We start from the raw sequence: 72,089 nt of genomic DNA on the forward strand, positions 1-72,089 counted from the left end.
GATATGAGAGAAGTCTCCCTTGTCCCGTATGGGATGTTTGTGGAACAATTATATATAACTTCCACAGTTGGTCCGAGCTCTATGGACGCTTTGCGCGTCGACACCATCAATTTGGTCTTTTCGCCGTTTACAGCCAGACCCACTTTCGCAGATTCTGCTTCGACCTTCCTAAAGGTATCAGTTACTTCCTTTACTGATCGTCCCATGATGTCTTTGTCATCAGCATAAGCAAGTAACATGTGGCTATTGGTGTAAATAGTGTAATTTTTTTTTTGAAATTTGCATCTCGTATTACCTTTTCCAGCAAAATGTTGAATAGGTCATCACGAAAGGCTGTCTCCATGTCTGAAACCTCTTTTGGTACTGAACTGTTCGGAGAGGTTCTTACCAATTTTAACTGAGGACCTAGTATCCGTGGAAGTCATCTTACAAAGCGGGATGAGCATGCTGCTTTATAATCGACAAAAAGGTGATATGTGTTGATCTGCATCTCTTGGATTTTCTCCAGGATTTGCAGCAGGGTAAATATCTGGTCAATGGTGGACTTGCCAGGTCTAAAGCCACATTGGTATGGTTCAATTATTTCGTTGACCATTGGCTTTAGTCGTTCGCACAATATCCCTGACACTATCTTAAAGGCAATAGGGAGAAGTCTTATGCCCCTATAGTTGGAGCATACAGTCTTATCTCCTTTCTTGTGGACGGGACACAGGATGCGCGTCGCCTCCGGTTTTAAACAGCTCGGCTGGTAAGCCATCGGCTCCTGCTGCTTTATTATTCTTCAGCCGGTTGATTGCTGGTTTTACTTCATCTTGGCCGGGCGGTATACATTCTATACCATCTTCTGGGATTGGATCTGTGGTATCATCGTCTTCGCTACTATTGGATACCAGCAGATTGGAGAAATGTTCCCCCCATATCCTGAGCACGCTATCTGTATCTGTTACTAGATTACCTTGCTGGTCTCTACAGGAGGATGTGCCTGTACCAAAGTCATCTGTTTGATGTTTCACTCTTTGGTAAAATTTTCGGACTTCATTCTGGCTCCTGCACATCTCGATTTTTTCACACTCCCGCTTTTCCATTTATCTCTTTTTCTTTCGAAAAAGACGTTTTTCTTCTCTCCTTTTTCCCGATATATCTCTAGTGAGCTACGCGTTGCTACTGATTGTAAAGTAGCTCTATATGCCGCATTTTTCTCTTTGGTAGCAGCACGACACTCCTGATAATACCATGGATTCCTTGGTGGAGGTCTCTGGTATCCAAGTATGAAGATTGCGGCTGTTTGCACGGAGTTCGCAATATGTGTTGTTATGTTATCGGGACATGGAGTGCTCTCATTAAGCAATTGGGCTAGTTGAGTGGAATATGCTGTGGCTATCTGTTGTGTTTGCAGCCTATCGATGTTCAACTTCCGCGTTGTGTCTGTTCGTACTTCATTTGCAACGTTTAGACGGGTACGTACCTTTGCTGCAACAAGGTAGTGGTCCGAATCAATGTTTGCGCCTCGGAACGATCGTACATCCAACTGCAAAGTCTATCAGTCTCATACCATTGTCAGATGTTTCACTGTGGAGACTGAAATTCCCGACTGTTGGGCCAAAGATATTCTCCTTTCCAATTTTGGCATTAAAATCGCCTAGTATAATTTTAATGTCATGGGCAGGGCAACGGTCATAATTTTCTTCTAAGCGCTCGTATATATCTTTGGTCTGTTCGTCCTTGTCTTCAGTGGGAGCATGAGCGCAAATAAAGCTGATGTTGATGAATTTTGCTTTTAATCGAATTGCAGCGAGTCTTTCATTCACTGGGGTGAAGCTGGAGACCAGATGTTTTAACCTCCGACCAACTACAAATCCGCAACCAAACTCATGCTTTGTGTCATGGCAGCTATAATACAGTGCGTCTCCTTTAGGTGTTGTTGTTACGCCTTTCCCGTTCCAACGTATTTCCTGTATGGCAGTAATGTCGGCCTTGTACTTTTCAAGTACATCTGCCAATGCGTAAACTGCAACTTCTCTATAAAGAGTGCGAACATTCCAGGTGCAGATTCGCAGATCATGGCCCTTAAAACGTTTGCGGGGGTCATCAACTTTTGAGGGATTTGTTTTTCTTTTCTTTCGTTTTTTCATAGTAGGCTGTTTTTTCTAGGGGAGGGTTACTAACCAGACGCCCAAACCCAAGTTTTTAACCTTCTTATGGGTAAGCGCGCGGCACATGTTAGCTCACTACCTTTAACGGGTGTTAAAGGCAGTTCCCCAATTGACACCACGGGGAGGTCAGTGTCCACTTGAGATGAAAGAGGGACCGAGATAAATCCTGGGCTTTGCCATGTTAAAACCGGTCAGGACCGATCCTTGGTATCTTCCATCTCCTACGTCACCCAATTTCTCCAATTAACTTTCAATATTCCAACAGAATTGTTGGAACTAGAAATACAGGCAAAATGGCAATAATTGCATTCATACACAGAGAATTTTTATTTCTATAATATTTATACCATTCAATACAAAAAGGGTACTTCTACAAAAGAGGATTCTTGGAAAGGGGACATGAAGCCAATTAAGCGGATGAAGCACGTTGTTTTTATACCCTCAGCATTTATGTCAATGAGGATCGAACGGATCAACTGATTCGGTCCAAAATTTGGTTTCGTAATATTTTGCCCAAACTTAGTTTAATTTTGAAGATGGGTTATATCGGTCCACTCCTTCGGGTACCTCCCCCTACAAAAGTTCGAAAAGGGAGTAACCGACTTGGTCCATACTTTGCACATCGCGAAATTCTACCAGACTTAGATGAGGTTCCAATATGGACTTAATCGTTCTTCTCCTTCGGGTACCTCCCACACAAAATTTCGGAAAAGTTAAGTTTATGACCTGATATCTCTCTAATCGCTTTAATTTCCGTTGTTATAACTTGATTTTACTGTCCCCTATATGACGGCACAAATTTCATCAGGGGGAAGTCCATACTTCCCGAGAAAATAGCCTGAAAGTTGCAAAAAACCCCTATGACACCGTGTGTAGTGGTTGGATCGGATCTGCCGATTCGGTCCAAAATTTGGCCTTCGTAATATTTTGTCCAAACTTTGTTTAAATTCGAAGATAAGCCACATCGGTTCATCTCCCCCACAAAAGTTCAAAAATGTTCGGAACAATTGTACGCACGATAACTCATGATTGGAGTTCCATACTTGATCGATTCCATACTTTACACATCCTAATACATCTACCAAATATAGATCAGGTTCGAATATGGATTATAGTTGTCCACGCCTTCGGGTACCTCCCACACAAAAATTCGGATAAGTTCACTTTAAGACCTGCTCTCGAATCACTTTAATTTTTGTTGAAGCAACTTGCATTCGCTGCCTCAATTACGACGTTCAAATTTTTTTCAGGGGCAAGTCCATACTTTTTGAGGAAACAGCCCGAAAGGTGTAAACAAAATCCTATGTCACAATATGTAGTGGCTGGAGAGCACAATAACTCTCGAACTGATCAACCGATTTGGTCCAAAATTTGGCCTTCGTCGTATTTTGTCCAAACTTACTTTTAGTTCGAAGATGGGCAATACCGGTCCACAACTTCCGGTACTTCCTCCAAAATTTAAAAAATGTCAGTAAAATTACAAAAGTTCAACATTTGTGTCTTAGCGCAGTTTAGGGTCTGTTCGCAAATCCTTTGGAAATCTATACCGATGTTGTTCGTTGTGGTTCTGTTGACAGCGATATTTTGTTTTCCGTAGACAAGTCTATGCTTCCTGGCATACTGGTCCAAAAGTTATGACCCACTGAAATGAATTTGAACATTTTCGTCTTCAAGCTCAATAGTCCGAAAAGGGCCACAAAATTCTGAAAAGACCCTAGATGCATTCTATCTGCCCGTAGATGAAAGTTTAAATTAAAATCAAGTATGTAATTCTTTTAGTCATTCCATTCTAGTACACATTCCTGATTCTCCGTACACATACATACATATGTACTTATATTTACATACATATGTACTAAATAACACTAAATTCTCCTGTGTATAACATATCATGAATTATATGTTAATACTTTCGTTTTGGTTCTCCATCCAATGTGCAATGCTTTCAGCATTTGCATCAGCATTAGTGCTGCCTCTTTTATAAAGCCAGATGAAGATGAGGGAGCAAAATGGAAACAAAGTTCACTATTAATGCAAATGAAAAGAAGTATAGTAACTAACGTAATTCACATAATCAAGCAACTAACACATGTATTAATTTCTCTTTCATTCCGTTTGTTATTTGTTTCTTCATTCTTTGGCATTTGCATTATTATTTATTCACTAAAGAATTATAAGTCATAAAATAGTTACAATGAAGAAAAGTGACATTAATGTCAAAATGCAATTGTAATATTCATGCATTCTGTTATGTGTTACGCAAATCTATTCAAATGACATTTTTATATCCTCCACAATAGTCACGGTGCGCCTTAACTAATTTTAAATGAAAGGTGCTTACACCTGGGAAATTTTTGCAGATTCTGAAACTACAATGCTCATAGATGAGAAATATCAAGAAACAAAAAAAATCGCCGGAGGGATTTTCAAATAAATCGCGATTTAAATTCACATTTCTAGGTGTTCTTTAGGTTTTCACGATTTTGCTTGGAAACCGCGAGTCCTATGTAAATGGGCATAAAAAAATGTCGTAGCTGTAAAAACTCTTCACAAGATTGACCTTTATGATATTTTCGTAGGTTTTACCGTTTTTGAGATAAGGAAGTTCAAATTGAGACAATGCACTGATTGTATCGCCTCCTACACGATACAGTCAGTGCATTGTCTCAATTTTAACTCATATATCTCAAAAACGGTAAAACCTGCGAAGATATCATAAAGATCTATCTTGTGGAGAATTCTCACAGCTACAATATTTTCTTTAAGCCTATTTACATAGGACTCGCGGTTTCCAAGCAAAATCGTAAAAACCTAAAGAACCCCTAAAAATGTGAACTTAAATCGCGATTTATTTGAAAATCCCTTCAGCGATTTTGTTGTTTCTTGATATTTCTCATCTATGAGCATTGTAGTTTCAGAATCTGCAAAAACTTCTCAGGTGTAAGCACCTTCCATTTAAATTTGGTTAAGGCACACCGTGTAGTATGGAGGGTATATTTAGTTTGTTTTCCGTTAGACCCTATAAAGTATATATTTAATCGTCAAAATAGGTCAGTATTTTGATATAGCTCCCATATAACGGTACCTCCCGATTTTCGGTATTTTGAGGATTTTATCCACAATTTTTAACCGAACTAGCTGTAATTCGACATATGAGGTTCTCGGTGGCCACGAAACTTCTCCACAAAAAATTGTCAACCTAGGTCCATGTTTTAGTATAGCCCCCATATAACCTCCTGATCTTCGGTATTTTGAGGATTTTAGCTAAACTTTTTAACCGTTTAAGGTTTTAAGAAACTTCTGCACCAAAAATCAACATAGCTCCAAGTTTTGGTATAGTCCCCATATAACGGTACCTCCCGATTTTCGGTATTTTGAAGATTTCAGCTACAATTTTTAAACGGACTAGCTGTAATTTGACATTTAAGGTCCTCTGTGATCACGAAACTTCTTTACTAAAAATCGTTAACATAGGTCCGTGTTTTGGTATAGCTCCGATATAACGGTACCTCCCGAATTTTAGTATTTCGAGGGTCTTAAATACATTGTTTGAAGGAACCACCCGTTATTTGAATTTTAAGGTGCCCTGCAGACATAAAATATTTCAACAAAAAAAAAATGTAAAGATAGGTCGACACTTTGTTATAGGCCTGCAGGTTTTAACTTTTACCTGGCTGAACACATTTTTTAGATTTGTTTGACGAGGAAAATCGAGTAGATTATGAAAGTAGAGCTAAAAATATGAGACACGTGTATCGGCGTTTTAAAAGTTTACGTCAGAAAGTAACCAAAATAGGCGGGGCAAGTTCCGCCCATTTTTAATTTTTTCGAAATATTCGAGTTAAGATATCTTTGAATCCTTGCATTTTAGGTATATAGTGTCTTTTGCAACTTTAAAGAGGAGTATGTGGGCAATATTTTTGTTAAAAATTTTAACCCTCATGCGGTTCATCAAAGGGGTCTTTTTTGTCCTTTTTTCAAAAATCTTTCAAAAACTTCTTAAAAATGTGATTGTATCAAATCCAAATATTCTACAATCGCCAGAAATCTCTAAAAATGAAAAACACGTTTTAGGGTTAAAGTCGGACAAACAAAGGAACAAATTTTCATCAAAAAAAAAAAAGGGAAATATTTTCATGTTTTTTCAGCAAAATTGATACCGATATTTTCATGCTATAAAATGTAAATAGACATTTCATTTCTTTGGTGACCCATAGTGAAATTTGACGAAGAATATTTTTGTCTCTGACATCATCTCTCTAAAATTATGTTTTGTGGGACAATTTTGAATAAACTCAGATGAAGTCCGACTTTAACCCTAAAACGTGTTTTTCATTTTTAGAGATTCCTGGCGATTAGACAAGAGTTACAGATTTGGTGTATTCTGAGACCTATAGTAAAATTTTATGGCGAACAATTTTGTAGAATATTTGGATTTTATACAATCACATTTTTAAAGAGCTTTTGAAAGATTTTTGAAAAAAGGACAAAAAAGACCCCTTTGATGAACCGCATTAGGGTTAAAATTTGTAACAAAAATATTGCCCACCTACTCCTCTGTAAAGTTGCCAAAGACACTATATACCTGAAATGCAAGGATTCAAAGATATCTTAACTCGAATATTTCGAAACAATTAAAAATGGGCGGAACTTGCCCCGCCTATTTTGGTTACTTTCGGACGTAAACTTTTAAAACGCCGATACACGTGTCTCATATTTTTAGCTCTACTTTCATAATCTACTCGATTTGTCCCATCATTTTGAAAAAACTTGAATTTTGTTGCACAGTGTAATTAAGACATTTGGGGTATCCATGGTCGAAATTTTTTCCCATCTAAAATTGTGAAAGGGAACTAATTTTTCGATTTTAATAAAGACTATTTTATGGTGGAGGGTATAAAAAGTTCGGCCCAGCCGAACTTAACGACTTTGTATTTGTTTCTACTGAGGATAACACTGTACAACAAAAAAATTAAAAAAAGAATAGGGGAGATTATGGACGATACGTAAAAAATAGAAAACACAAGTACATATATGAGAGTTTTGAAAGAAGAACATGTTTTTATGACAAATTTCGTTCGTTCAAAATACTTTCAAACTTGTGTTTTTTTAAATAGCTCCTATGAATACGTTAAAAAACAGCCATTCACAAAAAGTCGATTTTAATGAAAAAATCTTAATTGCAGAAGCAAGCAGTTAGTAGATAATTAACTTCCACTTGGACCGAAAATGACAAACATATATGGCCTGTTCCTTTACTTTTAAAAATGGTAAAACCGGCAAAAGTGGGAAAAAGTTGTAAACTGCTCCCATATGAATTGTATGGTGTCTAACGTAAAGGAACGCTTTTTGAGTAAAAAGTGTTAAAACTTGAAGATTATTGCAAGTAAAGGAACAGAGCAATGGTCGGATGGATGATGCTCAATATATGTGTAAGTTTTCATAACATGTCACATATTGCTGTTGTTAATGCTAATGAAAAGAAGCATCACATGCTGGCACAATGTTAAGCAATATTATAGCGTTGGTGTTGATGGTTGTTGCTTATGATGATGCCGATAATGACTGTTGCCATCCTTATTTAATGAAAACATCATCACCGACAATATCAACAAAACACAGCAACGATGATGGGAATAAATGTGATATTTTCGGCCAAACAAGCGCAATGGCACAACAAAGAATATAATTACAATTCCCTTGTTGCTCTTGCTAGTTCGTTTGTCCTTTGGTAATTATCATGAACACGTTTATTATGTTGTGGTTTATCTTGTAGTGATTTTTGAACGCGTTGATGTATACATTAACCAGCAATACTGTCAATCATACATACATGTACATATGTAAATATACCATCAAGGTGATAACTGTTAATCATTGTCTGTATAAAATAATGACATGTTAATTGATTATTTTATCTTTGTAATGGAGTAATTGAATAAAAATAGGAAGGGGAAACAAATACTATTCAAATGGAGGCAGAATGTCTCTATAAACAAGTTGAGATATCAAAATGTGAATCAGTCCCGACAATTCCGTGTAGGATAACTTTATAGCTCCAACAGAGACTAAATACCAAATTTTAGCCATTTCGGTTCAATAGTGTGGCTTAAACTTAATTTCAAAAGACAAACAAATGGACAGTACGACATCGTAATATCAACTTAGAATATTATGCTTATCAATAATATACTAGGGGAACTAGAAAATTTTCTCGCTCGAAAACGCTGTGTTGGCATGCGTCATTTGACATTTTTTTTGAAAAATTTGCCAGTTTTTAGCCCAAGCGTACTCAGGACAGTTTGACATACGACCTATGTTGGGTTGTATACAATGACTTAAAAAATCACTTAGCAAAAAAAGGAATTTATTTGTGAACATTTTCGTCCGATCATTTTCGACATGAAAAACTGGTTTAATGAATTCAATCGTAGCCGACACTAGCCAAAAAAACAAGGGTCGTAAGGGTCGCCCAAAATCGGAGGTTGTGCCAGAAAAAATAAAACCGCGCGTTTATATACCGTGAGATAGAGTTACTCTTGGGCATTTCTTCCACCAGCTAACATTTGATATTGCATGAACACCTGGTCGCAAAAATGGATTTTTCTGGCTAGCTCCAGCAAAATTGGTCAATCTCTTGAAAAAAGGCTCTTGTGTGTTGGTGCAAAGAAATTGTGAATAAAAACAAACGCGGTGCTTCCAACGACATTTACAAAATCGTCACTGATGACGAATCTTGGATCTATGCTTAGGAGCCAGAAACAAAACAGGAATCGACCGTTTGGGTCTTCGATAATGAGCCAAATCCAACGAAAGTTGTTCATGGGAGAAGAACTTCGAAGCAAATGGTGTCCAGTTTCTTCGACAAAACTGACTCTGTGGTGACTATACTGCCTGGGAAATGTAGGACGGTTAATTCTGAGTGTTACACTACAATTTGTTTGGCTGAAGTCTCCTGAGAAATTCGAAAAAAACGAACAAGATAAAACGAATCATTCTGTATTATGACAATGCGAGTTCTCACACATCAATTCAAACCAGCGTCTGTTTGACCGGACAAAACGTGGAATTGATGGGTCTTGCGCCGTACAGCCCTGACTGGCGATCCAATGACTTCATTTGATTCCAGCACATCAAGAAAAAAAGCCGTGGTAAACGATTTTCGTCGCCAGAACCCAACACATGGTTTTATGTGAAAATTTCAAACTTTCCAAAAAAAAAAAAATATGTCAAATGACGCCTGGCGACTGCGTGTTGCCTAGGCCATAAAGTTTTCTAGTGCCCCTCGTGTTAGTGAAAGTCAAACAAATTTAATATTGCTGACGCCAAGGTTTACACTATTATAATACGCGAACTTTTGCACTGTGCCAAAAATATGACTATAGCTGGACCAAATGAAGTGTTTTTCTAACAAAACTCAAAAATATGGCTAAGAAAGTGAATTTGCGTGGAAGCTATGACCGCGTAAATGCACAAAAGTAGGTGGAAACACGTTGAAGCAAACTAATTTTTTAAGTTGTCATTTGATTGCCGGCCAAGCTGTTTAAATTACGGATATCTTGTAATGCACTACTTTTCAAAATCTCCACTGCATGCACATTTTATGTTTTTTGTATTTTTGATCTGGCTGCGACGCGCATTTGGTTAGTTCTAAAAACCACTAATATCGTTCAAATACTCGCTATTACGCATAATTTGATATGTACATATATTGACTGTGTACTCCAAGGCCAAAAACTTGTGCGATATTTTTTCAAAAAACATATTTTTGGGTGCAGTATTTACAAACTCTTTTTGATTGTCCAGATAATGATTGCTTATGTTTGGAGTATTCCCCTGTTAGCTTAACTTCATCATGCTTTAAAATCAGTATGTACTGTAATGTGGGGCTATACAACTCATTGACATATACCAAAAATTTTTAGTTTCTAAAGTTCTACATAAAGGATTCCAAAAGTTTGAAAGAAATTTTTGGAAAAGTTTAAGAGTTATCTTGCACAATATCCATTTTAGTATGTGCCTCCAGGGTTTTGGAGCTTGTAATGGCCCAAGTATCTCGCGAAGTATTAACTTACCCCAGAAAAAAAATGTACCATTGTAAATGAGGCCGCTAGAACAACCTACTGGAAAAAAGAATCAAAACGATGCGAGAGGAGTTCTTAAAGTTCACTTTTTCCGAATTTTTTGTGGGAGGTACCCGAAAGAATGGACCGATATAGTCTATATTCCAACCTGATACATAACGGGGTGAAATAATATGATGTGCAAAATCTGTACCAATCAGAAACTCCCTGCGAGAAGTATCTTGCGGAATTGCTATTTTGTTTGGGGCTGTCAGGGTTTCTTGGAGCTTTTAGGCCAATATCTCCGGAAGTATGGACTTGCGCAAGGAAAAAATTTACCCTCGTAAAGGGAGCAGCAAGTACAGCCTACTGAAGAAATTTTCAAAACGATCCGAGAGGCGCTCTTAAACTTCACTTTATCTGAATTCTGTGTGGGGGGTACCCGAAGGAGTGGACGAATATAGTCCATATTCGAACCCGATCTATACCTGGAAGCAATAATAAGATGTGCAAAGTTTAGACCATTTTACAGAAAAATTTTGAACTTTTGTGGGGAGGTACCCCAAGGAGTGGACGGATATGGACCATCTTCGAACTTAACTTCAGTTTGGACAAAATATTACGATACCCATAATTTGTCTCAAATCGGTTGATCCATTCGAGGGTTATCTTGCGCAACACCCAGACAGACATGGCTAAATCAACTCCAAATTTTCTGAAACGAATTTCGTCCAAACAAACTTGTGGTCTAAAACCGTTATTTCGATGAGGCACACATTTCGACGTATCAAAGTGTATATACCCTTTCTAGCCTGGAGGCTATGGGTATAAATAGATGATGTATGTAAATCCGCGGTTCTTGATGGATTTTAATGAAATGGGTTTAGATCGATGCATTTTTTATGGTTGATAAAAAGTGTACGAGGACAGTTCGGAAACATCTTAGCCTAGCACAAAAAGCGCGGTATAAACAGAAAAAGTTATATGTGTTGGAAACTTCCATCTCCGTTATGAACACATGTTAAATTTTGTTTCGATCTGGCAACTCCTTCATATAGAAACGGGTGTTCAAAAAAGACGCATCCGCAATTTTTTTTACAACGGAAAAATTAGAAATGCGTGCTGTCATTAAATATTTACATAAAAAAATGTTTATCGGGACAAGAAATTCATAATGATGTGGTGAATGTGTTAGGTGAAAGTGCTCCTTCATATGCAACAGTAAAAATTGGGTTGCTGAATTTAAACGTGGTCGTACAAGCATTGAAGATGAACCACGTAGTGGACGCCCAAAAACAGCAACAACAACAGAAATTGTAGCCAAAGTGCATGATATGGTATTAAATGATCGACGAATAAAAGTGCGTGAAATTGCCAATACCATGGGCATCTCAAATGATCGAGTCCATTTAATTTTGCATGAAGAACTACAGATGAAAAAGCTTTCTGCAAGATGGGTGCCGCATTTGTTAACAGTCGATCAAAAAACGCATAAGAATGAACATTCTCAAGCTTGTTTGGATCGTTTTAAGCGAAATAAAATGGATTTTAAGCGTCGTTTCATAACTGTTGATGAGACATGGATCCACCACTATACTCCAGAGACAAAAGAACAATCCAAACAATGGACTGAAGCTGGAGGAAGTGCCCCAAAGAAGGCAAAAACAATTCAATCGGCTGGTAAGGTTATGTCAACGGTTTTTTGGGACTTCAAAGGTATTTTATTGATTGACTATCTGCAAAAGGGTAAAAGAGTAAATTCAGAGTACTGTTACAACCTTTTGGATCAATTAAATGTACAAATTCGGGAAAAACGTCCTGGCTTACAACACAAAAAAAATAATTTTTCATCAAGACAACGCACCAGCGCACAAGAGTGTTTTAACAATGGCTAAAATCAACGAATTAAAGTACGAGTTGCTTGACCACCCACCTTATTCTCCTGATTTAGCTCCCAGTGACTTTTACTTGTTCCCAAATCTAAAAAAATTCCTTGCTGGCAAGCGTTTTACCTCAAATGAAGATGCAATTACAGTTGTAAACCACTATTTTGAAGACCTTGAGGAAAAATATTTTAATCAAGGGATAGAATTGCTAGAAAAGCGTTGGACTAAGTGTATTGAAGTTTCAGGAGATTATATTGAAAAATAAAAATATTTTTGAAAAACTAACTATTCTCTTTCATTGATAGGCTAAGAAGTTTCCGAACCGCCCTCGTGTGTATGAACTTTTTATATCCTCCACCATAATTTGGAGGGTATAATTAATTTTGTACTTCCGTTTGTAACACATCCAAATATTCGTCGGAAACGCTATAAAGCATCGATGAACAATGTGCGCTTACCGGGAGTAAGTGAGCGTAAATTTTAGTTTTTTCCTTGAAATTTACGCTCACTTGCTCTCAGTAAGCGCACATTGTGCCTCGAATATTGATGTGCCTCATCGAAATAATGGCTTTAGACCCCAAGTATGTATGTTTGGACGAAATCCGTTTAAGACAATTTGGAGTCGATTTAGCAATGTCTGTCCGTTTGTCGGTCTGTATGGCTGGTGCACGCGATAACTCTCGAACGGATCAACCGATTTGGTCCAAAATTTGGCGTTAGTAATATTTTGTACAAACTTAGTTTAAGTTCGAAGATGAGCCATATCGGCCCACTCCTTGAGGAAATTTTCCGAAAATGTTCGGAAAATTTGTGCGCACGTTAACTCTTGAAGGGAGTAACCTACGAGGGCAGTTCGGAAACTTCTTAGCCTAGCACAAAAAGCGCGGTATAAACAGAAAAAAGTTAAGTGTTTTGGAAACTTCCATCCCTGTTATGAACACATGTTCGATCTGGCAACTCCTTCAAAAGGTTTATCGGGACAAGAAATTCATAATGATATGGTGAATGTGTTAGGTGAAAGTGCTTCTTCATATGCAACAGTAAAAATTTGGGTTGCCGAATTTAAATGTGGTCGTACAAGCATTGAAGATGAACCACGTAGTGGACGTCCAAAAACAGCAACAACAACAGAAATTGTAGCCAAAGTGCATGATCGACGAATAAAAGTGCGTGAAATTGCTAATATCATGGGCATCTCAAATGATCGAGTCCATTTAATTTTGCATGAAGAACTACAGATGAAAAAGCTTTCTGCACGATGGGTGCCGCATTTGTTAACAGTCGATCAAAAACGCATAAGAATGAACATTTCTCAAGCTTGTTTGGATCGTTTTAAGCGAGATAAAATGGATTTTAAGCGTCGTTTCATAACTGTTGATGAGACATGGATCCACCACTATACTCCAGAGACAAAAGAACAATCCAAACAATGGACTGAAGCTGGAGGAAGTGCCCCAAAGAAGGCAAAAACAATTCAATCGGCTGGTAAGGTTATGTCAACGGGTTTTTTGGGACTTCAAAGGTATTTTATTGATTGACTATCTGCAAAGGGGTAAAACAATAAATTCAGAGTACTATTGCAACCTTTTGGATCAATTAAATGTACAAATTCGAGAAAAACGACCTGGCTTACAACACAAAAAAATAATTTTGCATCAAGACAACGCACCAGCGCACAAGAGTGTTTTAACAATGGCTAAAATCAACGAATTAAAGTACGAGTTGCTTGACCACCCACCTTATTCTCCTGATTTAGCTCCCAGTGACATTTACTTGTTCCCAAATCTAAAAAAAATTCCTTGCTGGCAAGCGTTTTACCTCAAATGAAGATGCAATTACAGTTGTAAACCACTATTTTGAAGACCTTGAGGAAAACTATTTTAATCAAGGGATAGAATTGCTAGAAAAGCGTTGGACTAAGTGTATTGAAGTTTCAGGAGATTATATTGAAAAATAAAAATATTTTTGAAAAACTAACTATTCTCTTTCATTGATAGGCTAAGAAGTTTCCGAACCGCCCTCGTATTTGGTCCCTACTTTGCACATCGTGAAATCTCTACCAGACTTAGATGATCGGTCCACTCTTTTGGGTACCTCCCACACACAATTTCGGAAAAGTTCAATTTAGGACCTGCTCTCGAATCGCTTTGATTTTTGTTGTGACAACTTGTATTCACGGCCCAACATACAACGGTAAAGTTTCATCAGAGGCAAATTCATTGTTTTTGAGAAAATAGCTTGAAAGTTGCAAAAATAACCCTATGACACCGTGTGTAGTGGTTGGAGCGCAAGATAACTCTCGAACGCATCTGCCGAATCGGTCCAAAATTTGGCCATCGTTTTATTTTTTCCAAGTTCGAATATAAGCCATATCGATCCACTCATTGATTTACCCCCTTACAAATGTTCAAAAATCTTCGGAAATTGTGCGCACGACAACTCTTGAAGGGAGTGACCGATTTGATCCATGCTTAACACATCCTAATATATCTACCAGATATATATCAGGTTCGAATATGGACTATATTTGTCCACTCCTTCGGGTATCTTCCACACAAAATGTCGGATAAGTTCACCTCAAGACCTGTTCTTAATGTATTTTGATTTTCGTTGAAGTATCTTGCATTCGCTTCCTCAATTAGGACGATAAAAGTTTTTTCAGTGGCAAGTCCATACTTCTAGAGAAAACAGCCTTAAAGGTGTGAAAATCGCCTATGGCGCCATATGTAGTGGCTGGAAAACTGACCAAACTTAGTTTCAGTTCGAATATGGGGAATACCGGTCCACAACTTCCGGAACTTCCACCAAATATTTAAAAATGTCACTAGAATGGTATGCACGATATCGCTTGAACGGGGCAACCAAGTTGGTCCAAACTTTGAATCTTCTTATATTTTGTCCAAATTTGGGTTAACTTCTAAATTTGCCCATATCGGCCTCTCCTTAGGGTACTTCCCCCACAAAAGTTCAACATTTGTGCATTCTAAGTGCCGTTTAGGGTCTGTTCGAAGATCCTTGGGAAATGTATACCGATGATGTTCGTTGTGGACCTGTTTACAGCGATATTATGTTTTCCGTGGACTAGTCCATGTTTCCTGGCATACTGGTCCAAAAGTTATAGGATGACCCACTGAAATGACTAGTGGGAGCGATATCTATCGAAAAAATATGACTCCAAAAATAAGATCAACTTCCACAATGGACTATGTCGGTCCATTCCTTTAAGTACCTCCTTCGCAACACTTTTGATCTTAAATCCTAATCCACATTTTCGTCGGCAAGTTCAAATGGCCAAACAGGGCCGCAAAATTCTGAAAAGACCTTAATAGTCCGGTCAAAATAGACATGCGTATAAGGGGGAAATAGCAAAAATTCTCACAAAGCTAAATTTTTGGTGGAGAGCTAGGGTTGGCCATTAGAAGCAACGTCCTAAAAGTCCCCATCGATCCCATGTGTGCAAAACAAGTTATTCGGGGTCAAAGGTTATTTTTGGAGGCATTATTCAGTTTTTTTAATTTTTCTCAAAAACGGTAAGATTTAGCAAAAGCCGGCTAAAATAAAAGTTGTAGATTTAATAATTGTCTACAGGAGTGGCCTTTTGATTTTTAAAAAAGATATCGCGATCTAAAGGTCAAATAAAAAATTAGCCGCGTAAGTACATTATGAGGCGAACCGGTTTAAGTATGTGTTAGATACTTTCATAAGCTTTCAAACGATATCCACTTTGCAGTAATCGATTCAGTAGAACCGGGTCTAACCCGGTTTTTAAATTTGGCCTTTCGGGTCGAATAACCGGCGAACCGGATTTGCAACCTACCTTCTGACAAAACTTGAAAAAAAATCGGAGAGTTTTCGTTTGGGTCGTTCCCGTTGGGCTTACAATTACACATGTGCACATGGGGCCCAATGGCAGGTTTCTGAGGCAAAAAGTCTAGTTTTGAAGTCATATATTTGTATAAATTAGTAACGGGATTAGATTCTTAACACTTTGAGCCACTTAGAAACAAAATCATTTCAACCTGGCAACGCTTCGTGGTCACATACCGAGCTGTCAAAGATATTGCATGTTACTTTGTAAAATTTTATAAAAATTTATCCAACGAAGAACAAATTTGTTTCGCTCGGCAATTAAAAACCGCTGATTTAATAAACAGTTTTTTTAATGGATAAAACGTGTAAAGGTATATAAATTAATATTCTGATTAAAAAATAAAAGATGTTAGATTTGGTAAGGAATATTTGAAGTAGACTTGTGGTGTATTTTTTGTGTAGTTCGTATTGTAGTTTAAATAGTTTTTGGAATAAAACTCGCGGTATTGCGGCGTATTGTCGAAACTATATATATCTGATAGAAGGTAATAGTGAGTACTATATGTGTAAAAAAATTTCATGTCCGTATGGATCCGAATACTTATAGAAAATTACTTACAGATAGCGTGACACTTAAAAATTTGGAAATTTTTAATTATTGGCTGGGCAATGATAGAGAATCCATAAATGTGATGAATTGGATTTTGGCCAATTTGAATAGAAAAGTCGCTGACGACTCCATGATTGCAGTGGAAAAACAGATCTATAATTTATGTACGCAACTTACCAAAAAGTGGATAAAATACCATTATAGCAAAACACGCTTTTTAAAATACGAGCAAGTGTGGTTAAGTAATGAGACATCTTTTAAAGTAGAAGAAATTGGTGTTCCAAGGAAAAAAGGACGACCTTATGTAGGTTATAGCGAAGGAAGCGAGCGTCAAAAAAGAAAGCTTGCTTCGGAATTGTCCTCCGAAAACGACAACAATACAAAGCTTTTAATTCATGCCGCTTCTGTTGCAGCCAATTTATCGAATGAAAATGATTTGAATTTTATCCTCAAAAAAGCTGTTTCATCTCCATCAGAACCAAATAAAATGAGGGAAAAAATAACTTCCAATGACAAAATGCCAATACCACTCTCACCTGATGAAGCATTAAGTTTTTTAATAGAAAATAATTTAACAAAACAACAATACATAAATTTGAGAGAGTTGACTAAGTCAAGAAATTGTAATATATTCCCTACTTACAAAAAAGTTCAAAATAATAAGTTGGAATGCCGACCCGTTGGACTAACTGTAACGGATTCATCAGCACATATTCCTCTCCAAAATTTGATAGACCACACCGCAAAAAGAATTTTGTCTTTCCAAGAGGACATTTTGGAGCGAATGGATGAGGTCGACGAAGTTAGTTTGATACTTAGCTATGGTTTCGATGGTGCCACCGGTCAAAGTCAATTTAAACAAATTTTTGACAATAATACTCATCAAAGTTTGGATAGATCATTATTTGTAACCTCAGTTATACCTTTAAAAGTAATAGCATCAAATAATACAGTTGTTTGGATAAACCGAACTCCACAATCCGTACGTTTCTGTCGACCTCTGAAAATTGAATTTGTAAAAGAAACCAAAGACCATATATTGGAAGAGAAGCAAAATGTGGATCGGCAAATATCAAATCTTAAATCGTCGGATTATTATATGGAAAATGGTAGAAAGATAACTGTTAAGTACGAGCTAATTATGACTTTAATTGATGGTAAAGTGCTAAATGTACTGACGGGTACAAAGAGTGCCCAATCTTGTCCCATATGTGGTGCAAACCCGAAAGATTTTTTATCTATAACTGATTTGAGATCGCCGGTATTTCAACCAAAAGAGAGCGCATTAAAATTCGGTATAAGCCCATTGCATGCATGGATTAGATGCTTTGAATTTATCCTTAACTTGTCATACCGGCTTAACATAAGAAAATGGCAAATTCGGAGTGCTGAAGAAAAAGGCATTATGCTTCAAAGGAAACATGAAATCCAACAACAATTTTGGGATAAAATGGGCCTTCATGTTCATAAGCCTAATGGCCTGTTTCACTAAGACGATTCGAATACAAATTCGTTCGACTTACTACCAAACTTCTGTTTTTTGAATAATATTTGATTCATTGCGTTTTCAATCAAATAATTTTTTTTCTACAACAATAGGAGTTTGGTAGCAATTCGAACGAATTTGAAATCGAATCGTCTTAGAGAAACAGGCCATAAAAGTAATGGGAGTGGCTCTACAAACGACGGTAATACGGCACGAAAGGCATTTTCTAATACAGAAATGTTTTCATCTATCACCAATATTAATATTGATCTTTTAAATCGCTTGCATATAATTCTTATTGCCATTAACTCCGAATTCGAGATAAATGTCGAAGACTTTAAACATTTTTGTTATGAAACTGCAAAGATATATTATAAATATTACGGATGGTACCCAATGTCAGCAACCTTGCACAAAATTTTAGCGCATTCTTTCCAAATTTTACAAGCTTGTGTTGTGCCCCTCGGATGTGCTGGAGAACACGCTTCTGAGGGAAGAAATAAAATTTACAAAAAGGATCGCATTGGTCACGCCCGAAAAGATTCTAGAGAGCATAATATAATGGATGTCTTTAACAGGGCCCTGGATTCTTCTGATCCTTTACTATCCACTATATACCTTAAAAACCGTGTGTCAAAGCAGAGGACTTTGCAGCTTCCGAAAGATGTTATTTCACTTTTGAAAATACCTGAAGCCCCCGAGTCCCAACTAACAATTACATCAAGTGCGGCTATAAATAGGGACATTCTGGATTCTGATGCGGAGGAGGAGTATTTATATCATTATAATATTGAGTTAGAAGTTGACGAAAATGAACTTTAATAATTTGTTGATAAACATAAGGCTTTTTTAAAAATAATATTGTTTCTTTTAACTGATATATGTATGAATTTGTTAATTGAATTTAAATATAAACTGGATTCCACTATATAATAATTTTTAGCCACTGTTAGTCGCTGAATTATGTGCATATAATAATACGTACATACATTTGTATTATATGTTCCGAACCGAGTATTTGCGTTATTACTATTTTTGGGAGACATTATAAATAGGCTTATTGTGAATGATGCTCAATATCCACTCCACTCGCTTAGTTTGATAAAAATAGGAGGAATGTTGAACTGGACTTATCAAATCAAATTTTAAAGGGATCGGAGCCAAATTGTTGGTTTTTCTCGGCTTAAATATAAAATTGGATGAATCATATAGATGAAAGCTATATGTATATCTAAACCGAATCTTACCAAATTTTGTGGAAGTGATTTTATGCTTGTTATGAACATCGGAACGAAATTTGAAAGCTGTAGCTTCTTCCGTTCATTTGTTGCCTCAGAAACCTGCCATTGGGCCCAATGTGATGTGGGTTAAATGCGCTATTTTTGCATAAAATGACTCTAACATTGAATCACTCTACTAAACACGCTCCTATTTTGTTGGATTTTTTTTTTAAATATAGCTATGATTTCGCTCTTCAAGAAAATATATATTTTTTGGGGAACAGACCCGGTTACTTCGCTTATTTTAGCCGGTTCGTATGAAGATGTCCATATTTCCCTTATAAGTGCATAAAAATCATGTGTTTTTTAGAACAGCGATATCTCAAGAATGGTTCCTTCTAGGGAAAAAATTATAAAGATCAAACTTGTAGATAATTTTTCTGTCTACAATATTTACTTTAGTCACTTTTTGATTAGATCAACCGTTTTCAAAAAATAAATCCGAAAACCTAAAAACCATTAAAATTTGACCTTTGACCCCGAATAACTTTTTTTGCACACATGGGATCGATGGGAACTTTTAGGACGTTGCTTCTAATGGCAAACCCTAGCTCTCCACCAAATTTCAGCCTTGTGGGAATTTTTGCTATTTCAATGTCTATTTTGACCGGACTATAAATACATTCGATATGTTTGAATACGAAAGTTTCAATTCACATAGGCTGAGGGTATATCTCCGTCGTTAAAGCCGACTGATACTTTTTTCGTGTTCTTATTCTTTTCAATACAGTTCGTGGTGGAGGGTATAAAAAGTTTTTCCGAAAATCCACAAAACACCAAAGTCAGTGTTTATTTTGCCGGGTGTGTTTAATCCTTTAGTTCAAACAAAACACAACCTAAAATTTGGTGATGTACGGCATGACACGTGCAACACCAACCATTTATTCACATCCAAACACAATCCAAAATGACTACGTGAGAGCCAACTCTTCTCACCCTATTTTTACATTCCACAAAACAATGAAAAATATTGAGAGCAAACCTAACGGAAAATGTCGTGTCATGCTTAGTTTATGTAGGGAGTTGTGTCTTCGCTAACCACCCAGTCACCCAGCCTCCCTGCTAGGTATATGTGTCACGTATGAGTCAAGTAGGAAAATAATGGTTCTACCGTTGTTGGCATCCAAGTTCGACAATTGCAAAAATTCAGTTTGTTTATTCTCTTCGTGCGGTTCAGACGTTTAAAGCGGTACTTTGGTTGGTATTGAGGCGCTGTTAATATCACAACGAAATACATGCAACACGTTAGGCCTATTAAAAGAAGTTGATTACAGATGCTGTGGATTTATATCAAAAAAGTTTGTCTTCAAAGAGATAAAACACATACATACGGGTACGGGTACTGTACGGTTTAATGTTTTGTATTTATTTGTTGGTTTTGGAATAATGCCTTAAATGAAAAAAAATCGCAATGGAAATAAACCAATATTTCTTCTAATTGCGCCACAATGTTTGTGATTGAAGGAAAATAAAGATATAACAAAACAAAGAAGATGAAAAAATATACAAAAACATGTGGCAAAACAAAGAAAGAGAAGATGCTGAAAATCATAAAGAAAATTGAAAAAAGTGAGCATTTGGCGTTCATAGTACTCGCTGGCTGGTTACTGGTGTAGCAAGAAGAGCAGTAAAGCGCTTAGCCAACTCAAAAGCGGTGCATTCGCACAACCAAACAAACACACATTTTTTAAACAACACTCGGCAACCCTTGTAAATTGTATATAAGCCAACCATATAGACGTTTTGCGATATCTTCGCCAATATCTCCATAGAGGCGTATGTTTGTTGAAATTGTTGCTGTCAGTATGCTACCACAACAAGAAGTTTGACAAGAAAGGAAATAAACTTCACTCCAAATAATGGTTAAAGGGGGAGAGAGATAAAAGTTAAAATAGTGGCAAATTCAGTTACCGGCTTTTAGCCACACTTACATTGCGATTTCTTTCTCCTTTGTTTGCTTTTAAAAAGTTAAAAAAGCATCTGTCACTCTCGCCGAGAGAAATACAATACCATTCAGCCTGTGACAATAACTTTGGACAAACTATGGGCAAAAATGTGGATTTTTACTATGGTCTTTCATTAAATGCAATAATTATAATCCACCCACCGTAGTATGGAGGCACGGTGCGCCTTCACCCTCCCAGTCCATTTGTCGAATGTATTCAACATTTGGCAATGTTTTTACTTGGGCAGACATTTATTTTGACACTGAAAGGGTTAACTAATTTTAAATGAAAGGTGCTCACACCTGGGAAGTTTTTGCGGATTCTGAAACAACAATGGTCATATATGAGAAAACACAAAAAAAGAAAATCGCCGGAGGGATTTTCAAATAAATCGCGGTCGAAGTTCACATTTTTAGGGCTTTTTTAGATTTTTACGATTTTGTTTGGAAACCGCAAACCCTATCGAAATGGGATCAGAGAAAATGTTGTAGCAGTGGAAATTATCTACAAGACTGGCATTAACGGTATTTTCGTAGGTTTTACTATTTATACCCTACAGCACCTTGTGGTAAGGGGTATTATGTATTTGTGCATTTGTATGTAACATACAAAAGGAAGCGAAATATACCCATAGTTCCTTTTGGGGATATACATATAATCACTTTCTGAGTCGATTTATGCATGTCCGTCCGTCTGTCCATGTATTTTTGTTCGCAACGTACAGGTCGCATTTTTTGTCCGATTCAGTTGAAAATTGGGGACTACAATTTTTTTAGCCATAGGAAGAACGCTATTGCTTTTGGTGAAAATCGGTTCAGATTTGGATATAGCTCCCATATATATTTTCGCCCGATTTCACGTATTTGCTATACCAAACACGCTTTATACGTCCGATTTTTATGAAATTTGGAATGTTTGACTGAATTCGGTCTAGAAAAAGGTGTCCTAAATTATATCGAAATCGGTTCAGATTTGGATATAGCTCCCATATATATTTTCGGCCGATTTCACGTATTTGCTGCACCGAACACGCTATATAAATCCGATTTCAATGATATTCGGAATGAGTGACTGAATTCGGTCTGGAAATAAATGAGCCTAATTATATCGAAATCGGTTAAGATCTGGATATAGCTCCGATTTATATTTTACATATTCACAGTGGTGTAGGGTATCATATAGTCGGCCACGCCCGACTTTGATCCTTTCCTTACTGGTTTTGAGATATAGAAGTTCAAATTGGACAATGTACTGACTGTATCGCCTCCTTATAAAACAATATCATGCAGGGTGCACCTTAACTAATTTCGAATGAAAACCGCTTACATCTAGGAAGTTTGGGCGGATTCTGAAACAGCAATGTCATCTATGAATAAATAAATCGCGGTCAAAGTTCAAATTTTTAGGTTTATTTTAGGTTTTCAGCATTTTGCTTGGTAACGGAAAGTCCTATCGAAATAACACTAAAGAAAATATTGTAGAGGATTTTCACTGCTACAACATTTTCTCCAGTCACATTTCGATACGACTTGCCGCTTCTAAGCAAAATCCTGAAAACCTAAAATAACCCTAAAAATGTGAAGTTTGACCGCTATTTATTTAAAAATGCCCCCGGCGAGTTTTTCCTGTTTTTGGATTTTTCTCATTTTTGAACATTGTTGTTTCAGAACCCGCAAAACTTCCCAAGTGTGAGCGGTTTTCATTCAAAGTTAGTTAAGGTGCACCCTGCATGTCCCAATTTGAACTTCTATATCTCAAAAATTGTAAAACCTAAAAAATACCATTAAAGTCAATCTTGTAGAGAATTTTCACTGCTACAATATTTTCACTAATCGCATTTCGATAGGGCCTGCGTTTTCCAAGCAGAATCGTGAGAACCTAAAAAAGACCTAAAAATGTGAACTTTGGCCGCGAATTATTCGAAAATCTCTGCGGGGATTTTTTGTTTTTTATTTTTCTCATTTATGACCATTGTAGTTTTAGAATCCGCAAAAGCCGAAATATTTTAAAGATACGTCTTTTGTTTGCAGTCAGGTCAAGTTCGATGATGGGCCATATCGGTCCACATTTTGGTATAGCTCCCATATAACAGTACCGCCCGATTTCAGGTATTTTGACGTTTTTAGTCACATTTTCAGAATGAATTAGCTATAATTTGACATTTAGGGTGCCTGGTGGCCAAAAAACTTATATTCCAAAATTATGGACATAGGTCCATGTTTTGGTGTAGCTCCCATATAACGCTACCTTCAGATTTTCGCGATTTTTAGGAGTTCAGCTCTATGTTTTGGTTAGCCTTCATATAACGGCACCTCCCGATTTTCGGTATTTTGAGGGTCTTAGCTACATTGGTTGACGGAACTACCTGATATAGCCCCCACCTGGTTGAACACATTTGTTATATTAGAGTAAATAATTAGGCATTTTGGGTATCAGTGGTCGAAAAATGTTTGCACCTAAAATTGTGGACAGGAAAGGAAATTAATTATTCCATTTTATTTAAGAATATTTTATGGTGGAAGGTATAAAAATTTCGATTTAACGATCTTTTATTTGTTTATTATTCAGTTTGTAACACATCGAAATATTCGTCGGAAACCCTGTCAAGTATGCTTGATCAGCGTAACATTTTAAGTCGATGTCTGAATATCCGTCCGTAATATTTAGGATGAAGCTTTATAATTTGGTATAGAAGTTGCTGGTTTTTAGTATAGACGTTCCTGCTTATTTTGGTATAGAAAATGGGAAATATCTATCCACGATATAGCACCCATAGAAATGAACCTCGGGATTTTTGGAACTTCGAAGATTTTAGACACATTATCCAACCGACTCGTAAATCTGTCATTAGGTTCCATAGTTGTCTCATTACATTGTTTTAAATTTAAATAAGTAAAAATCGTTTAGTTCGCCGGGCCAAACTTGTTATACCCTCCACCTGTTCCCAATTTATGAGGAGATATTTTATGACCAACTATAGACTATCTTCGAACGTGACCGAAGACAATGTAATGTAGCATTCTAGTTCAATTATTGTGGTCGCTAGATTGATTACAACAGACGGACATGGCTAGATCGACTCAAAATGTTATCCTGATCAAGAATATATACTTTATAGGGTCGCAAATGATTATTTCAATGCGTTAAAAACGGAAAAATAAACTTAATGTACTCTTCAAGGAGGCTTTAAAACTTTACTACACAAATTTGTCGGTGCAGGCTAACGTGAATTTTTAACATTTTAGCCACAGTATCCAACTGAAACAGCAGAAATTTAGTACTTGGTCTTCGTTGAGGGTAAAAATTTTTTGCCCAGAAATTTCTTGGTGCTGATCCACGTTTTGGTATAGTATAGTAGGGTATCTCCCTATTTTTGAAAGATTTAAGATAAGATAATTTGGCTATATTCAACTAAAACAGCAGACATTTGGTATTTCGTCTTCGTTGGGTGATTCTAATATTCCCGCAGAGAATTATCAGCGCAGGTCCAATTTTCAATATAGCCCCATAGAACGGTATCTCCCGGTTTTATTTATTTTGTATCTTGAAGGTTTTGGCCACATTTTCTTCCACCAGAAATTTGTCGGTGGATGTCCACCTTCCCCCATAGAGGGGTATCTCCCGATTTTTGGAAGATTCAAGGTTGTAGCCACATTATCAAACCGAATTAACTGAAATTTGGTAGTAAGTATTGGTTGGGTGATTAAAATATTCATGCAGAGAATTATCGGTACAGTTCCAAGTCTGAAATCATAACGGTAGTTGATTGTTTTCTATAATTTTGAACAGTTTAATATCTATGGACCAGAAACGTAGAAAAAACGGATGGAGATCGCATTTTGTTTGGTATTTTGTCCTTTAAGAACCGTTTATACGGAGCTCGTATGTTTTGAAAAGATGTTTACTGACATCTATGTACTTGGTCGGTTTCATATCTTGTTTACCTTAGTGAACCTTGGAGATGAAGTTTGATGGAGTTTTTGTGTTTCCGATTTTTGTTTTTTATGAGAAGAGCTACAAATTTTCCTTTGAGATTAAATCAATTTTTTAACGGTTTGGAAGATATAATCCTGACAAAATCACCCCTTTTGACATCAAAGCCTCAAACTTTTGGAGGCCTATAAACGCAAAATTTGATGAGATAGAACAAAACGGCAAGACGTGTGTCTTGTCTTGTTTGGTCTTCTATCACGCTGCGGTGTCAGAATATGGTTAATAAAACATGACACAAAAAATTACACACAGCCAAAAAGTTTATTTTATGAGTTAAATATAGTTGATCTGATTTTTGAACTTGTTTAAATAATTATGCTTACTATGTCTGGAATCCAAGGTATTAGCGTGGCGTCATTTTATTTTTTCTTAGTTTCAAAGAAATGCCACTACAGTGTCGCCAACCAAAAAGATCTCTTCATCTGCAAGCATCGTTGTTGCACCTCTCACATTACTGACCTTTTTTGTGAAAAATTACAGCAATCACCGACAACTCAACAACCAGCCACATTATTCGAATAGATTGCAAAGATAATCTACATTTCGTGACATTTTTTAACACAACTCAGCAGTTTAGTTCAACAGTCATGCGGTCAGTATTTTTTTCACTCCATTTCTTTCAAATTGTTGGTCAAAAGCTTAGAGTCCTCTTAAAAGTGGCAGCAAAGGAAAATGACAAATAAATAAAAATCTTTTTTCTTGGTTTATTTTACAGATACATTTTTGGTGAAAGGAAATTGTGAAGGAAAAAAATGCATTTTGAAACGAAGAGCAACAACAGCTACCATAGCCATACCATATCGAAATATAATAGAAAAAGTTCACAAGTCTTGCAGCAACAATCCCAATCCCATCAATGGAGGAGTAAAAATCAAGCAAAAAAAAATAAAATATGATGTTTCCCTTTCAGCAAAATATAAAGCACCCAGAAAGAAACCCATCAAGTCAATAGAAAATATGAAATCTTGTTAAAGTGTTTACATTGTAAGTTACAAAGAATATAGACAAACGAAACAAACGAAAATATTTTTAAAAACACACTAAATGATGAAAGAAATAAAATAACAACATTTTAGGTAAAATAGAAATAAATTAAAATAAAATTAAACAACACATCATATGAAACAAACATAAAATCGATATAAAATTACTATTTGTTTAGTGTGGAATTATTTATGGTTATAATTTATGGAAATAAATTCAAATGCAATTTTGAAAATGTAAAAAACTAATTATCTTGAAAAAAAAACAACAAGCACTAAATTAAATGTATGCAAGGAAAATGATGTCGAGTTAAAATAAAATTGAAAAACATCTTAATATGTAGAATGTAAATATTGTTATATTCAAAATAAAACACTGTAAAAAAATACACTTAATATGTAGAATGTAAATATTGTTATATTCAAAACATTCGGTTAATTTCAAATAAAAAATAAAAGAATATAAAAAATTTGGAATTGGTAAAGCATACTGTGTTGTGCGAAAATTATAAAATGTACGCTAAACATTATTGATTCTTTGTCCTTAAAGTAAGTCAGAATAAACCAGTAAAGAAAGAATCAAGGTCGGGCGGGGCCCACTATATGATTTCATAATAATTTGGGGATATTTTTTCTAGACTGAATTGTTTCACATTTTTCAAATTTCATGAAACTGTCTGTCAATTTTTGTGTTTGGTGCGTCCACCAAGTTCCTAAAATCGAGCGAAAATATATATGGGAACAATTTCCCAATCTGAACCGATTCTTACCAAAATAAATAGCGTTCATCCTTTGGCAAAAAAATTATCTTCCACATTTTTATACCCTCAGCGTTTAGCCTAACGAGGGTATATACACTTTCATACGGGCAAAATGTGCCTAATCGAAATAATGGTTTTAGACCCCAAGTATGTTTGGACGAAATGTGTTTCAGACAATTTGGAGTCGATTGAGCAATGTCCGTCCGTCTGTCTGTCTGGCTGGAGCGCATGATAACTCTCGAACGGATAAACCGATTCGGTTCAAATTTTGGCTTTCGAAATATTTTGCCCAAACTTAGTATAAGTTCGAAGATGGGCTATTTCGGTCCACTCCTTCCGGTACCTCCCCCACAAAAGTTCGAAAATGTTCGGAAAATTTGTGCGCACAATAACACGTGAAGGGAGTAACAGAATCGGTCTATACTTTGCCAATCCTGAAATGTGTACCATACTTAGATAAGGTTTCAATATGGACTCAATAGGTCCACTCCTTCGGGTACCTCCCACGCAAAATTTTGGAAAAATTTAGTTTAGGGCCATCTGTCGAATCGCTTTGATTTTTGCTTTAGCAACTTGTATTCACTGCCCCCCATACGGGGCAAGTCCATACTTCCTGAGGAAATAGCCTGAAAGTTGCAAAGAAAACCCTATGACACCGTGTGAGGTGGTTGGAGCGCAAGATAACTCTCGAACGGTACGGAACGATAACTCTCCAAACATAGTTTAAGTTTGAAGATAAGCCATATCGGCCCACTCCTTCAGGTGCCTTCCCCACAAAAGTTCAAAAATGTTCGGTAGATTGTTCGTACGGTAACTCTTGTAGGGAGTGGTCGAATTGGTCCATACTTTACACATCCTAATATATCTGTCAGATATAGATCAGGTTCAAATATGGACTATATTTGTCCACTCCATCCGGTACCTCCCACAAAAATTTCGGATAAGTTCACTTTATGACCTGACATGGAATCACTTTGATTTTTGTTGAAGCAACTTACATTCGCTGCCTTAATTGCGATGGTAAAAGTTTTTTCAGGGGCAAGTCCATACTTCTTGAGCAAACAGCCCGAAGGGTGTAAAATCCCCCTATGGTACCATATGTGGTGACTGGAGATCCATTCTTTTTATTATCTCTTCCGCAAAATTTTTGATCTTTACTCCTAATCAACATTTTTGTCGGTTCAAATTTTTTTGGTGGTTGTGGGGCAAGTTTATTTGGGGGTGGGATAAATTTTTGTTTGGTGTTGGGGAGGGCGCAAGTTTCCCCCCTTAATTTGCTCGAATTCGAGAAGAGTAAAAATTCATGTAAAACCGCGAAATATTCGTCGGAGACCCCCAATGTGGTATAGCAATCTTTATATCTCGACGAGATAAAGCGATTTTGAGATGTGTGTCCGTCCGTCTGTCTATTATAAATTGTAAACACGTTCCAGGCCGCAATTATGGTCCGATCGTCACGAAATTTTGTATGGAGGTCGGGTTCAGGCCAGAATAGATCCCTATTCTTATTGGTGATGATCGAGAAGTATTTAGCCGGTGAAATGGACCTAAAACGTAATATTTATTCAATTTTATAGCGGCTCTGTAGGTTGCAATAATAGTCTGATCAACCCGAAATTTTATATAAGGTAAAAGTATATGACAGAGAAGAAGCTTGCAATTTGAGATGGCGATCAACTAATATTTAAAGGGTTAAATGGACCACAACTTTTGTGTAAAAATTATGAAAATTTTTAATATACAACTTATATCTTTATTCATGGAAGATACATTCCGGACAAATAAGCTACCCTTGAAAATCGAACGCTTGATCTTTCAATTGATGCCAGTTGTGTTGGTGTGCATGATCAGATAACAGAATTACATCCCAATATTTTCAGTTATTCGCATTTAGTGTAATCAAAAACTCGTTAGAGGTAGCAATTTTACTCCAATAGTCACGAAATTTTTCACCGGGTAAGAGTTTAGGTCAAAGAAGATGCCTACAATTTTGAATGATAATCTGATTTTATTTAGCGGGTGAAATGGACCATTACTTTTGTATGAAAAATATACAAATTTTATTTTTGGTCGATGTTTTAATTCTTTGAGGACATATATCGGCAAAGTAGCCTACATATGGAAAAAACGACTGACCTTTCCCCTGATGCAATTTGCAATAAAATGTTTGGTAGATAACGGTTCTACTGCTTAATATAATGGGTTCTGTGTATAGAGTCACATTTTCCTCCCATGCTACAAATTGTCTCTATCATTCCCAGTTTTTACATCATTGGATTTTATACCCTACCCCGCAATGTGTAAATTTGGAGTTTCTTAGTTTGTTTTGGTAAAAATTCATGTAACACCGCGAAATATTCGTCGGAGACCCCCAATGTGGTATACCAATCTTCATATCTCGACGAGATAAAGCGATTTTGAGATTTGTCCGTCCGTCTGTCCATTATAAATTGTAATCAAACTCCAGGCCGCAATTATGGACCGATCGTCGCGAAATTTTGTATGGAGGTCGGGTTCAGATCAGAATAGATCCCTATTTTTATTTGTGATGATCGTGAAATACATATTTGGCTGGTAAAATGGACCAAAAACATAATTTTTATCAAATTTTGTAGCGGCTCCGTAGGTCGCAATAATTGTCCGATCAAAATTTTAAACAAGGTAAGGCTATATGACGGAGTTGAAGCATGCAATTTGAGATGATGATCAGATAATATTTATTTAGAGGGTTAAATGGACAACAACTTTTGTGTGAAAATTGTGAACATTTTTAATTTAATGCTTATAACTTTATTCTTGGAAAACATATTCCTGGTAAGTAAGCTATACTTGGAAAATAAACGTTTGACCTTTCTATTGATGCCAATTGTGTTGGTGTACATGATAAGATAACACAGTTACAGCCTTATATATCCAATGTTTGTTTGTAGTGTAGTAATAAACACGCCAGAGGTCGCAATTGTAACTCAATAGTCACGAAATTTTTCACGAGGTAAGACTTTAGGTCGAAGAAGATGCCTACAATTTTAGATGATGATCTGATATTATTTAGCGGGTGAAATGGACCACTACTTTTGTATGAAAAATATAAACATTTTATATTTGGTCTATATTTTAATTTCTGGAGGCCATATACCGCCAAAGTAGCCTACATATGAAAAAAGAACGACTGACCTTTCCACTGATACAAATTACAATAATGAGTTTGCACCTTTGTGTTTATTTCAGCTTGAGTCCATATTTTGTTGTAATTCAATTGTTTGAATAACAACAAAATATTTTAAAGTGGATATGAAATTGATTAGTTGCGGGCGAAGGGTAGGGAATACTATATGGACTCAAGCTGAAATAAACACAAAGATGTAAAATTCTGCAGTCCAACAATAAAAAACGCCAACAACAATAATAGGCATCAGCACGGCCTTGTTGGCCAATGCGTAATGCAAAAACAACTTTCTTGTTGTTTTCACCCCCGCTTATTGAAGCAACACTCCTATGTTCGTATTCTTTGCGAAGCAAAGACGACATAAAAACAGTGGTGGATATGAAATTCTTTAGTTCGACTCAAATTGTAGGGTAAACAGCTTTAGGGCCATACAGCAAATTTCTCATTTTATTTAATTTGCTAGATGGCTTTATTGACCTGTTTATCGATACAGAGTCGGCGAAAAAGGGAACTGATGAAGTTGTTTGGTGACAACTGAAACTATAGTATTCCCTACCCTTCGCCCGCAACTAATCAATTTCATATCCACTTTAAAATATTTTGTTGTTATTCAAACAATTGAATTACAACAAAATATGGACTCAAGCTGAAATAAACACAAAGATGTAAAATTCTGCAGTCCAACAATAAAAAACGCCAACAACAATAATGAGTTTGGTAAATAACGGGGCTACTGCTTAATATAAAGTGGGTTTTCTGTAGAGAACCACATTGTCTCTATCACGACAGAGAAATTCCCAGTTTGTGCATTATTGCGAATTACGTGGAGCTCAGTCGTATTAATTGTCCAATTGGATTTTTTAAACATATCACACCTGTTCAAGAGAAAGGTAGTAACTAAAAATTTTAACTTTTTATTAAGAAAATTAATTGCCCTATCTACTGAAAAAATCTGTCATTTCTTTCGTCAAAAATACCCGTATTTCACTTTTCATACTACTACTCATGTACCAACAGTTTTTGTCTCTACTACAAAATAGAAAATTTGAGTTACTACCTTTTTGTTGAACAGGTGCGACATATTGCAGCAAGGGGTCGCTTCGCCACGTTTTTTTTTTCAATGTGTGCTCGGTGTCGCTGCCGTTAAAGTTTTTTCAAATATTAACTTTGGTGAAGGTGAAGGCACCCACTGACCTCCTCCTGGCGTACAATTTTGGGATTTATACATACAACAATTTACCGCCAAGTACAAACGGCATACCCTATGACACCACTTGTAGAGAAGTTTTTCATTGCAGAAATACTCAGGAAATGTCGTCAACATTACTAAGGATATTTCGCCACCTTTGATCGATTCCCCGGCCAGGTAACTGCAAACGGTGGAAAAATACCCCTCAGTAATGTTGGCGACATTATCTGAGTATTTCAGTCATGTAAAACTTCTCTACAAGTGGTGGCTTAGGACACGCCGTTCGGACTCGGCGATAAACTGTAGGTCCCCATATCAGGAAATATTAATCGGGGTGTACTCATTGATATGAGAGAAGTCTCCTTTGTCCCTTATGGGATGTTTATGGAAAAATTTATTATATTATTATTTTAGCCTAATGTGATAAGGTGGCGGAATCCACAAAGTTATTTCTTACAATAAGAAATTTTGTATGGTTCCATAAATGAATTTTGATTTGCTGAAAGCTAATTTCCAGCATAGTGGTGTAGGGTATCACATGGTCGGCCCCGTCCGACTATAGTCTTTGCTTACTTGTTTTATTACAAAAATACATGGACTGACGGACATGCATAAATCAACTCAGAACAAATCGTCAAAAGTAACCATAAGGTTATCTGTATTAATTTTGTATGTTATTTACAAATGCACAAAGACATAATACCCCCGACCACAGTGTGCTGTAGGGTATAAATAGTTACGTTCTTCCGAGCCGAACTTTTTATGCTCTCCATCATAATATATTCTGAACTAAAATGTACTAATTAGTTTTATTACCTGTTCATTATTTTAGGTGGAGATATTTTATTACCATGGATTCCCCAAATACCTAAATTATGTCAGAAATTGTATTTGGAAATTGTCTTCAATCGGCACCTCTATATGGAGCTTATATTAAAGTGTGGGCTGATGTTGAAAACTTTTGGTGCGAATGTTTTGTGGCTGCTGGGAACGTCAAATGTCAAATTACAGATAGTTTGGTCAGAAAATGTAGCTAAATTCCTCAAGATACATAAAATCCTGGTGTACAGATATATTGTGCTATACCAAAACATGGACGTATCTTGACAATTTTTAGAGAAGAAGTTTTGTGACCACTGGGAATATCAATTGTCAATTTGGCCAAAAAATCTATCTAAAATTCCCAAAACACCGAAAATCGGGAGCTGCCGTTATATGGTTCTGTAAATATGTATGTTGACAATTTTTTGTGTAGAAGTTTCATGACTATAGGGAACCTAAAATGACAAATTACTGGTAGTTCAGTCAAAAATATAGCTAAAATTCTCAAAATAACGAAAGTCGAAAGTAACCGTTATATGGGGGCTACACTAAAACGTGAAGCTGTGTCGAAAACTTTTAGTGGAAACGTTTTGTGAAGACAGGGAATCGCCATTGTCATTGTTCCACAAACATCCCAGATGGGACCGATTTCTTGCCGGGTCCGAACGACGTGTCCTAAGATACCACTTGTAGAGAAGTTTTACAAGGCTGAAATACTCAGGAAATGTCGTGAACATCACTGAGGGGTATTTTGCCACCGCTGAACATTTGATGTTGCCTGGCCTGAGAACACAGCAAATCTCAAATATCAATTTACAGGTAGTTCATTCAAAAAATTTTGCCAAATTTCTTAAAATACCGAAAATTGGGTGCATATCTTCGAACCTGCTCTGCCGATACTCGGGTGCAAAAATATAGCTTTCTAGCTCAATTATTATGGCCACAAGAGTGAATACAAAAAAACGCACAGAGGGACATGGCTAGATCGACTAAGAATTTTATCCTGATCAAGAATATATTGTATGGGGAATTATGAGTGAAATCGGCCACCTTTTCAAAAACAAAAAAAACCAAAACCACGATTTCCTTTATTTTTTGGCTGTGGTGATGATGCTCATTTCAGTATATTTTCAAATTTTTTGACTAACGAATCCAGAGATATCGTGCCTTGAAAAGGTCGAATTCCGTAAAAACTATATGCAAATAAAAACTCATATCTTCCTTAATAATGGTCAAAATAGAATTTTCTTTTGTCTTTTTTGTTTTTAATCAGCTACGTAATAAAAAATAGAAACAAAATTTGCACACTGGGCTTTGGTGCAATTTTCGCCATTTTATGTTTATAATCAAGTTTTACCAATGATTGTAATCTTCGATTTTCTTGATTTTTTTTTTGTTTCAAACTACGATTAATTACAAAAAATTTAAGTCCTATTTGGTAGTGGGATTCGAATAATTACTATTTTTTCCTATTTTTATATCCTACACCATAATATGGTGGGTATAATTAAATTTGTCATTCCATTTGTAACACATCGAAATATTCATCGGAGACCATATAAAGGGTAAAACTCTAAGTCGATACGAGTATAACCATGTCCGTCTGACCGTCCATCAGTTGAAATCAAGATACAGTTCGCAATTTTTAAGATATAGCTTTGTAATTTGGTATAGAAGTTTCTATTACTCCTAGGATGTTTTGTATTGCAAATGGACTATATCGACCCACGTTTTGATATAGCCCCCACAGAAAGGTACCACGCGATTGTCGGTAATTTGAAGGTTTTAGCTTCACTATCACACCGAAATGGCTGAAATTTGGTACTTAGTCTTCATTGGGTGTATAAAACTTTCCGTCAGAATTTTGTCGGTAAAGGTCCACGCCTTCATATAGTCCCCATAGAACGGTACCTCCGGATTCCCGGTATTTTGAAAATTGTGACCACAATAATCCATCGAAATGGCTGAAATTTGGTATTTAGTCTTCGTTGGAGGTATTCAACTTTTCCCTCTAAATTTGTCGGTATAGGTTCACGCCTTCATATAGCCCCATATACATCGCAATTTTCGATATTTTGAAGGTTGTGGTCTAAATGAAATTTGGGGGTACAAAATTGCCCACCTGAAATTTTTAGGTATAGCCCTTATAGAACGGTACATTCCGATTTTCGGTATTTTGAAGGTCTGTGACCACGAATCGGTAGCTCCCATAGAACGGTACCCTCCGATTTTCATAATTCTGAGGGTTGTGACGTCAATATCCCACCGAAATGACTGAAGTTTGTTATTTAGTGTTCCATTGGGTTGTAAAATATTGCAGAAGAGAATTATCAGTATAGATCCACGATTTCCTGTATCCCCCATAGAGGCGTACCTCTTGATTTTCTGTCTGTCTATCGCCCTGTTTGGTTAATTGTTCTCCTTTTGGGCAATGACCCTAAAAACTTCACAGCCAATGGCTATTCTAATTACCTAAAATATTGTTTTACATTTTATTACTGTTGCCTCTTCTACGAAAAATGTATATCTAAACGGAAGATATGCAGACTTTGTGGTCCATTCTAAGAAGGTTTTATGGTAATCTTTAAGAAGACCTAAAGTCCTTCGAAGCAGCGTTGCCGAAAGCTTTTATCGGAAGTCGTCAACAAATTGTCAAATCGGCAATAAAATATTGGAAAATGGTCAAAAATTGTCAACATAGCCCAAAACAGGGTTTGGTTACCGTTTAATTAGATTTTTCCCTGTAGTTATGACAATGCGACTGACTACATAAGATATACAACCCCCAGCAATAAATCTTACTTAATCTTACTTAAATACCAAAAATTGTCATTCAAAACTGACTGACTTTCTGTCCTCTTAAAGAGGACAGAAAGTTGGACTCCTACATTTTTCAAAACGAAATGAACGATTTTTGTCCATTAACAATCCTAAACGACAATTTTCAAATAAAATAATTCGAATGTGAGGCAAAAAAGCTCAAACGACGTGTGTTCCAGATATGTACCTAAATATAGCCAACCTGGTTGAGAATTGCTAAGAACATTAAAAAAGCTCATCAAATCGAGTTTGCAACATTGTTTCCCGTAAATTCTTTTTTTAAATGTTGGTTAAAACATAGTTATCTTCTTTTATTTCATTTTTCATCATAAAATTGTCAAATCGTCATTTTCCAATTTTGGTCCAAACAAGTAAAAAAGTGTCAGTCGGGTTTGCCGACAGATATATACCCTCAGCCAATGTGAAGTGAAACCTTCACCTATGGACAGATCGAATGTATTTAAGGCCTCTTCAGAATTTTGTTGGCCTTTTTGGACACTTGAACTTGCCGACAAAAATGTGGAATAGGAATTAACTGCACTAAGACACAAATGTTGAACTTTTATAGGGGAGGTACCCTTAGGGAGGACCGATATGTGCCATTTCAGACAAAATATTAGAAGGAGATCCAAAGTTTGGACCAAATTGGTTGCCCCATTCAAGTGATATCATCCTAGAATTTTAGTGACATTTTTTGAATGTTGGGACGAAGTACCGGAAGTTGTGGACCGGTATTGCCCCATGAAACTAAGTTGGGATATAATATGACGAAGACCAAATGTTGGACCAAATCGGTTGATCAGTTCGAGAGTTATCGTGCTCTCCGACCGCCACATATGGTGACATAGGGTTTTTTTACACCTTTCGGGCTGTTTTCCCAAGAAATATGGACATGCCCCTGAAAAAACATTTACCGTTGTAATGTAGGTAGCGAATGCAAATCGCTTCAACGCTTCGAGAGCAGGTCTTAAAGTGATTTTATCCGAAATTTTGTGTGAGAGGTACCAGAAGGAGTACACAAATATAGTCCATATTCGAACCTGATCTATATCTGGTAGATATGTTAGGATGTGCAAATTATGGATTACATCGGTCACTCCATTCAAAAGTTATCGCGCGCACAATTTTTCCGAACATTTTTGAAGTTTTGTGGGGGAGGTACCAGAAGGAGTGGACCGATATAGCCCATTCAAATTTAAACAATTTTTTGATAAAATATTACGAAGGCCAAATTTTGGACCGAATCGGCGGAGTTAGCTTGCGCTCCAAACACTACACACGGTGTCATAGCGGCTTTTTGCACCTTTCAGGCTATTTTCTCTGGAAGAATGGACTTGCCCCTGATAAAAATTGTACCGTCGTATGAGGGGAAGTGAATACAAGTTGTTGCAACAAAAATCAAAGCGATTCGAGAGCAGGTCCTAAACTGAACCTATCCGAAATTTTGTGTGGGAGGTACCCGAAGGATTGAACCGATTGAGTCCATGTTTGAACCCCATCTAAGTCTGGTAGATATTTCACGATGTGCAAAGCATGGATCAAGAGTTATCGTGCGCACAAATTTTCCGAACATTTTCGAACTTTTGTGGGGGAGTTACCGGAATATAGCCCATCTTCGAACTTAAACTAAGTTTGGGCAAAATATTACGAAAGCCAAATTTTGAACCGAATCGGTTGATCCATTCGAGAGTTATCGTGCGCTCCAGCCAGCCAGACAGACGGACGGACATTGCTAAATCAACTCCAAATTGTCTGAAACGGATTTCGTCCAAACATACTTGGGGTCTAAAACCATTATTTCGATGAGGCGCATTTTGCCCGTATGAAAGTGTATATACCCTCGTTAGCATAAATGCTGAGGGTATAAAAATCGTCAAAATGACGATAAATCGTCATATTGGGAAACAGTGCTTCGAAGGCCTTTTCGAAGTAGACTTGAAGTTCTTCTCATAGAAGACTTGAAGGTCTTCTTGCGGAGACTATAAAAACTTTTCTTTGAGATGACTGGGAGGTCTTCTCATAGAAAAATTTGAAGTCTTCTCATAGAAGACTCGAAGGTCATCCCATAGAAATAAACTTGAAAATCTTTCCATTGAAAACTCGAAGGCTTTCTCACATAGAGAATTCAAAGTTCTATAAGTAGAAGACTCGAAGTACTTGCCATCGAAGACCCGAAGTTCTCTCCATAGAAGGCTGGAAGGTATTCTGCTTAAAGACTGGAAGGTCTACACATAGAAGTCTCAGACTTTTTCTGACTTTTTAGAAGGCTCGAAGGTCCCCCATAGAAATTTCGCAGTTCTTCCCATAGAAGACTCGAAGGTCTTCCCATAGAAGACTCGTAGGTTTCCCATATAAGACTCGAAGGTTTTCTCATTGAAGTTTCAAGGTCTTCTCATAGAAGAATTGTATTTCTCCCCTAGAAAAATCGCAGTTCTTCCAATAAAGGGCTCAAGGTTCTTCGCATATAGAACTCGAAGTTCTACACATAGATGACTCGAAGTTCTACACAAAGAAGATTCGAAGGTCTTCTCATAGAAGACTTGAAGCTTCTTATAGAAGACTTGAAGCTCCAAAACTTTTTAGAATACTCGAACTTCTACACATAGAAGTCCTGAAGATCTTCCCATAAAAGACTTCTAGGTATTCCCATAAAAACCCCAAATACTGCCATATAAAACTCAAAAATCTTTTCAATGAAGACTCCAGGTATTCCTGTAAATTGCCTGAAAATCTTCTCATAGAGGACTGGAAGGATTTCTCATTGTAGACTCGTAGGTCCTCTCAAGAAAACTCAAAGGTCATCTTATGGAAAACTCGGAAACTTCTGATCGAAGACGCGAATAGAAGAGTGGAAAGTCGTTGGACTTTTCACAAACAATTCGAAGGTATTCTCATAGAAGAATTGTAGGTCTTCCCATAGAAAACTCCAAGTTCTTTACATAGAGAATTCTAAGTTCTACACGTAAAAGACATGAAATTCTACACATAGAAGACTCGGATGTTTTCTCATAGAAGACTTGAAAACTTCTTATAAAATAATCGAAGATCTTTTCCAAGAAGACTCTAAGATCTTTTCAAAGAAGAATCGAAAGTTTTCTCATAGAAGACTCGAAAGTCGTCTTCTCAAAGAAAATTCGAAAGTCTACCCATAGAGCTCTCAAGGGCCTTGCCAAAATTTAATCAAATTCTTTATATAGACGACTGGAAGGTCTTCAGATAGAAGACTCGAGAATCTTCCCATAAAACAACTGAATTTCTTCCGATAGAAAACTTGAAATTCTTGTCATAGTCTTCCCATAGAAGACTCGATAGTTTCCCATGGAAGACTCGATAGTCTTCCTATAGAAGACTCCAAAGTCTTCCCATAGAAAACTCGAAGTTCTTCTCATAGTCTTCCCATAGAAGATTCGAAAGTCTTTCCATAGGAAACTCGAAGTTCTTCTCACAGAAAACTCGAAGGTTTTCTCATAGAAAACTCCAAGTTGTTCTCATATTAAAAGCTCGAAATTCTTTTCATAGAAGTGTCGAAGGTCGTATTCTTGTAGAATATTAAGAGGTCTTTTCATCGAAATTCTTCTCATGGAAGTCTCTAAGGTCTTCTCATGGGAGACTCGTAGGCATCAAAGAAATCTCAAAGGTCTTCTAATAGAACACCAGAAATTATTTTCGTAGAATACCATCGGGTCATAGAATGTGTCTCATGATGATGTTTTTGTAGAAGATTAATATGTCACATATTGTCTACATTCGAGCATAAATTTAAAATCTTATTCTCGTCGCAATAGCCATACCACGTACTACAAGTGTTCCATCTCGAAACTTTATTTGAACATTTTCAAATGACCAAACTCTAAACTGCTGGTAATTTGTTTGCTATGGACCGCCTTTCAGAAAAAGCAAACCCCTATAAAACTAACAAATTAAGGCTATAACAAAGTACACTTTGTGCACACATGGAGCAGTTGTATTTTTAATGCAAAATGTTAGTTAACTGAATTGTTTGGTAAATTTGGTTGCAATCCACACCTCTTCCCTTTAGAATTTGGATGTTTTAAAAGTGGCCAAAATGAAAAAAACCTCTTGAGTCAAATGAATATTGATTTGGGCAGGATATTTTATCACACCAAATCCTTGTTGCAATTTATATATCCCCGCGAGCACACACCTATACATTTACATTCTACTACAATGCAAGTGTAAATTTTGACATGAATGACGCTGACGGTGTATTTGTGTTTAAGGACAAGTGGGGGAATGATTTGAAGTACTACTCTATAGATTTCCATGGAAGGCATACGATGCAAAGTTTGAACAAATGAACAAGCATGTGTTCATTTGTTCAAACTTTGCATCGTATGCCTTCCATGGAAATCTATAGAGTAGTACTTCAAATCATTCCCCCACACATTCTTATGCCATGCCATGGTGTAAAAATTTAATTAAACTCACATTTTGAATTTCCAGTTCAGTAGTTTTTCGAGATTTCTTTATAGTTTTTATATAAAACCTCGTTTGAAAGTCCCATCTTTTCTATTTGTGGCAATTCAATTTAACGGTCATGAACACTTTTCCTTTGGAATAGACAAATTGGTATAGATTTGAAAAAAGACAAATAATAAATAAATTTTGAAGTGTTAGGTATGTACTAATTTTTTCATTGAGAAAAATACCATAGATCAGTGATGGTGGTGGTAGTGGAGACAGTGTTGGCTTTACCCTCAAATGACTTAATAAAATTGCAATGCATATTGTAAAAAAATGTCCCAAACAAAGGATGAATATAACATAGTTTTGTGCAGTGAATACAAAAAATTAATAATTTCAATAAAAAAAACAAGTAAGAAAAGTCTGTAGTCGGACGGAGCCGACCATGGGATACCATATACCACTATCCCTGGATAATCGCTCTCCACGGAACTTCTTTTCAATGATTGTGAAAATTTAATTATCAAATATCAGAGATGTAATGTATAATACTTATGACCAAAACCAAAAAGTTATCTAGCATGACAAAGACATTTTGTAGCAGGAAAGGAAAATTTAGTTCACACAAACTAAAATGTAATGAATCCCACTTATGTAGTACTACTACTTCCGTTGTTTAACCGCTACGTTATTGAAATTTTTACCAATTTCACACAAAAGTTTCAGTCCATTTAACCCGCTAAGTATTATCTGATCTTCACGTTGGTTTGGACGCTTCTTCTTCATCATAAACTCAAACTTTGTTTTACATTTTGCGGATTATTAGTTTGACCTACAGAGCAGCTACAAAATTGGTTAACATTTTGTTTTTGGTCAATTTCATCCCCTGAACATTTCACAATCATCACCTAAAACTAATCATTTCTATTCTGGCCCGAACCCAACCTCCTTAACAAATTCGTTACAATCGGTCCATAATTGCGGCTTTAAGCTTGTTTACAATTTTTAATGGACGGACACACATCGCTAAATTGCTTTATCTCGTCGAGATATGAATTTCGGCATACCTAATAAGGGGTCTAGGACGAATATTTCGTGGTGTTACATAAACTTTTGGGGAGACAATATGTAGCATGGGATAAAAATGTGGTTCTCTACACAGAACCCATTATATATGTATTAGGGAGTAGGCCCGTTATCTAGCAAACAATTTATTGCAATTTACATCAGAGGAAAGGTCAGTAGTTTTTTTTTCATATGTAGGCTACTTTGCGAAATATATATGTCCTCAAGGAATTAAAATAGCGACCAAAAATAAAATGTTTATATTTTTCATACAAAAGTAATGGTCCATTTCACCCGCTAAAGAATATCAGATTATCATTCAAAATTGTAGGCATCTTTTTCGACCTATAATCTTACCCGGTGCAAAATTTCGTGACTATTGATGTATAATTGCGACTCCTAGCGAGTTTATTATTACACTACAAACAAATAACGGAATATATTAGGCTGTAACTCTGTTATCTGATCATGCACACCAACATAATTGGCATCTATTGAAAGGTCAAGCGTTCCACTTTCAAGTATATCTCACTTGTCCGGAATGTCACTTCCAGGAATTAAGATATAAGCTGTATATTAAAAATTTTCACAATTTTCACACAAAAGTTTTGGTCCATTTAACCCTCTAAATATTATCCGATCGCCATCTCAAATTGCAAGCTTCTCCTTTGTGATATACTCTTACCTTATTTAAAATTACGCGTTGATCGGACTATTATTGAGACCTACAGAGCCGCTAGAAAATTGGATAAATATTATGTTTTTGGTCCATTTCACCCGCTAAATATTTCACGATCATCACCAATAAGAATGGGGATCTATTCTGATCTGAACCCGACCTCCATACAAAATCGTGACGATCGGTCCATAACAATTTATAATGGACAGACGGACGGACGGACACACATCTCAAAATCGATTTATCTCGTCGAGATATGAAGATTGGTATACCACATTGGGGGTCGCCGACGAATATTTCGCGGTGTTACACGTTGTGGTATAGGGTATAAAAATCTACACAAGATTCCACTATGAGTTTCAGAATAAACCATATATCTAGGTATACTATTTCCATAAGAAAATTAGATTACAATTTTGAATATTTTAGAAGGAAATTATTTGTTTTAATTATTTTTAGCTCTACTTTCATAATCTACTCAGTTGTCCTTCTCATTTTTTGTTGTCGCACAGTGTTATTTTGGTTCATTTGGTATAAAAGTCAGAGTGGGTAAAAACAGGTGTAATGGTGTAGGGTATCACATAGTCGTAACCGTCCCGACTATAACTTTTGCTCACTTGTTCCTATTAATGTTCGTAATATACCCACTCTTTACTTGATTTGATTTGTCTATGAAGCACTCTTTTGAAGAGTTCTTCTAAACATAATACCATAAACCATATCCAATGATATTTTGCTCATGAAATCAGCCACTACTGCCATTGCGGTCGTTATCGACCAATAGCAAAGCCGAAGACCATAGCAAAGCCGAAAATAGCAGCCTAATGTCGGTTGTAGCCAGGTTGTAGCATTATTTTTTGTATTTACCCGCCAATGGAAAATATTTAGCATTTAGCAGTTTCTTTAGCAATTATTAATTTAGCATTATTCTATCCCTAAAATCCCAAATATATTAGTACTTTTTGATAAAAAACTGGTAATTTTTAGGTTATTGTTATACATTTAAATTAGTAATTTATGCGTAATATAAAATACTAGCAAAGTACCCGCTACTTCGTATGCGGAAAGGATGTATAAAACAAATAAAAAACATATAATATAGAACGGTGAACATGGAAAAAATGTTTGTACTAATACCTATTTTAATTGATATTTATTTTCATGTAAGTACTATTCGCACCACATATGTCCGATTTTCCTCACGCCTACACATCAAGAGCCAGCCGTAATTGTTGAGATATTTTAATTGGGTCGCTCAGCGCCAAGACAGCCTAATTGTACCAAATCCTGTACCATATAGTACAATTCGTATATTTATGGTACATATTTCCTAAATCTGACGCTATTACCAAATAACAACAGTAATCTTAATTCTAAATCTCACGAATCAAGGTCTATTCGTTAGTCCAATACAAAATTGTACCATGCATAGAACCATCTTCATACACCTAAGACTGCCAAATTCTAATTGTACCAAATGTAGTACTTTTTGTAAACATAGTACGAATTTCCAAAACAAACTCCAACATTAATCCCAATTCCAAATGTCAAGATTACAGCTCTAGCCGTTCGCGCAAATCCGAATTGTACCAAATTTGGTACTATTTAGTACTTTTCGCACCCATAACCAAGAATTCTCAAAACTACCTCAATCCCACACTTCAACAGGTATTTTAATTCCAAATTTGAGGATTGCAGCTGCATCAGATCACCGAAATCCAAATTGTACCAAATTTAGTACCATTTAGTTCTTTTCGAACCCATGAATACAACTTTTCACAACTACCTCAGTGCTATGTTCAAACAATAAACTTAATTCCGAATTTCAGGATTCCAGATATATCCGATCACACAAATCCAAATTTGGTACCATTTAGTACTATTTGTATCCAAAGTACGAATTTCTAAACCTCTATCAACACTCCAACATCAATTTTAATTCCGAATTTCACGATTCCAAATGTATCCTATCACTTAAATCCAAATTGTACCAAATGTGGTACCATTTAGTGCTTTTCCTACCGATAACTAAAAATTTCCAAAACTTGATCAATCCTGCACTCCAACAGTACTCTTTTCCAAATCACGGGATTCCAGCTATATCCGTTCACCCAAATCCAAATTGTACCAAATTTGGTACCATTTAGTACTATTCGTACCCATGAGTACGAATTTCCACAACTACCACAATCCCACACGCCAACAATAATCTTAATTCCAAGTTTCAGGATTACAGCTGCATCCGATCACCGTTATCCAAATTTGGTACCATTTAGTACTTTTCGTATCCAAAGTACGAATTTCCAAACCTACCTCTATCAACACTCCAACAGTAATCGTAATTCCGAATTTCAGGATTCCAAATGTATCCGATCACACAAATTAAAAATGAACCAAATTTGGTACCATTTATTACTTTTCGTACCTATAACTGAAAATTTCAAAAACTTCATCAATCCTACACACCAACAGTAATCCTTATTCCGATTCTCGGGATTCCAGCTATATCCGTTCACCCAAATCCAAATTGTACCAAATTTAGTACCATTTAGAACTTTTCGTACCCATAAGTACAAATTTTCAAAACTACCTCAGTACTATGTTCAAACAATAAGCTTAATTCCGAATTTCAGGATTACAGCTGCATCCGATCACCGTTATCCAAATTTGGTACCATTTAGTACTTTTCGTGTCCAAAGTACGAATTTCCAAACCTACATCTATCAACACTTCAACATCAATTTTAATTCCGAATTTCACGATTCCAACAGTATCCTATCACTGTAATCCAAAATGTACCAAATTTAGTGCTTTTCCTACCCATAACAAAAAATTTCCAACTCCAGTACTCCTTATTCCAAATCTCGGGATTCCAGCTATATCCGTTCACCCAAATCCAAACTGTACCAAATTTGGTACCATTTAGTACTATTCGTACCCATGAGTACGAATTTCCACAACTACCTCAATCCTACACGCCAACAGTAATCTTAATTCCAAAGTTCAGGATTACAGCTGCATTCGATCACCGTAATACAAACTGTACCAAATTTGGTACCACTTAGTACTTTTCGTATCCAAAGTACGAATTTCTAAACCTACCTCTATCAACACTCCAACAGTAATCGTAATTCCGAATTTCAGGATTCCAAATGTATCCGATCACACAAATTAAAATTGTTCCAAATTTGGTTTGGTACCATATAGTACTTTCGTACCCATAACTAAAAATTTCAAAAACTTTATCAATCCTACATTCCAACAGTACTCCTTATTCCAAATCTCGGGGTTCCAGCTATATCCGTTCACCCAAATCCAAATTGTACCAGATTTGGTACCATTTAGTACTTTTCGTATCCATAAGTACAAATTGTCTAAACTACCTCAGTGCTATGTTCAAACACTAAGCTTAATTCCGAATTTCAGGATTCCAGATACATCCGATAACTCAAATCCAAATTTGGTACCATTTAGTACTATTCGTATCCAGAGTACGAATTTCCAACCCTACCTCTATCAACACTCCAACAGTAATCGTAATTCCGAATCTCACGATTCCAAATGTATCCCATCACTGAAATAAAAATTGTACCAAATTTAGTACCATTTAGTACTTTTCCTACCCATAACTAAAAATTTCCTAAACTTTATCAATCCTACACTCCAACAGTACTCCTTATTCCAAATCTGGGGGTTCCAGCTATATCCGTTCACCCAAATCCTAATTGTACCAAATTTGGTACTATTTAGGACTATTCGTACCCTTGAGTACGAATTTCCACAACTACCTCAATCCTACACGCCAACAGTAATCTTAATTCCAAATTTCAGGATTACAGCTGCATCCGATCACCGTAATCCAAATTGTACCAAATTTAGTACCATTTAGCACTTTTTGTTCCATAGACCCTAAGTTCCAAACCTACATCTATCCAACACTCCAACAGTAATCTTAATTTCGAATTTCAGGATTCCAAATGTATCCGATCATCCAAATACAAATTGTACCAAATTTGGTACCATTTAGTACTTTTTGTTCCATAGACCCTAAGTTCCAAACCTACATCTATCCAACACTCCAACAGTAATCTTAATTTCGAATTTCAGGATTCCAAATGTATCCGATCATCCAAATCCAAATTGTACCAAATTTGGTACCATTTAGTACTTTTTGTTCCATAGACCCTAAGTTCCAAACCTACATCTATCCAACACTCCAACAGTAATCTTAATTTCGAATTTCAGGATTCCAAATGTATCCGATCATCCAAATCCAAATTGTACCAAATTTGGTACCATTTAGTACTTTTCGTAGCCATAAGTACGAATTTTCAAAAGTATCCCAATTCCACACTCCAATAGTAATTTTAATTCAAAATTTCACTATTCCAGGTCTATCTGATCACTTAAATTCATATTGTACCAAATTTGGTACCATTTAGTACTTTTCGTACCCAAAAGTACGAATTTCCAAAATACTTCTATCCTACACCCCGACTGTAATCCTAATTCTAAATTTCAGGATTCCAGCTCCAACCGTTCTCCCAAATCCAAATTGTACCTTATTTGGTACTATTTAGTACCTTTCGTACCCATATTTACGAATTTCGAAAACTACCTCCATATCTCAAACCTGCGCTCCAACAGTAATAGTAATTCCAAATTTCAGAATTCCAACTTTATCGGTTTGCCCAAATTAAAATTGTACAAAATTTAGTACCATTTAGTACTATTCGTACACATGAGTACACATTTTCAAAACCACCTCCTTATATCAACTCATCTTCTAAACCTTGATTTTCATTCCAAATTTTAAGATTTTAGCTCTATCCGTTCACGTAATACCAAATAGTATTAAATTTAGTAACTTTTAGTACTTTTCGTACACTTATAGTTCGAATTTTCAAAAACCAATTGGTACACCTTTCTAACTCTCCATCAATGAACCTAATTCCAAATTTCAGAATTCTAGCTCTTCGCGTTTGCCTAATACAAAGGGTACCATATTTAGTACCTTTTAGTACAGTTCTAGTTCGAATTTCCAAAAATCCAGCCTTATCTGACACCTTCGGACCAAGAGTGACCCTCACCCAAAATTTCAAGATTCTAGCTTTAGCCGTTTTGTCTGGGCGTTGATTATCAGTCAGTCAGTAAGTGAGTCATCCTTACTGAACTCTTTTATAAGTATAGATGGCAGGCAATGAAAACGCGAATAAGAAAATAAAACAAGCAAAAAAGTTAGGTTGGGCCGGGCCGAACTTGTTATACCCTCCACCATGAAATATTCGTAACTGATATGGAATAGTTTTTGTTTTTGTTAGGAAAGTACCAATGCCATTATTTTAGATGACATCCAATTTTGCCCAAAAATTTAGATTTAATCATAAAAAGCTAAAATCAGCGGCGTCGTTATAAGAGGCCACATGATAGTGGGCATGTGTCCGCGATTTATACTGAAGAAGTTTTATAACCACTTTGAACCCAAATGACACCTAAGTATCTTAAATCAGCCGGTACCAATTTATAATACCTAATGAACAAACGTGAAAACAAACGGTGAACAAACGTCACCGCCAAAGTTGTGGACATAGGTCAAGGTTTTGGAAGCTTAAATACTAATTACAGCCAATTTAAACCGAAAATGTATATAAAAACTTAAAATACCTGAAACCGGACAGTACCGGTATATGGACCTATGTCCACAATTATTAGTGAAGAAGTTTGTTGACAACCCTAAATACGAAATTACAGCTAAGCCAATATGGTCTCATAATTAGACATCGGATTTTAGCATGTTTTTTATTTCTTATCCGATTGGACTCAAATTTTGGATCTAGGCGTTTTGAGGGTCAATTTTTCGATATTTGGGGTCATATCAAAAATATGCAAAAAATATGCAAAAAATATGCAAAATATATGCAAAAAATATGCAAAATATATGCAAAAAATATGCAAAATATGCAATAAATATGCTAAATATGCAAGTGTTTTTTTGACAAAAGTCGTCAATTAAATTTGGAAAATCATCAAAAAAGCATTATAAATTAAATTTTTTTACGTTTAACATAATTTTTTGCAGATTATTATGTTATTGAGACTCTCCAGATATTCCGCCACAGCAATAAATCATTGAGAAAATGTCAAATAACCCAGCATTCCTATTACAACATAATTTGCTTCCTATACAAATGTAGATAGATAATGGAAAAATTTCAAAAACTCAATCAGAAATGTCAAAATCAACATGTCCAAATATGATGACAGTTTCTAATCGGCCAAAATTGTCTAGCAGAAAAACAAAGGATCTAGAGTTAGTCACCGCTATTTTTGTTTAGTAAAAGCGCAATTTTTCTAGTTTTTGGAAAAAGGGTTAGTTTTTTAGCGGAAAAAAGTACTAAAGTACCATTTACGATTCCAGGTTCTGGAATAAAACTATAATTAGAAGTATACGTTTTGAATATCCACATAATAGATTTGAATATATTTTATAGTGTTTAGTCCTATATTTTTGGTCAAAAAGCTTCTTTGGAAAAATGCTCTAACTGCCTCTTTAATATTAATGACATGGTTTTAGTTTAATGCACTAAAAATACATAAGTTTATATGTATATTGTAAGCATACAACCGCTTAATGCAGAATTGGGAAATGTTCACTCCTCGGCGAAAAGTAATGCATTATTTTTAGATTCACTTTTGGCAGTTTTGTTGAGATATGTAAAATAATTTCAGCTTAATCTCGGGTTTTGTTGTTTTCAAATTTTTAAAAACAACAAGTTTTATTTAAAGTGGGATGTAGTTAAAATTGATGTGAAGAACACCAAATGATTAGTGCAAAATGACATCACTCAGAAAAACCACACAATAGCGTGGTAGTGGTAAAATAAGTCAAACCCTTGGAATTATCTTTAACATGGCAAAACCACTCACATATTTCTGCTGGAAAAGCATTTGGAATGCTAAAAAATAAAGTTCTTTCATTCCTGTTACAGGAAAACAATTTTGATAACACAGTCGAAAAGAAATTATACAATTAATTAACTTATACCTGACCGTGTACTCGATAATTTGAACTAATTATTACAAATGTTTCGAATTTGGACAGTTTAATGGAGGAGTTGCTGTAAAAAAAATTGTCGAGTTCAAGGATATAACACCCTTTATAACACATTAGTCTTGTTGTCTAGGATATAAATAAATATATTAAGAAAAATATTCGCCGCAATATTGTCATTAAAGTTGCTAAAGGCACTATACACCTAAAAGGCAAAGATTTCAAGGAATCTTAAGTTTAAAAAAAAAAATGAAATTTCACACCTGTCCCGTGTTTTGCTTACATCCCGATGTATACTTTACAAACGTCATATTTCTAGATCTACTTTCGCAATCTGATTGGCGTTTTCTGTAATTTGGGTCTTGTTGCATGGTAAATTGGTAAAAAGTAAGGAAAGAAACAAATACGGTCAATGCCAATAAAAATGTCCGGATTGTCGTATAGAAAAATCTCACTATTTTTAACACTTAGCGCACATAGAGTATTACATAACTACCACGAGTTATTTAATCATAGAAAATAATTTATTTTCTTTACTATTCGTTAATCCGGACAATTTGATAATTCGGACACCGCCGAAACCTGTGGTGTAGGGATTATCGAGATTATACTGTATATATGGGTGCAATATCCAAATCTGAATCGATTCTTACCAAAATAAACAGGGATCGCCCTAGGACCAAAAAATCTCCAATTTTTATGCGAATTGGTCTAAAAATGTGACCTGTACTTTGTTTTCAAAAAGACCTGACCAGATGGATAAGTGCGAATCTATGCAGATAATCAAAAGGAACCGTGGGTCTATTTTGTTTCCTTTTGCATTTTGCAAACTCATTCACTAAGACATAATACCCTTAGGATATTAAAATATAGTTATCAGTGCAATCATGAATAAAAATTCCGTGCATAATTTGTTTCCTTTCCCAAATTTCACAATTTTTTTCCATATTTATGCCCAAAAAGGGAATATTTTTGTCGATTCGACTAGAATATGCCATCATGAAGCGAATCTAGTAGCTTTCAACTTTTAACAAATATTGATTTTATAAGAGTTTCACTTTCTAAAATTATTTTGCGGAAAATTCGGAGGGAAATATTAATGATTGCCCTGTATATGTTTTTAGTAAAATATGAAAGATTTTATGTAATATTCAATATTTTCTTAGTCTTAATTTCTAGCTCATTTGTTATTCTGTCAGACAATTTGGCCGAGCAGAAACTATCAACATATTTGGATACGTTCATTTTGACATTTCTGATCGAGTTTTTGAACAAATTTGTATTAGAAAGCAACTTATGTTGTAATAAGAAGGCTGGGTTAGAGGAAATTTTCCAGATTTATTGCTGTGGCGGAATAATAATTAATAACATGATAATCTGCTAAGAAATCGACGTTTAACGACAATAAACTTAATTTAGAACACTTTTTGATGACTTTCCAAATTTAATTTGACGATTTTCGTCAAAAAAATTAGTTGCATATTTTGCATATTTTTTGCATATTTTGCATATTTTTTGCATATTTTGCATATTTTTTGCATATTTTGCATATTTTTTGCATATTTTGTGCATATGCAAAATATGCAAATATGCAAAAAAATAAAAAATATGAGCCTGTCATTGCATTCAGTTTTCTTCAAAACGAATTTTGGTCCAATCAGAATTTTCGTATCTTTATTAATAAAAAATATGCAAATATGCAAAATCCGATGTCTACTCATAGTGTAGCTAAAAACATGAAAATGCCCGTTATTTAAGGATATTCCAACAAATGAACCCATGTTGGCAGTTTTTTTGTGGATAAGTTTTTTGACCCTAGAAACGCTAAATTATAGGTAATTCGGTCAATGCATTGTCCAAGTTTGAACTTCTATATCTCAATAACGGAAAAGCCTATGAAATTATCATAAAGGTCAATAACGTAGATAATTTTCATAGTACAACATTTTCTTTAGTTCTATTTCGATAGGACTTGCGGTTTCCAAGCAAAATCGTAAAAACCTAAAAAAACCTAAAAATGTCAACTTGAATCGCGATTTATTTAAAAAGCGCTCCGGCGATTTGTTTTGTTTTTTGATTTTTCTCATCTATGAACATTTTAGTTTCAGAATCCCCAAAAACTTCTCAGGTGTAAGCACCTTCCATTTAAAGTTGCTTCAAGAGCACCGTGAATTTTTGGTGGATCAGTTTTCTGGGAATCTTAAATACCAAATCATAGCTAATTCGGCCTGAAAACGCATCCAAAAACAGCAATATACCTGAAGTCGGCCGGAACCGTTATATGGGGGCTATACCAAAACATGGACCAACATAGTCCATCTTCGCCTGCAAACAAAGGACGCATGTTTCCAGAGTGTCCTATTTCAATTTTTGTGATTACCACAGATGGACCCTGATTAAAATATATATACTTTATAGGATCGCAAACGATTATTTTAAAGCGCTTTAACCGAAAAACAAACTTAATTTACCTTCCATATTGTGGCGGAGGATATATACAGCCCTAGAAATAATTATATGGTACATCCATGATTATCTTTAAACTTATATTTAAGGACTATTATTCAGATGTTATTAATTTACGTTAGTAGTGGTTAGTGTGCTTGTTCATACCTATGACTGCCGACCTTGTGTGCCTTATATACATATCCGTAATATTACTCAAATTAATTTTTCTTTGGAAATAATTATATGGTACAAGGAAAAATTTTAAAGATTTCATTTCACTACAAAGGACCTGAACAAAATTATTGACATAAAATGTATTTAGGATTATGTGCAATAAAGAAACATCCATGTTGAGAACAATTGGAATGGTTCGCATTGGGTTCAGTCCCTGGCTGCAGCTCTGGGAAACAATAAGATCGTGGAAACTGCGTTATGGACAGAAATCATGCAATATAAAATCTATACCATGATTTTTTTACTTTTCTTCAAATTTTTAATCAGATGTATCCAATAGAACCAAATACTTTCAATATAAATGGTGAAACTCATCCCCCATAAGGTGTTTGTAAATTTCCTAACGACTACAATTTGGGTCTGGATCAAATTAGTGACCAACTAAACGTTATGTAATCAAACAGTGCACTCTTTATACAACTTTTAATTGTAGAAAATAAACAAACGATAAAATAAAAATTAACAAGTAAGAAAAGTCTATAGTCGGACGGAGCCGACCATGGGATACCCTATACCACTATCCCTGGACAATGATTGTGAAAATTTAATTATCAAATATCAGAGATGTAATGTATAATACTTATGACCAAAACCGAAAAGTTATCTAGCATGACAAAGAAATTTTTGTAGCAGGAAAGGAAAATTTGGTTCACACAAACTAAAATGTAATGAAACCCACTTATGTAGTACTACTACTTCCGTTGTTTAACCGCTACGTTATTGAAATTTTTCCAATTTCACACAAAAGTTTCAGTCCATTATTATCTGATCTTCAAGTATTATCTGATCTCCACGTTGTTTTGTACGCTTCTTCTTCATCATAAGCTCAAACTTTGTTTAAAATTTTGCGGGTTATTATTTTGGCCTACAGAGCCGCTACAAAATTGGTTAAAATGTTATTTTTGGTCCATTTCATCCCCTGAACATTTCACGATCATCACCAATAATTAATAATTTCTAAAAAATTCGTTACAATCGGTCCATAATTGCGGCCTTAAGCTTGTTTACAATTTTTAATGGACGGACACACGTCGCTAAATCGCTTTATCTCGTCGAGATATGAATTTTGGCATACCAAATAAGGGGTCTAGGACGAATATTTCGTGGTGTTACATAAACTTTTGGAGAGACAATATGTAGCATGGGATAAAAAGGTGGTTCTCTACACAGAACCCATTATATATTAGGCAGTAGGCCCGTTATCTAGCAAACATTTTATTGCAATTTACATCAGAGGAAAGGTCAGTAGTTTTTTTCCATATGTAGGCTACTTTGCGAAATATAAATGTCCTCAAGAAATTAAAATATCGACCAAAAATAAAATGTTTATATTTTTCATACAAAAGTATTGGTCCATTTCACCCGCTAAAGAATATTAGATCATCATTCAAAATTGTAGGCATCTTTTTCGACCTATAATCTTACCCGGTGCAAAATTTCGTGACTATTGATGTATAATTGCGACTTCTAGCGAGTTTATTATTACACTACAAACAAATAACGGAATATATTAGGCTGTTACTCTGTTATCTTATCATGTACACCAACATAATTGGCATCAATTGAAAGGTCAAGCGTTCCACTTTCAAGTATATCTCACTTGTCATTCCGGTCGCTTCCAGGAATTAAGATATAAGCTGTATATTAAAAATTTTCACAATTTTCACACTTAAGTTTTGGTCCATTAAAAATAAATATTATCCGATCGCCATCTCAAATTGCAAGCTTCTCCTTTGTGATATACTCTTACCTTATTTAAAATTACGCGTTGATTGGACTATTATTGAGACCTACAGAGCCGCTAGAAAATTGGATAAATATTATGTTTTTGGTCCATTTCACCCGCTAAATATTTCACGATCATCACCAATAAGAATAGGGATCTATTCTGATCTGAACCCGACCTCCATACAAAATTTCATGACGATCGGTCCATAATTGCGGCCTGGAGCGTGTTTACAATTTATAATGGACAGACGGACGGACGGACTGACGGACACACATCTCAAAATCGCTTTATCTCGTCGAGATATGAAGATTGGTATACCACATTGGGGGTCTCCGACGAATATTTCGCTGTGTTACATGAATTTTTACCAAAACAAACTTATAATACCCTTTTCCACATTGTGGTATAGGGTATAAAAACGGCAAGTTATAGTAATGTTAAATAATAAAATAATAGCAGAATTCCCTGAAAACACCAATGATTGAAACATTACAGTTGCCTACTCAGTTTTTCGATATAGTGGCCTATTTTATGTTCTCGAAACGGGTATATATCATCTAAATTTCTCGTTTTTTGTCACTTTGAATGATATTACACCGTTATATTGTGCATATGTGTCTGTCTAACAGGTGCATGTGTTTTATCATGCTTCGGCACAATAAAGAACAAGTTTGGTGTTAAATTTGGCCTTTCCAACAGTACGAAAACTTCCATTTTTTTAATTTTTTTAAATCTTCCGTTAGTTATCTATAATTTAAAGTTGAAAAATCTACATATTGTTTGATTAAGTAACCTTTTGTAGGTCACTTATTTGGTCCTGACCCAAATTATAGCCGTCGGACAGATTATAAACTATTTATTTGGATTTATTACACAATTGATATTAAACATATTCATCTCTGTTATTTAGTTTCAATTGAAAAGTTTGTGAAAATGTACAAAAATATTGTTCAAACCTTGCAGTTTAACAAAATTTCGGCCTATATGCCAATATGCAATTGTCATCTTGTTTCCAGGGTCATATTAAGAGACGGAATGATATACAGCCTATTCTGATTGTACTTAAAGTTCATGCAACTGCGATGCACATAATCCAAAATTAATGTTATATCCATATCTGTACTTAATCTTTTTGTTTTTAAATAAGATTTTACATTGTACCATATAAATATTTCTCAAGAAAAGTCTTTAAAAGAATATTGTTATTAAAATAACGGTATATGTATAAATGCCACAAGATTAACAGTTATAGGTTAGAATAAGTACCTTATACACTAAAAACCTAAATTATAAAAATCCCGGTTATGTACATTTTTAAGGAAAATTTGGACATCTTTATGTTTGTACCATATAATTATTTCTAGGGCTGTATTATTGAAAACGACGTTTTTAAATTTAGCATTATTTTTTGGCATTTTAATATTTATTTTAGCTTTTTTTAGCATAATTTCAAAGCAGATTTAGCTGCAACGCTTTATTAGATCTGGTCACACTGGTTGTAGCTGCGGATAACTGTTACATTTCCTAGATTTTATCCTGATTACAAGAGAAGAAGAGATATAGGATAAAGATTCACTCTTAGGACTTCATGGCATCACTCAATATTTGCATATGTCACAAACCCAAGGATTCATTTGCTGTGGTTTCATATACCGGCTTTGTTGTCAGACATTAAAATTCGTTGTTTTGTTGTGAGAGCATCTGTGTGTGCGCGGACGGTGTGTTCCCAGCAAACCAATCGTACCGACATCGTAACGAATTCGGAACAAAATTCGGACGATACGTCCGATATCTGATCCGAAATCGTAACGATATCTTAATGAAAGTTGTATGAAGTGGTTGACATAATTTCGGAACGAAATGTCGTAGCGACATCGGATCGATTTCGGTCCGATATCTGATCCGAAATCGTAACGATATCTTAACGGAAGTTGTATGAAATGGTTGACATAATTTCGGAACGAAATGTCTTAGCGACATCGGATCGATTTCGGTCCGATAACTGATCCGAAATCGTAACGATATCTTAACGGAAGTTGTATGAAATGGTTGACATAATTTCGGAACGAAATGTCTTAGCGACATCGGATCGATTTCGGTCCGATTTCGTAACGAAATCTGAAGAAAATCCTTGGGAAATTCGGATAGGAAATTTCTTTCCGACATTCGTTCCGAAATCGGAACGAAATCGGTACAAAATCTGAACTATTTCATATCCGAAAAATCGTTTAGAAATCGGAACGAAATCTGAACGACTTTGCTTCCGAAATTGTTCAGACGTGTCGGACATCAGACATTTGGTTTGCTGGGATGATGCTGCTGATGTTGAATATCGCTTTGATGTGATGTGGGTGAGCGCAGTGTGCGGTCGTGGTTATCTGGAAATATCGAAATGATGCTTATGAGGACACAAAACCCTTAAACATGAAATGCAACAAAAGTCAGGAATAACGTTAATGTTTGTTGGTGCTATGTCAATGTAGCGACACGCTTCCGCTGCTTACATACAATAACTGATTGCGGTGTCAATAATGTGAAATTTATGGCATGGCCGAATCCGAATTTCCATAGAAATATTTCTTCATCTTTTTCCTACTCTGCTGGGGATAGATTGTTATTTCATTTAATATGAAAGCGGCAAGCACTTGTCTCATTCTTTGTCTACTTCCGGATTTATTGAACCCATCATCATTTTCAAGATTAAGAATATATTCCAAAACGTGGGTGTTTTGTCCAGACTACAATTTTTAATGTTGTTTTGCTTGCTGATAAACTCGTGAAAAATTAGCAATTTTAAAGGACTCTTTAATGATAGTTAGCGAAGAAACTTTATTTCCTTCCGAAGAAAAATTCGTTTATATACTTTACAAAGTTCAATGGAGGAGGTAAATTCTATGGATGTTATCAGAGGTTAGTTAAGGAAATGGTTCCGGCATTTGTTATAGGAATAATAATCTATATATGAGGAAAAGTCAAAATTTTTTAGTTTCCATGAAGCCAAGGTTTGCACTTTTATAATACGCGAACTATTGTAGTTTACCAGTAACTATGAATATTGCTCGATTAATTTAGATGTTTTTGTACAAAGCTCAAAAATTTAGCAAAAAAAAATTAATTTACGCGGTAGTTACGACCGCTTAAAGGAAAAAACATAGGTAAAAACACGTTGAAGCTAAACACCTTTTTTACATTGCTATTCGATTTCTGATTAAACCATTCAAATGACGGACATCTGTCCAAGGTAAAAGTAGGAGAATACAAAATGAAGATTACACTTCTAATGTATCACTTTCCAAAATTTCCACTGCATCCACTTTTTATGGATGCTGACATTTTGAAGCCGGATTTCAGGTGTTTTTTGTATTTTTTATGTAACTGGGACGCGCATTCGAATATTTCGAAAAACCAATTATAGGATTAAAGAACTCGCGATTTCGCATAATCAGATATGTGTATTGAGTATGTAGCCCACACAGCAGCAGAGTAATCTACTGCCAAAGGCCAAAATTTAGTGTGATATTTTTTCTAAAAAACCTATTTTTTTGAGTACAGTATTTACAATATCGTTTTGAGTGTGCTGGTACCCCGCGATATTTTAGTTTTTCGACGATCCGGATCGTATGAATCACAGATCGTTAAAATCCATCTACTAGAACGGCGGAAATGGCTACTGCAAAAAATGAAAAATTTGCGAAAAATGCTTTTCAAAATATCGCTGACTAATTCGCGTTTTATGTGGATCGTTTCCATTTCAATGAAGAAAGTGAATCATCACTCGCGTTTGTGCGAAAACAGCGGTTTGAAAAATTTAGTGGCATGGGAGCTGTATCCGATTTATCCAAAAAATTCTATGTGATGCTACATCCACGGTTCTTGATGGATTTTATTGAAATATGTTTAGATCGATGTATTTTTTCACGGTTGATAGTGAAATCGGATGCGCATAAAAAGTGTATGCACTTTGTGCATAATATAAGCGTTATACAGTTTGTTGCACACTAAACTGCAGATGATGCTACATCTTAGCGGCCAAAGTAAATCCTGGCAAATGTGTACAAATTAAAAGAGAAGAATTCGCTGTATTGGTAAACCGCATGCGCATCAAATGATTTGAGGATTTCGCGATTTACACGCATTTCAAAATGAACATTACCCGATACAATTTTATTTCAAGATTATACCCCATTTAAAGGAACCCAACATTTATTTAAAAGATATCCATATCTTCTGCTAGATTTTAGCGTGTTTTCGAGAAGTGATTAGAATAAAAAATGTGATTTATTGCGTGAAATTTATCTAAAATAGAAGAAAAACTCCGACCTATTTTTCTTACATTTTGTTCAACTAACTCACAAAATAAATTTTAATAAATATTTTCTCTTACAAAAATTTTATTAATTTCCTCAATATATTTTCTGTTTTTTGCTATAATATGCAAACCGCTAAACGGATTTGTATAGTTTTGGTTTCATTTGAATCTTCGCGATGTTTAGATTACGTACATATTTTTTATATATTTTTCAGATGCATAAACAGCTTGAATTTTATTAGAACAAGTTGTAAACTACCAATTGTTTTGAATGCTTTCCTAATTTCCGCGAAAATTTACAACTTTTTCACTAACGTTATGGAACCTCAGTAAACATATAGTATGTAGGAAGCCCCTAATTAAGAGAGTTTCTCAATATAATGATTAGAGTCTTTTAAAGATTTTTTTCTTTTTATCAGAATTGAAACCGCCATAACTTTTGCGCGCAACAACCAAAATTAGTATCTCGAACAGATTTAAGAATGGGAATTTTTCCCCAATCTATGTACCAAAAATCTTTCATGTAGCTTAAAAAAAATTTTTTTAATTTTTTTTTATGGAAAACTAAAAAATTTTGTCTTTTCTTCATATATATATAAAATTCTTCGTTCACGGTGTTCGGCTTTGAACTCCTCCGAAACGGCTGAACCGAATTTGATGAAATTTTGTATGTGGAGTTTGTAGGTCTGAGAATAGGTTTTTAACTACTTCTTATAGTGGTCAGTGGAGTGACCAGGGTACCTCCCACACAAAATTTTTTAAGAAATCGTGAAATGAAAGTTATTTTTGAAAGTTTTGTTTAAAAAACGTTTGCAATAATATGATTTTTACTGTCTTGATCTTGAATGGTCATCTCGGAAATGGAATATCGCGGTCAACCCAATTTTTCAAAAATGTATAATTATAGATAATATCCTTAATTTTAGTAAGCGTGACTGCAAAAACGCTTTTAATCCGGGCTCCAATAGGTGGGAAAGCGCGATCAATCCCACATTTTAGAATATAGTCTAACACCGATAATGTGCATTGGCCACTAAAATGACGGGCCAACAATGCGGTTCGAAAATCTAGAGGGATCAATATTTAACTGATAAATTGTAAATAGATTACAAAGGCTTACACGGAAATCCAAAACCACGGGCCAGCAACGCGGAACCGGGTCAGCTAGTAAATTATAAAGCACAGGCATGTGCTTTCAAAGATCCAAGAACACCAACATCTTTAAATGTGCCCCACATAATATTATAAAGGGTACATTAAGTTTGTTTTGCCCTTCGTAAACCATTGAAATAATAATTGAAGTACATGTGGGGATTTCAGAGTGAAATCTGAAATTTTTTTCAAAAAGTGTTTTTTGATTTTCTTTATTTTTTGCTGTGGCGAAGCTGCTCATTAGCAAAGCATTTCCATACATTTTCAGATTATTTTGACCAACGGTTCCAGAGATATCGCGCCTTTATAAGATTTTTAAGATAAATTCTTAAATATATTACAAAAATATTCTTTTATTTATATATATTTATATATATATATATATATATATATATATATATATATATATATATATATATATATATTATTTTTTTTTGTTAAAATAACAAATGTTTCACACTGGTATGAAGGAAAAATTGTATTAAAAAAAAAGAAAAATAGTAAGTATTCGAATCCCACTACCAAATAGGACTGAAAATGTTTGTAATTAATAGCAGTTTAATACAAACAATTCAAGAAAATCGAATAGTACAATCATTGATAAAAATTTATTTTAAATATTAAATCGAGAAAATTGCGTCCAAGCTCACCGTGGAAATTTTTTCTATTTTTAATATAAATAAAATTTAATATCTATAAATTTTAGATAGCTGACAAAAAAATACAAAAAAAGATTTTTTCTATTTGGAACAATATTAAAGAAGTTATGTGTATTTCTTTGCATATAGTTTTTATAAAATTCGAATTTTTCAAGGTGCGATATCTCTGGAACCGTTAGTCAAACAATCGGAAAATATACAGAAATACTTTGCTAATGAGCAGCATAGCCAGAGCAAAAAAAAAAAATAAAAAAAAAACACTATTTGAGAAAGTGTCCTATTTCACTCAGAAATTGCCATATATTCTTGTTCAGGGTTAAAATTCTGAGTAGAACTAAGCCTGTCCTTTTTATAACGATATCGCCAATTTTCAGGAACTTTAATGTTTTAGCCACATTTTCAGACAGAATTTGATGTAATTTTTCATTTAAGGTTCGAAGTGTTCAATGAACTTCTCTACTAAAATGGGTCAACGTAGGTGCATATTTTGGTACAGCGCCCATATAACGGTACCTCCCGATTTTATGTATTTTGAAGATATTAGCAACTTTTTTTACCGTAATTTAACATATCAGGTTTTTAGTGGTCAAAAAACATTTCCACCAAAAATTGTGAGCACACATTAGTCCATGTTTTGGTATAGCCCCTTATAACCGTATCTCCCGATTTTGCGTATTTTGTAGATATTAGTTGCATTTTTTGATGGAACTAACTAACTAATTTGACATTCATGGTTCCCAGGAATAAGAAAACTTCTCCACAAAAAATTGTCTCATAGGTCCACATTTTGCTATGGCCCTATACCACAGTACCACCTATTTCAGTTTTTGTTTTAGTTTTAATCGACATTTTCGGGCAAGATTGGACGTCCTTTGGAATTTATTGAACGTTATTTGGTATTTATTGGACGTCATTTAGCTATATCGGCCCCAGCACCCATATAACTTTCTTCTCCCGATTAAAGATATTTTTGGGATTTTAGCTGCAATTTGCTGACCGATATATCTGTAATTTGACATTTAAGTTTCTCCATCAAAAATTTTCAGTATTGGTGCATGTTTGGTACACCAACAATATAATGGTACCTCCGGAATTTCGGTATTTTTAGGAGTTTAGCTACATTTTTTTACCGAACTTCCTGTAATTTGAGATTCTCAGCGGTTACAAAATTTTTCCACCAAAAATTATCAACATGGGTCAATGTTTTGGTATAGCCCCCATATAAATGGTACTTCCCGATTTTGAGTATTTTCAGTATTTTAGCTACATTTGTTGACCGAACTATTTGTAATTTGACATCTAAAGTTCCCAGTGGTCACATAACATCTCCACCAACAATTTTCTATATAGATACATGTTTTGGTATAGTTCCCATATAACGGCACCTCCCGATTTTCGGCAATTTGAGGATTTTATCTAAAATTTTTAGTCGAGCTGTAATTTTACATTCCCAGAGGTCATAAAATATCTCCACAGATATTGTCAATATAAGTCGATGTTTTGGTATAGCCCCATATTTTCGGTATTTTGAGGATTTTAACTACATATGTATGTTGACCGAACTATCTGCTATTTGACATTTGAGGTTTCCTGCAGGTACGGTTGGTATAGCCCCTTATAACAGTACCTCCCGATTTTCGGTATTTTGAGGATTTTAGTTACATTTGATTACCGAATTAGCTATAAGTTGGCATATAAGGTTCGATGTGGTCAAAAAGTTTCTCCATTAAAAATTGTCCAATTACGTCCACGGTTTGGAATAAACTACATATAACTATACCGGGGTATACCGACTACATATAACTATACGGATATTTTCACATTTTTAACTAATTTTTCATTAGCTATAGTTTGCCATTTAAAGTTCCAAGGGGTCACAATATATCCACCAAAAATTGTGGGCATAGGTCCCCTATATAACGGTTCCGTCCTATTTCAGGTATTTTTAAGTTTTTATCTACTTTTTCGGTCTAAATTGGATGTAATTTAGGTTTAGGGTAACCAGTTGTCAACAAATTTCTCCATTAAAAATTTTGGACATAGGTCCACGTTTTGGTACAGCCCGATTTCAGGTATTTATAAAGTACCATATAACGGTACCTCCCAATTTATGATATTTGGATGCCATTCCTCATTTAGGGTTCAAAAGGGTTAAAAATTTATTTTTATTTTTAACAGACTGATTTATCTAAAATTAGGTATTAGGGGTTCCCAGTTGTCAAAATACTTCTCCACCTAAAATTCGTTTTTCGGTATAAGTTCTGACGATTTCATGGTGGCGCACTTACTCTATTACACAAAGTACAGACAAGTAATGCTTTGATATACACGTTTGAATATATTTGCCATTAAATTTATGTCAATTTCTCTTTAAAACTACAGAAATATGTTTCGGTTTTTCTTTTTCGTAAAACTTCCTCCATTCTGGAATGATGTTGCTGTTTGTTCTCTTAATTTCATTAAATATTTAATGATTTTTTAAAGTATTACAAGCAAATAGTGGAACTTCCCTGCGGGACTTTTCTCAACTGGTTGAAAAAATAGGTATTTATAAATGCATTATTCTACAACTAACTACAAATTGGTAGACAAGTCATCTATGGATCAACCAAATTGAAAACTTAAAAAATGGACAACTGACTATCTCTGCACTACTTTTCAACTAGTTACCAACCATTTTGAAAATAGTCAGTTACAAAGCAATTATTCTACAAAGAACTACAAATTAGTTAAAAAGTCAAAAACGTTGAATGTTTAAAAAATAAATGAAACAATGTTTTATCACTATCTATAAGGCAAAAACAACTGACTATAAAAAGTCAAAAAAAAAAAAAACAAGTAAAAAAGCATTAAGTTCGGCCGGGCCGAACTTTTCATACCCTCCACCATAAAATATTCATTCCTGTCCCCAACTTTAAGTGAGTACGTTAAAATTTCAGATAATGTACATAAAATGCTTCATTCGGGAGGCCCTTTTTTATGGTGCCTATATCTAATTGTTGACAATTTTTGGTGGGCTAGAAATTGGGAGGTACCGTTATATAGGGGTTATAATAAAACATGGACCCATGTTGACAATTTTTGATGGGAGCCTTTAATGTCAAATAACTCCTAATTTGGTTAAAAAATTAGCTAGAATCCTCAAAATATCGAAAATCGGTACATAACGTGGGAACTTCAAATGTCATTAACAGCTGGTTCGGAGGTATCTGGGCTATACGCAAATATGAACTTAAATGAACAATTTTTGTTGCAGAATTTTTGTTGACTTTCAAATTTCAAATTACAGAAAGTTCGTCCAAAAAATAAAGCTAAGGTACGGAAAATCGGGAGGTTTGTTTTGGGGCTATACAAAAACATGGACCTACGTTCGGTTAAACATTTTAAGTAAAATCCTCAAGGTACCGAAAATCGGGAAATATCGTTATATTGGGGCTATGTTGAAAATTGCTGATGCAGATGTGTGGTGACCACTACAACCTTCAAATGTCAACTTACAGTTAGTTATGTTAAAAATTGTAGCTAAAATTGCCAAATTACTGAAAATTGGGAGGAACCGTTATATGGGAGCTAAATCCGAACATGGACCTACAGTGGCGGCCATATAATTAAGAACGACATCGTATTAAAAAGTATTTGATTTGCTACGTTCCAAATATTTGAATATTTATATGGAACAAAATTTGTAAATAAAGTACGCGGTAAACACTTTTAAATAAAACCAAAACATGTTTTAATTCTCCCTCGTTTATACGAAAGATACCACGATTTAGTAAAATAGTCATAAATCGACCTGGCCACATAATTAAGAACGATATAAGTAAAGGTTACTTTAAGGTATTTTTCATACACAATATGTGAATATATCGTTATGTATTTTAGAAATCGATTACTTTGATTCATTTTTAGTATCAAATGTCCTTCAATGGTACATATTATTGAGTCTAAGTTTGATAACTAGGGCATACCTAAGGTTTTCCAAAATTTGCCCATAATTTGACGAATTTATTTTATTTTTGGGATCTAAAGCCACAGTTTTGGCTTTCTCTCATTTCCTCGACGACGCTCTAAACGATACCCTGTGATTGTCGTTCCATAGTCGGAGCTTATTTACCCTTAAATTGGCTTTTGTCCCACTTGTTTGAGTCCTTTACGAGGGATTTGTCTGGGAAATAGTTTCATAAGAGTCATTTCCACCTTATAAAGCGGTAGGATTTTTGTCCTCAGGTAGTAGACAGGAAATGAAACAATAATATAACGTCTACACCAAAATTGGAAGAATTCCACACCGAATATAACATTTATTAACATAATGTTTTGAAAGCTCAAATTCCACAATAATGTTGTGTATGTACATCAGACATTAGTTTATACAAACATTGTATTTTCATCCATAAAAATTATTGATTTTACTAGTTTTGATATTAATATGAGCTTCATTGATTAAAAAGTCTTACATAACTATACCTACCAAACCCACAACGACATTGTACAATGAAGGCTTTCAAAATATTATACCTTTCTTTTTTGTTTGGTGTACCGTTAGGCCAATTTTTTGTACAAAACGAAATTATTTTTTTATTTCCTGTCTACTACCTGCAGACAACAATACTACCGATTTATAAGGTGGAAATGGCTCATACGAAACTATTTCCCAGACAATTCCCTCGTAAAGGACTCAAAGAAGTGGGTTCAAAACCAATTTAAGGGTAAATAAACTCCGACTTTGGAACGACAATCACAGGGTATCGTTTAGAGCGCCATCGAGGGAATGAGAGGAAGCTAAAACTGTGGCTTTAGATCCCAAAAATAAAATAAATACGTCAAATTATGAGCAAATGTCGGAATACCTTAGGTATGCCCTAATTATCAAACTTAGACTCAATAATATGTACCATTGAAGGACATTTGATACTAAAAATGAATCAAAATAACCGATTTCTAAAATACATAACGATATATTCACATATTGTGTATGAAAAATACCTTAAAGTCACTTTTACTTATATCGTTCTTAATTATGTGGCCAGGTCGATATATGACTATTTTAATAAATCGTGGTATCTTTCGTATAAACGAGGGAGAATTAAAACATATTTTGGCTTTATTTGAAAGTGCTTACCCTGTACTTTATTTTACAATCTTGTTCCATATAAATATTCAAATATTTGGAACGTAGCAAGTCAAATACTTTTTAATATGATGTCGTTCTTAATTATATGGCCGCCACTGTATGTTGACATTTTTTGATGGAGAGGTGTTGTGACCACTAAGAACTTCAAATGTCAAATTACTGCTAGTTCGGTTTAATATTGTAGCTAAAATCATCAAATTACTGAAAATCGGGAGGTACCGTTATATGGGGGCTTTCTTGACAATTTTTGGTGGAGAGGTGAAAATGTAGATAAAAACGTCAAAATGCCGTAAATCGGGGATACCGTAATATGGGGGCTATACCAAAACGTGGACCTAGGTCCACAACTTTTGTTATATAACTATAGTTACACTTAAGAACCCTAAATGTCAAATTATAGCTATATCGGTCTGAAAATGTAGCTAAAAGCGTCAAAATACCGTAAATCGGGGGGCACCGTTATATGGGGGCTATACCAAAACGTGGACCTATGTCCACAAGTTTTGTCACATAAGTTTATTGACATTTAAGAACTTCAAATGTCAAATTATAGCTTCATCGGTCTGAAAATGTAGCTAAAAACGTAAAAATACCGTAAATCGGGGGGTACCGTTATATGGGGGCTATACCAAAACGTGGACCTATGTCCACAACTTTTGTTATATAAGTTTATTGATACTTAAGAACCCTAAATGTCAAATTATAGCTAAATCGGTCTGAAAATTTAGCTAAAACCGTCAAAATACCGTAAATGGGGGGGTACCGTTATATGGGGGCTATACCAAAACGTGGACCTATGCCCACAACTTTTGTTATATAAGTTTATTGACATTTGAGAACCCTAAATGTCAAATTATAGCTAAATCGGTCTGAAAATGTAGCTACAAACGTCAAAATACCGCAAATCGGGGGGTACCGTTATATGGCGGGTATACCAAAACGTGAACCTATGTCCAAAAGTTTTGCTAAATAAGTTTAATGACACTTAAGAACCCTAAATGTCAAATTATAGCTACATCGGTCTGAAAATGTAGCTAAAAACGTCAAAATACAGTATATCGGGGGGTACCGTTATATGGGGGCTATACCAACACGTGGACCTATGTGCACAACTTTTGTTATATATGTTTATTGACACTTAAGAACCCTAAATGTCAAATTATAGCTAAATCGGTCTAAAAATTTAGCTAAAAACGTCAAAATACCGCAAATCGGGGGGTACCGTTATATGGGGGCTATACCAAAACGTGGACCTATGTCCACAACTTTTGTTATATAAGTTTATTGATGCTTAAGAACCCTAAAACGTCAAAATACCGCAAATCGGGGAGTACCGTTATATGGGGGCTATACCAAAACGTGGACCTATATCCACAAGTTTTGTTATATATGTTTATTGACACTTAAGAACCCTAAATGTCAAATTATAGCTACATCGGTCTGATAATGTAGATAAACACGTCAAAATACCGTATATCGGGGGGTACCGTTATACGGGGGCTATACCAAAACGTGGACCTATATCCACAACTTTTGTTATATAAGTTTATTGATACTTAAGAACCCTAAATGTCAAATTATAGCCAAATCGGTCTGAAAATGTAGCTAAAAACGTCAAAATACCGTATATAGGGGGGTACCGTTATATGGGGGCTATAATAAAACGTGGACCGATATAGCCCATCATCGAACTTGACCTGCCTGCAAGCAAAAGACGCATTTTCCCAAAATTTCAGCGTCCTATCTCCATTTTTGTGGATGCTAGAGTGATTACCACAGACGGACGGACGGACGGACGGATGGACGGACGTGCTCAGATCGACTTAGAATTGTACCCTGATCAAGAATATATATACTTTATAGGGTCGCAAATGAGTATTTCAATGCGTTACAAACGGAAAAACAAACTTAATATACCCTCCATACTATGGTGGAGGGTATAAAAAATAGTTAGATATAAATTAGTCAAAAAGGTGGTTTATAACTAGTTCAACGTAATGCAGAGATTGACAATTGTCCACTGCCTGGCTCATCCATATGTTAGAATAGTTAGTTGGCGTAATGGAAAATAATAGAAAAATATCCAGTTGTTGTTATTTTTAAAGTAGTTATAAACTACTTTTATACTGATTTATTTCCCCGCAGGGTTGGGATTGATACCAAACAAACACAAATACACAAAATACAATTTACATTCACTTACTATCATACCTAGTACGTATAAATGTCAGTAAGGTTGTTTTTTGCAAACTGTATTCGTTTTCATTACGCTGCGCCGCCCAAACATTTAATGTCCATCCAATTCACTGTAAAGCGGCAAGTCATGATTTAATGGTCTGTGCGAAAGATGATTTTCATTAGTTTTAAACAATTTGACAGGACTAATTAAACATACAAAAGAAATGTTTGTTTTTTTTCTGTGTTTTTATACCCTCCACCATAGCATGGAGGGTATATTAAGTTTGTTTTTCCGTTTGTAACGCATTGAAATGCTCATTTGCGACCCTATAAAGTATATATATTCTTGATCAGGGTAAAATTCTGAGTCGATCTGTGCACGTCCGTCCGTCCGTCTGTGGTAAGCACTCTAGCATCCACAAAAATAGAGATAGGACGCTGAAATTTTGGGAAAATGCGTCTTTTGTTTGCAGGTTCGATGATGGGCTATATCGGTCCACGTTTTGGTATAGCCCCCATATAACGGTACCCCCCGATTTACGGTATTTTGACGTTTTTAGCTACATTTTCAGACCGATGTAGCTATAATTTGACATTTAGGGTTCCTAAGCGTCACTAAACTTATATAACAAAAGTTGTGGACATAGGTCCATGTTTTGGTACAGCCCCATATAACGGTACATCGGTATAACGGATTTCGGTATCCCCATATAACGGATTTTCGGTATTTTGAGAATTTCACCTACAAGTTTTAACCGAATTATCTGTAATTGGAACATTTGACATTTGAAATTCTTAGTGGTCATCAGGGCTTCGGAGTCGGAGTCGGAGTCTGGAGTCGGAGTCTAGCAAATTTTGCTGGAGTCGGAGTCGGAGTCTGGAGTCGTGAAAAAAAGCTCGACTCCGACTCCGGGCAAAATGTTTTTTTCTACATTTATCAAAAGAGTTTTTATTTTTTTATGATAGAGAGATTAACTTTATTAAAATTTTGATAAATCGTTTATTCATTTTATAGGAAATCTATGAGTAAACTTGTAAGCAAAGGATTTATTATATTTAGTAATGTTCCATGACAATAGAATTATAATTGCATATTTCAATATGAATCGATTTCTTAATATACCATCACATTTATGACAAAACGTATATGAGGAAAAGTCAAAATTTTTTAGTTTCCATGAAGCCAAGGTTTGCACTATTATAATACGCGAACTATTGTAGTTTACCAGTAACTATGACTTTTGCTGGATTAATTTAGATGTTTTTGTACAAAGCTCAAAAATTTAGCAAAAAAATTTAATTTACGTGGTAGTTACGACCGCGTAAAGGAAAAAACATAGGTAAAAACACGTTGAAGCTAAACAGGTTTTTTACATTGCTATTCGATTTCTGATTAAACCATTCAAATGACGAACATCTGTCCAAAGCAAAAGTAGGAGAATACAAAATGAAGATTACACTTCTAATGTATCACTTTCCAAAATTTCCACTGCATCCACCTTTTATGGATGCTGACATTTTGAAGCCGGATTTCAGGTGTTTTTTGTATTTTTTATGTAACTGGGACGCGCATTCTGATATTTCGAAAAACCAATTATAGGATTAAAGAACTCGCGATTTCGCATAATCTGATATGTATATTGAGTATGTAGCCCACACAGCAGCAGAGTAATCTACTGCCAAAGGCCAAAATTTAGTGCGATGTTTTTTCTAAAAAACCTATTTTTTGGGTGCTGGTACCCCGCGAGTGTGCTGGTACCCCGCGATATTTTAGTTTTTCGACGATCCGGATCATATGAATCACAAATCGTAAAAATCCATCTTCTAGAACGGCGGAAATGGCTACTGCAAAAATTGAAAAATTTGCGAAAAATGTTTTTCAAAATATCGCCGACTAATTCGCGCTTTATGTGGATCGTTTCCATTTCAATGAAGAAAGTGAATCATCACTCGCGTTTGTGCGAAAACAGCGGTTTGAAAAATTTAGTGGCATGGGAGCTGTATCCGATTTATCCAAAAAATACTGTGTGATGCTACATCCACGGTTCTTGATGGATTTTATTGAAATATGTTTAGATCGATGTATTTTTTCACGGTTGATAGTGAAATCGGATGCGCATAAAAAGTGTATGCACTTTGTGCAAAATATAAGCGTTATACAGTTTGTTGCACACTAAACTGCAGACGATGCTATATCTTAGCGGCCAAAGTAAATCCTGGCAAATGTGTACAAATTAAAAGAGAAGAATTCGCTGTATTGGTAAACCGCATGCGCATCAAGTGATTTTGAGGATTTCGCGATTTACACGCATTTCAAAATGAACATTACCCGATACAATTTTATTTCAAGATTATACCCCATTTAAAGGAACCCAACATTTATTTGAAAGATATATTAATATCTTCCTCTAGATGTTAGCGTGTTTTCGAGAAGTGATTAGAATAAAAAATGTGATTTATTGCGTGAAATTTAACTAAAATAGAAGAAAAACTCCGACCTATTTTTCTTACATTTTGTTCAACTAACTCACAAAATAAATTTTAATAAATATTTTCTCTTACAAAATTTTATAAATTTCCTCAATATATTTTTTGTTTTTTGCTATAATATGCAAACCGCTAAACGGATTTGTATAGTTTTGGTTTCATTTGAATCTTCGAGATGTTTAGATTACGTACATATTTTTTATATATTTTTCAGATGCATAAACAGCTTGAATTTTATTAGAACAAGTTGTAAACTAACAATTGTTTTGAATGCTTTCCTAATTTCCGCGAAAATTTACAACTTTTTCACTAAAGTTATGGGACCTCAGTAAACATATAGTATGTAGGGAGCCCCTAATTAAGAGAGTTTCTCAATATAATGATTAGAGTCCTTTAAAGATTTTTTTCTTTTTATCAGAATTGAAACCGCCATAACTTTTGCGGGCAACAACCAAAATTAGTATCTCGAACATATTTAAGAATGGGATTTTTTCCCAATCTATGTACCAAAAATCTTTCATGTAGTTTAAAAAAATGTATAAGTTTATTTTGTCCACAATTAAGGGGTTATGGTCACTTATTGTGCACAAAAAATGAAATTTTTCAAGAATTTTTACAAGTAATCTACCAATTTTTTCCAAAAGATATTGTTTTCATCTGATTTATAATACCTTGAGCTACTTTCAGATTTTTTTTTTGTTGAAAAATATTGCACAGTTTTCTGACAAATGGCCACCTACGAAACACTGTTTTTACTAAAGCAGTTTGCGGTGACCACTGTAGCTCGAAAACGAATAAACCGATCAGCATATGTTTTTGTGAGATCATTAAGAACATAATAATCGTGTACTTAAGCGAAACGAATTAAAAAATAGGCATTTAAAAAAAATGTGAACTGTAGAAGTCAAAATTTCAATTTTACCTAAAAAAGTTGAGAGTTTTTTCGCCCTAAATCCGTCAAAATTTTTTTTTAAAAAGTCTCTTGCTTAAGTACAATCTTTTTATACGTATAATAATCCCAAAATGCTATTTTGAGAAAACCGTGTTTCAAACTTCGATGTTACATACAAATCACAATGAATTTTCTCTTTCTAACGCTCATATCTCAGCTAATTTTTATCCGTTCGACATATTCTATTCTACATGTACTTTAAAATGAGTCAGCAAAAAATTATCGCTTTCGTAAAATCTGTAAGTAACAAATTACTGTTGGCATACCCATCTTCATATTTCGACAAAATAAAACGAAAAAGATATGTGACCCGTCCGTACAGAAAAATTTTAATCAAACTCGTCAGTTCTACTTGTTATACCCTATACCACAATGTGGAAAAGGGTATTATAAGTTTGTTTTGGTAAAAATTCATGTAACACCGCGAAATATTCGTCGGAGACCCCCAATGTGGTATACCAATCTTCATATCTCGACGAGATAAAGCGATTTTGAGATGTGTGTCTGTCCGTCCGTCCGTCCGTCCGTCTGTCCATTATAAATTGTAAACACGCTCCAGGCCGCAATTATGGACCGATCGTCACGAAATTTTGTATGGAGGTCGGGTTCAGATCAGAATAGATCCCTATTCTTATTGGTGATGATTGTGAAATATTTAGCGGGTGAAATGGACCAAAAACATAATATTTATCCAATTTTCTAGCGGCTCTGTAGGTCTCAATAATAGTCCGATCAACGCGTAATTTTAAATAAAGTAAGAGTATATCACAAACGAGAAGCTTGCAATTTGAGATTGCGATAGGATAATATTTAGAGGGTTAAATGGACCAAAACTTTTGTGTGAAAATTGTGAAATTTTTAAATATACAGCTTATATCTTAATTCCTGGAAGTGACATTCCGGACAAGTGAGATATACATGAAAGCGGAACGCTTGACCTTTCAATTGATGCCAATTATATTGGTGTGCATGATCAGATAACAGAGCTACAGCCTAATATATTCCGTTATTTGTTTGTAGTGTAATAATAAACTCGCTAGAAGGCGCAATTATACATCAATAGTCACGAAATTTTGCACCGGGTAAGAGTATAGGTCGAAAAAGATGCCTACAATTTTGAACGAAGATCTGATATTCATTAGGGGGTGAAATGGACCATTACTTTTGTATGAAAAATATAAAATTTTTTTTTGGTCGATATTTCAATTCCTTGAGGACATATATATTTCGCAAAGTAGCCTACATATGGGAAAAAAACTACTGACCTTTCCTCTGATGTAAATTGCAATAAAGTGTGTGCTAGATAACGGGCCTACTGCCTAATATATAATGGGTTCTGTGTAGAGAACCACATTTTTATCCCATGCTACATATTGTCTCTCCAAAAGTTTATGTAACAACACGAAATATTCGTCCTTGGTATGCCAAAATTCATATCTCGACGAGATAAAGCGGTTTAGCGATGTGTGTCCGTCCATTAAAAATTGTAAACAAGTTTATGGACCGATTGTAACGAATTTTTTAAGGAGGTTGGGTTCGGGCCAGAATAGAAATGCTTAGTTTTTGGTGATGATCGTGAAATGTTCAGGGGAAGAAATGGACCAAAAACAAAATTTTAACCAATTTTGTAGCGGCTCTGTAGGTCAAAATAATAACCCGCAACATTTTGAACAAAGTTTGAGTTTATGATGAAGAAGAAGCGTACAAACCAACGTGAAGATCAGAGAATACTTAGCGGGTTAAATGGACTGAAACTTTTGTGTGAAATTGGTAAAAATTTCAATAACGTAGCGGTTTAACAACGGAAGTAGTAGTACTACATAAGTGGGTTTCATTACATTTTAGTTTGTGTGAACTAAATTTTCCTTTCCTGCTACAAAAATGTCTTTGTCATGCTAGATAACTTTTTGGGTTTGGTCATAAGTATTATACATTACATCTGCGATATTTGATAACTTTCGAACTTATTTTTAGGAATTTAAATAAGACAAGTACGAACTGCCTCAAATTCGTCCGGGCCAACGAGTTGTATATAAGTAATATGAAAACACAATTTCCTATCGCTTATGAAAGTACAAAGCTCTTACGCCACGTCAAGATTTATTCCCAGGAAAAGTGGAATATGCTAAAAGAAGAAAATCAATTTCGTATAAACAATTTTTATACCCTCATCCCTTAGGCCAAAAATACGCCTCATCGAAATAATGATTTTAGACCCCAAACATGTTTGAAGGAAAAGTGTTTCAGCCAATTTGGAGTCCATTTAGCAATGTCGGTCCGTCTGTCTGGCTGGCTGGAGCGCACGATAACTCTCGAATGAAGCAAATTTTGTCCAAAATTAGTTTAAGTTCGAAGATGGGCCATATCGGTCCACTCCTTCACAAAAATGTCTAGAGCCCATATTTGGTATGCCAAAATTCATATCTCGACGAGATAAAGCGATTTAGCGATGTGTGTCCGTCCATTAAAAATTGTAAACAAACTTAAGGCCGCAATTATGGGCCGATTGTAACGAATTTTTTAAGGAGGTTGGGTTCGGGCCAGAATAGAAATGCTTAGTTTTTGGTGATGATCGTGAAATGTTCAGGGGATGAAATGGACCAAAAACAAAATTTTAAC

General features: G+C 35.2%; 1 long non-coding RNA gene across 1 annotated transcript; it reads left to right on the forward strand.

Moving 5' to 3' along the window:
• Nucleotides 1-20,473: 20,473 nt before the first annotated feature.
• LOC141387351 (uncharacterized) lies at nucleotides 20,474-26,499 on the forward strand. Its single transcript, XR_012408550.1, has 3 exons — nucleotides 20,474-20,621; nucleotides 25,708-25,819; nucleotides 25,943-26,499. It is a non-coding gene; the product is annotated as an uncharacterized lncRNA (long non-coding RNA).
• The last annotated feature ends 45,590 nt before the right edge of the window (nucleotides 26,500-72,089 follow it).

This window comes from Musca autumnalis, unplaced genomic scaffold (genome assembly GCF_047663935.1).
Source record: "Musca autumnalis isolate F117 unplaced genomic scaffold, ASM4766393v1 scaffold_5, whole genome shotgun sequence".
Classification (NCBI taxonomy): domain Eukaryota; kingdom Metazoa; phylum Arthropoda; class Insecta; order Diptera; family Muscidae; genus Musca; species Musca autumnalis.